Source organism: Oryza brachyantha, chromosome 10, assembly GCF_000231095.2.
Source record: "Oryza brachyantha chromosome 10, ObraRS2, whole genome shotgun sequence".
In the NCBI taxonomy this organism is placed as follows: Eukaryota; Viridiplantae; Streptophyta; class Magnoliopsida; order Poales; family Poaceae; genus Oryza; species Oryza brachyantha.
Window position 1 is genome coordinate 6705587 of NC_023172.2, and position 72089 is coordinate 6777675.

Here is a 72089-nt window from a genome sequence, read left to right on the forward strand (position 1 = left end):
AATGAACTTAGAGAAGAGTTCAACTCGAAGCTCCTACAAGTGGAGGCTCGGGTTGAGGCATGCTTAAGGGAAAGCGAGCCCGCTCCCGGCCCCTTACTAGGGATGAGCCCCACGTACGTAGAGACGTAGCAGCTGTGCTTCAACTGAGGCGGCGGCAGAACCAGCACCGCCCGCCACGGCGGTGGACAACATAACGTTACAACCAACATTCATTTCTTTTGGTGTCTTAGCAGTATAATGCACTATGTCATATTCTAATAGTGTGTATGAAATGTTTTGTAGGAACCCACCCCGTGCACCCTAGTCGTTAAGTTGGCAAAAGGAGTGACAATTCCTGCCGCGGAGGGTCGTGCGTTCAAACCTACGCCAGTGACCCAAGTGCATGGGGCCCAGCTGCTAGCTAGGCATGCCAAAGTTCAGGTGGACTTAGTGAAGCCCGATTGGGTTATCTTCACTCACCCGCACGCACCGAACGACGAGATTCTAACACTTGGATCTACACGTGGGACGTTCATTCAATGGCCAAAGGACAACATTCAGATCAATGTAACTCCTAGGCCAGCTCCAAGTACTCGTCCGCCGCCACCACCTCCCCGCCCAACTCTTTTATCTGCCCTTACTGCCATTGAAGATCTGCAGTTGCAGTACGATATTGATTTTGGTGGAGAGGGTCCGGAGGTAGACAGTCTTGCACAACTTCCCCCGCCTGCCAAGAAGCTCAGGAGGGCGAAATCTTCCTCACCGCTGGTTGATACCCGTAAAAAAGGGACATCAAGGGGGGAGGGAAGAGACAAGGTGGAAGGGATGCTCCTAGCTTCTAAGAAGCTAGATCTCGGCAAGGCGCCGGCTCGTCAGAACCCTCCAACCGAATTCACGTTAGGCCTGCCATTGGTCGGGGACGACGTGTTATCGAAGATGGGCGACGCATGCAAGGAGTTGCACGGGTACTACATGGAGAAACTAATGCAAGGAGGAATAATAGAGAGACCTCGATGACGGGGCAACACGATATACAGCCATTCCTCGGGCCTCCAGGCTTCATCGTTGTAGACTTCAGAGATCTATGGGACCTCTACAGGTTGCGGTCGATCGACACCAACCTCCTTAAGTGCTACTCCTTGTAAGTATTGTTACGTATGAAATATGGTAATAACAAACTATATATTACGCTTACTCGAATCCTTTTCTTGCATACAGGTTGATTTGGAAGCATGTCCACCGTCATGCACCCCATGTTGCCTTGCTCGATCCGTCTGTCGTCAACGAGACCACTATGAAGACCGATCGAGTTAGCATGGTAGAGTATTTGTATGATTGCTTATGGTCCCGTCAAGACAAGGACTTTCTTACGTGCGCCTACAATCAACAGTAAGCGTGCACCCTACTTACCATGAAAGGCGATGACATGCATATCTCTAAGTACTTAACTATCAATTTATTTACGTCGTAGGGGTCATTGGATTCTTCTGGTCATAGTGTCGAAGTGGATTTGGTTTACTACCGTAACTCCAACATAAAAAAATATATAATTGGACGACGATCGAAGCTGCCTTGAATGATGCCTGGGTCAACTACATGGCAAAACGCGGAAGGCATAAGGACGGGCATCCCACACTCGGTCACAAGAAAGACTTCCCAATACGTCAACAAGTCGGTGACCAGTTAGGGTTCCACGTCTGCCATAACATGAGAAGCTTCACAGACAAGGTGGCCTTGCTCGACCTTGAGGTGTGTGTGCTTCGGTTGTTTATTATGTACGTAGGATGACAACTCGCAACGTATGTAGACTAACTTCGCACCTCGCATGCAGGATAAACTTTCAAAGATGCTGGAAAACAACTTCGATATCATTCAAGAAGAGATAGCACGATTCATACTTGATGATATCTTGTCAAGCAAGGGAATGTTTAGAGTCAAGTGCTAGCTAGCTCGTCCATCAATACTTCCACATTTCCAATGCTTGCGACAAACATCTATTTGTGTAATTATATAATCATTGAATTGTGTTGAACAAGAGTTGTAAGTAAGTCCATACTTGCGACATAAATTTACAATGCTTTGACAATTACTACACTTAAGTTGATCTAATATGTATTATTTGTTTTTCTAGATTGTATAATGTCTCGGTTACTAATTGATTACATTTTAACTTGTTTTAGTTCATAACTCTGCTTTGGTGGGCCATAAAGGATGTGAATGTATTGGTATAATATTTTGTGAATTGCTTTTGCCGTGATGGATTATGTGAGTGGACTGAAATGTGTATATATATATGTGATGGGAATAGATTGAAATCTGGGTTGCTGGGATCGATAAATCTGTATATAATCTGTATTTTCGCAGTGGGCATTGCTAGCAAAGGCCTGAGGCTAGCCAAAAATACAAATTTTATTTTTTTACTAACCAACTGATCACCGACGGGCATACAACCTAAGCCCGTTAGAGATAAAGTCATCTGTGATGGGCTCTAGAATAGGCCGGTAGAGATATAGTCATCTGTGACGGGCTTAAGGCTTGAGCCCGATAGAGATAAGGTCATACGAGCCAGGTCAGTTTTGATTCCTCACGTGGGTCAAATCTATCTGTGACGGACTCCTTTCTCGGCCCGATAGAGATAGGTACTTATCAGTAACGGGCTTGTGTGTTAGCCCGATTGAGATAGGATATCCGTGACGGGCTAGGTCTGACTCGCACAGTTTGGTCAAGTTTATCTCTAACGGTCATATAACTTGGCCCGATTGAGATAATATCCATCCGTGACGGGATTGTGCCCGATTGAGATGTTAGCACACATCAGTGACCTTTACTGACTGACGGGGGCGCTACCCGATACAGATGATGCTTTTAGCCTATTAGAGATAAGGGATCCCGTGCTAGTGATGGTACATGCTCTTGCTCTAATTGACAGGGAGCTAAGCAGTAGGCTCACTAGCATGTAATTGACTAATTGCTCTGTACAACCAATTATAAATATTTGTCTTCTCCTATGTAAAATTATATATTGCAAATATGCATATAGGAAATATCTAGTGCATGATTAAAGTATTTGGCCAAATGATAGTATAATTTATGGAAAAATTTCTGAAGAGGAAATCTCCATCACATGGAGAAGATGGTCCCCCGTCACATAGACATAATGTTGCAAGATTTTGATGATGGGGAACTAATGGATCTCAGACATCATTTGCCCGTTTATATTGTCGATGTGCGTGGAGATGAAAGATTCGCGAGCATAGAGACTATATGCCAACTTCCTCAAAAGATGGTGGAAACAAGGAAACATATTTGTTATCCTTTTGTTTACCAGCTTCAAAAGCTAGCTTTGGTCTTGCCTGTTGCCACTACTACAGTTGAAATATGTTATTCGGCAATGAAAATAGTGAAGACATTTTTGCGCAATCGCATTAGTGATGAACACTTAAGGGATTGTCTCATTTGCTATGTTGAGAAACAAGAATTGATCAAAATTACCAACATTGCAGTAATTCATCGATTCAAGACCATAAAGTCACGCAGACAACCGTCATGAAATGTAATTTTTTCATAATCTTATTCATAGTGCATATTTATGTGATTTTGTACTAAGTGCATGTTCAATGGTAAAGCCCATTATCAACTCTTACTCAAGCCATATCAGCAGAAAAAACTCCTCATACAAAGGATAGTCTTTCAAGCTGACTCTTCATAATTACAGACTAATTAATTCTCTGTTCACATTCCGTCTAATCAGCGCCTCTGATTAGAGCTAGCACACCTACAAAGCAGATTTTCTGGTTATCTCCTCGTTTTATGCGCCAAGAGTCGATGTTTTACTGACTTCATGTAAAACAACCACTTTTCTCTATCCTGCTCTCTCTTCCACGTCAGTGAGTATGCAGCGATGAAGACGACAATAAGAGCCATTTGTATATGCCCTACGTGATTCTTCTCTTTTCTAGGAAAAACAATGCCCAAGTAGTGAAGCGTATGCTTTTTTTGGGAGTCTTTGACTTTTTTGTTCATTTCAGTATGGTCTATCAATATTTTGGTAAGCTTCACTTTTATACTTTATAATTCTATCTGGTCATTAATTATATTACTATTTTGTGTCACGCTGTATCAAATATTGCTTGTTCTCTAGATTTGTGAAACGTAGAGGACCCCTGCCATTTTCGTTCTGGGTTCACCACTGCCTGACAGACTGAAGATAGAATTGAATAAATGCGGCAAGGTTGATTTACACCGAGTCAGAAACTTGTTTTTATGCAACTTTAGATCCAGTTAACATCATGATACAATGCAAAGCTACCATTTCTGATAAAATTTTCATCCATGCTCAAACAGAGCTCAGTTTATATCAGCATACTATTAGCAAAGAATAGAGCAAGCACAGATCAAGATCCACCAGTCAGGAAATCGAAATGTTATCAATTTTTTATGAATTCCATATAGTTACGTCGACAATAACACAACCGTTTGTAAAGGATAGAGGAATGCAGATGATTAATTGTGCTCATATGAACTGTCACCAACGCTTACCATTTGAAGTACACGACGGCTCATATGAACTCTAAACCTACAATTTTATTTTTCAGCTTTTTGCCATTTACCGAAAAGAACTGTGCTGCTGAATTGATGAGTTTTTATATACCACTGAAACTTTCCTACACAAAATTACAGCTTTGAATTGGCTGCCTGGTTCAAGGTCCTTCTCTGCTGCTACAATACGCATGCTAATACCAAAAATCAATTCCAGAGTTTTGTATCATGTTAATGTTCTACGAAATAGTGGGGAGCATCAGAGCTTCGAGATCCCTGATGTTCTTTACAGTGGTATGAGTGATTAATTAACTCATCATAAATTCAAGAGACATTTTAAGTACTGAAAAAACGCAATTGTCTGCACAAGGAAGGACGAAGCCTTCTCTAAAATTCATGGGAAATTCGTTTGTTAAGCCTGTATGTTGCGGAAGATATTAACTGTAAACCATCTTGCTGCTCCTATAAACCTATAAGTTCTTCAACGTATTACACTAACATAACCATCACAACGATGACACATGTGACTATTGTCCTTCTGTCCCTCTGATCAAGCGTGACTTGTTGCATAAATTCATTTGCCAATGTTAAAATTACTGCATCCAAATTCTGCAGCGCTGAAAAAGGCTAAAATTTTAAGATGGTTCAATTATGGCCAAGAAAGTTTCTTTTTTCACAGGTTAGCATGTTTCTGCACTGTAAATATCTGTAATTCTTGCCTGGTTTATCTGAATAACCCATTTGGAGTAGTGCCACATAAACCTTGTTCTGACTGCAACAAATAGAACAAAAGTATTGTATTGTCAGTCAGTTTGGTCACTCCTCTTTAATTTAGTCCTAAATCTAACATTGTTCTCATACTGGATGTTCACACGTCCATTGCTAAACAGCTAATCATGCACCTCCGTCTTTTCACCTCTGCTTATGGTTACAAGCTAAAATTTAAAATTTTAACCTTAAATTTAAAGTTAATTTTGAGGATTTTTTTTACTGAAGTTTACTTTTTAGTCGCTAAGAATACATATATAAAAGTTTTAATCATAAATTATTTTTTGTTTATAAATATGTCGCTTGTTTGTTTCTATGAAAATCCAAACAATCAACCTGGTTATACTGGGCTAACCCAAACACAACCCCTTCACCCAAGTTATGTTTGATCAGGCACCGAAATTAATGTATTTGCCTGTTAAGTTATCTTCTCGTTTTCTTCGACGCCGATCGACCTATATGAGCACCACGTTTAATGGGGTGGATCAGCGAACTATAGTTAGAAGCAGTAAACTATCGTGCTGGTTATTTTTTTCTTTTCATGTTCTATGCGTGAGCCCACAACGTGTATGGATGTCATCCTGTGAGTCTAACAGCACCCCAACAGCTCATATAAATTTGATCTTTTATATTATAGATTGGATGGTCATCTAAAACAGTTTTATCTTCTATATATATATATATATATGTCCTTCAGCAGATCATTCATATTAGAGCATCTATATTGTAGTCTATTATATTTTATTGATACATGTAACTACTATGCATTTGTTTTATGTTTTATAGTAGCCAAAGTTTTGGAACGTATGTAAATTAAACGACTGTACACGAATATTAATTATTTGGACCACTGCTTTGACCGTAATTTTGACGGAAATAGTACTTCCAAGACTAGTAATTTTCCATAAGATATTAATTGAATGTCGTACTAGCTTCCACCTGTGACTGACCATGGTAATTTCCAAGAATTGTTTGTAAATTCCAACAGCGATTAGCGGCATGAAGTTGACTGTTTTTTTCTTTGTAAGATTTCCAAGATATTTAATTTTCAACCGTGAATAACAATTATTTTTCAACGATTTGATTTCGAAGACTAGCTTGAACGCACTACATATACAAGTCCATGAGCTGTTGTCTTCTTCATCCATTGAAATAACTCAGCCTCAACTTGCTACACTAGCGACAATTGAATTTTAGATGATGGACAGGGAACATTTAAGAGTATCTCCAACAGCTCATCTAAATTTGATCATCCATATCTTCATTTGATGATCACCTAAAAACTTTCATCCTTCATATCCCTTTGTACTCTAGCAGATCATCTATATATGACATCCTCTATATTATTTGGAGGATTGCAGAGAGAACATCTAAATATAGAGATTCTCTCCTAATATGGATGACATCCAAAAATATATGATGAGATAGATGTTCAGCTGGAGCTCAACTTTTACTATTTATCCTCTATTTCTAGGATGGGAGATGGGATGAATTAGCTATTGGGGATGCTCTAATTATATATGTTCTCTCTCGGACATCTAAAAATATAGGATGAAATAAATGTTTTGTTGGAACACTATTTTTATTCTCCATCCTCTCTTTGTTTAGATAGATGATGGATTAGAAGAGCTGTTGGGATACTCTAATTACGGGCATTCGAGACTAGCTAGCTCTCGGCCGGGTCTTGCGCCATAAACGCAACGGTCGACGTGTGCTGTGGGGATGGAGGACGCAGCGTAGGCATGCCGTGAGAAACGGTCGTGGTCGTTGCTGTTTTCGTTGCAATCTCTCTAGCTTATAAATAGTAACGGAGAGAATCAGATCACGCATCAAGTCATTGCGCTGCACCAGAAATTAATTCCTCTTGTGCTCCATTTTTCGCCGCATCGTGGCTATAGTAAGCTTGTGTGGTGTTCGTGCAAGTTCCTGAGTGCAATAGTTGGGAACTTGTTGACAATTGGTATCAAAGCGAGGTTCAAGGCTTGCACAACACTGGATGATTCGCCGAACCACCACACTCCTTCACCACGCGGTGGATCACCAGCCCAAGGCTGAGGCGTGGCCGTCAGAGCTATCAGGAGTACGCTCAATTCAAACCATAAACCTGGCTCTGATACCAAATGTTGAGAAGTTCCCCGTGATCTGACCGAACCGAGATCCACGTCCACGTGTTCATAGCGAGTACAAAGAGGTGTCCCTGCAGCCTCACAACCACTCCAGTGCTTCAACAAAAACTTGCTACTTAAAGGTAAATAAAATCTGCTAACTTTCTAAATTCACCTTGTTATACATAATTTCGATAGATTGGATCAAACCGAGATACAACATTAATAAGGATAAACCAATTAGTAGTATATTAATGTAAATATATCAATATTTAGAAATAATAACAGGATAATTCTTTTGATAAGACTCTAATGAAACACGGAATCAAACTTAATATAATTATTACTTAATCAAACACAATAGAATAGAATAGATATAACTGAGGCAATATGAGATTGATGATAACAAATATAATTTATTTAGTTGATAAGTCTTGTGTAAAGTGATAAATATATGACTTCATGTTGTCAGAGCGTCGTTCTGTTCTCTTGTCACAGAAAAACAGTTGTCAGCGACAACCAGCAAATCTGAAGTTGTAGCTTATTCAAATTTTTTATGCAAATATGTAGAATTATAAACCATTTTTAAGTTTTTTAGTAATAAATCAAATTATAACAAAATAGTTAATAATTATATATATTTAGCAAGACAAATAGTCAAATGTAAACTGAATAGGCAACGGTGCCCAATAAAAAAACGAGAGAGTATAATTTATATCCAACAACTCTATAAACTATTCCATACATATACATACTGTTGTTATATTATACCAAATTGCTATATATTATTGTATAGCCTAATTTATTACTTAATAGAGCCGTTCTATATGACCAATGACATATTAAATGTTGATATTAACATATGAATTTTCCTTAAGTGCACAGACATTTTTTCTGTTGACTTAGCAATCAATTAACGGTTCTTTTACTGTAGTGGTATTATATGGTGGACACATTTAAAACAATTGATATGAACGGAAAAGCCAATTTCGAGTGACACGTAAGAAATTTGTTCAATTTATAATAAAATACTCCCTTCGTCTCAAAATGTTTGACGTTGTTGACTTTTTGATTTTTATACACGTTTGACTCTTAGTCTTATTCAATTTTTTTTGTCAAATATATAATGCTATATATATGCATAAAAGTATATTTAACAATAAATAAAATGATACAAAATAATTAATAATTTTGTAAATTTTTTGAATAAAACTAATAGTCAAACATGTATAAAAAAGTTAACAGTGTCAAATATTTCGGAACGGAGGCAGTAGAAAGACTCTCAAATTTACTACTTTTATGGGCTTGATGGCCCTGTTAATCTTGTTGGGCCGTATGGTTCACCGTATTACAGTATCGGTGTAGTTTTTCTTGGGACGATCTGGTCCGCACGATTTGATCGGACGGTACTTTGTATAGCGGGCGATACCTCTCACTGACAAACCGAGCCAACGGCGGTGGCGTCGATGCGGATCAGCGCCGCCACGCCGTCTCGGCTCTCCCAGCGCCGGCCGACGGTGAGTCGTCTCCCAGCTAGGCTAACGTCCGACGTTCCGCCTCCGACGATGATGCGCCATGGGTGAGCTGCGTATTTATTAGCTGCTTCTCCATAACTATGTCTTTGTAGTCTTTGCGCGATCGCTGCACTGATCTGTTGTGCTTCTTTGCAGTCTGGGCTTACGGCTGCACCAATCCAGTTGGTTTAGCACAGAAGAGTGACAACGGCGCAGCTGAAATTTCTCTGCATTGCAACTGAGAGAGGAAGATACATTTTCAGTTGCAAGGTCGTCCTCTGAAAGAATAAAAATCCAGCTTGTGCTGGAAATTAGAAATTGGCAATTTGGATAGATGATATTTCGTAGTAGATTACGACGGTTTACTATCTAATGAAGGAGAAAATAGTATATCTATCACTCTTATCAGGTGGTTTCGCAAAAATAGCACCGCTAACATGGGCTTCGCAAAAATACCATCCCTAACGTGTGCATTGCAGCAGATATACCATTTTGGAGCTTTTTTGCATCTTGCTCCTCCTTTTTGGTCCCTGTCAGATTTTCTCGGACGAAACTGCCCCTCTTCATTTTTTCTCTCCAGCGTGCGTGCGTTTCCTCTCGGTTCTGTCTCTTCTTGCGTTCTGTCTGTTTCCTCTCTTCTCTCACGTTCTCACCTTCTCTCTGTTGCTTTTTCTTCTCTCTATTTCCTCTCTGTATATTCTCACATTACCACCCAAAATTTTTGAACAGATAATTTTTGGTATGTGCCAAATTCTTTAGACCAACAGCATTATAAAGCAAAAATTTAGACCACAATTTAAAATGGAATGATATGGCAATAATGCAAAATTTAGACCACAATTTAAAGATAGAACAAAATCTAGACCATAATTCATTGATAGAACACAAAATTTAAAGCAATAATGGAATAAAATGGCACATATAATTCATGCACACCACATATGAACCCAAAATACACAAAGACATGCATGGATAGAACATAGAACGTCAGTTTGCACGCCGAACTGACAATAGAGCAACAAATAGTACTAGTACAACCTCTTCCAGAGTTCCAACAAAATACATAGTTCCTTGCATTGCAGAGTTCCAACATGATCTTAAACCGAACACAGAGTTCGAACAAAATACATATAGCGAAGTTTAATTTAGGAAACATCAGCCTCGTTTTTTCGGAGTCAACTTCCTTGCACATTTCTTCTTGGGTGCCGGTGGAGAGCTTGATCCTTGTTTTGTTGGTGTCACCTGCCTCTCTGTGGTTTCTTTGAGCAGAGGCTGAGAAATTGATTCTCCTTGCTCCATAAGCATAGATAGCCTCCTACAAAATAAATAAGAGCTTTATGAGGGAGTGGGGCAGTCAATTAGCAAGTCAATTTGAGCAGTACATTACTAGAGGTATGTTTGGACAGTGTGTCAAGTTTTTTTTGTGCAATTAAGTGGAGTAAACATGACTGCCTCCACAAGCATTCTATTAAGTAAAAAAATGAAAGTTCTTTGCATACAAACAGTATTTTGTTTTGGCATTTCAAGAGAAAAACTATTCTTTCATCTAGAACTATATGTCCTAAAGGTGAGTATCTTACCTTGTTCGAAATATATAAAATTGCAGTGGCAATCAATATGACACTTACCTTCGTGTTACAGGAATAGGGCTTTGTTCAATTATTGTTTCCATAGTACATGGCCTAGTAGGGGTACTTGGCTCCGGTTGGGGATTAGGAGGCGGCCCATACTTGGTTGTGTTCCATCTTGCCTTTCTTTTCCTACAAGGATAACACACAGAATGCAATGTAATTATGTGTGAAACAAAAGAAAAATATTCTGAAAGGAAAAGGAAAAGGATCATCATCAACTACTTCTAGCCTTCATTCCTCATCATGTCTTTCATCGATCTGTAAGACTGTCACACCTGGAGTTTTATCCTAAGCCTTAATTCGTAAAAGGAATTCGTAAATAATAATTGGCTTAATTAACTCAGAAAAAATCTCCCTAAAAAAATTAATTTAATTAAATCGAAGTTCCAAATCGATTAACAGGATTTAAACTCGAATTGTAGAAGTATAAAATTTTGCCCAAAAATTAATTTAAAATTCGGCAAAAGTGGGGATTTCCTTTTTTCCTCCTTTTTCTTTTCTTTTTCCCTTCCTTCCCAAATTGGGCCGAAGTCCAATTTTCCTCCTCTCTTTTTTTCTTCTTCTTTTTCCTTTTTTCCCCTCCTCCCTCTCCCGGCCCGCTCCCTCCTCTCCTCCCGTGCGCCACGCCCCGCCTCCGTTCAGCCCAGCTCCCTCCGCACGCGCCAAAGTCCGCTTCGCCTCCCTCCCGGTCGAACCGAGCCCGCGCCGCCGCCGTGGACTGAAGGAATAAGTCTTGAGCTGTTTGGTCTTGGTCTTATGGTGTCCTACCCTTGTTTTTCAGCTTTCAGTTACTAGGACAACATCGAGGACAGGTTGTTAAAGTGCTCTAGGACAGGTGGTTAAGATGCTCTAAGACAGGTTGTTGAGATGCTCTAGGACAGCATCTTTTACTCTAGTAGGCAGCTATAAATATGTATCCAACCCTCCCCTGGAAAGGGCATGACATTTGGTGATAAGTAAACAGAAAATTGCCCTAAGTTTGAGTATCATCCTCTCACCAATGAGAGTAACAATTGAGATACTAACATCTGGTATCAGAGCCACACTTTCCTGTAGGTTGAACATCTCTTGCTCCTCCCCTTCCCAAGCTCGAGTGAGCACTCAGCCACCACCACCAGCAGCAGCAACACCGGCTGCTCCTCCTTCCCCTTTTCCTTTGCCTTCTCCACGCAACAGCTCCCCGGAGGCGCGCCATGTCCGACGGACAGTGTCGGCGTTCAGGCGCCTCGAGCACACGGCGTCAGCAGCACGCCGAGCTCGCTGCAGCGCAAGAGCGCAGGCGAGCAGCGGCACAGGCCGCAGCAGCAGCAAGGGCAGCAAGGGTGGCGACAGCGGAGTTGGCGACGATCAGGGCGGAGGCGGAAGCAGAGGAGGCAGAAGATGCAGCACGTGCGGCGGAGGCTGAGGTTGAGACCTTGCGCAGCAGCATCAACGGCTCCATCGCCGACGACGTCACCGCTGACAGGGACCTTGAGGAGCTGGCAATTGGGAGGGCGCGGGAGCGGACAGCACGGTGGGTAGCAGCCCAACGCCACGGCATGGGCGGTCCAGGGGGCCGCGCGCCCACCGACGGCACTCCAGGCGGGGGCGCACGTGGCAAAGGTAGCCTATACGGGCGCAGGCGTCCCGGCAACAGCCTAGAGCACGCGCGCGGCGACGACGCTCCCGGTGATGGCGGCCGGGTCTACGGAGAGCGCAGCCCTCACAGGCAGCGCGACTCTCCGTCCCCTGACCGGCGCCATGGCTACCACGGCATCCAAGCAGTGGTCAGGGACTTTGGTCCCGGTGGTGGGTGGCCTATCCTCACCAAAATCAACTACATCGAGTGGGCCGCGGTGATGAGGGTGAGGCTCCAGGTGCGACACATGTGGGAGACAGTTCGGTATGGCGATGTCGACTACGATGAAGACCGACAGGCACTAGACGCCCTCATCGTTGCAGTTTCGTCCGAGATGCAGTTCACGCTTTCACAAAAGCGGACTGCCAAGGAGGCCTGGGACGCCATCGCTACGGCACACATCGGCAGCGACCGCGCCCGCCAGAGCACGCTACAAGCACTCCGCCAGGATTAGGAGAACCTGGCCTTCAAGCCAGTGAGGACATCGATGATTTTGCCATCCGTCTCAACACTCTGTTGTAGAAGATGGTGCAGTACGGCGATGACACCTACAACGAGGAGAGAGCTGTCGAGGAGCTCTTCCGCTGCATCCCAAAGAAGTACAAGCAGATCGCCCGCTCCATCGAGTCTCTGCTGGACCTCTCCATGATGACGATCGAGGAGGCGATTGGTCGCCTCAAGGTCGTCCACGGCGATGAGCCACAGCCCCTCTCTAGGCCCATCACCATTGGCGGGAAGCTCCATCTCACTGGGGAGCAATGGGAGGCCTGCTAGGGTGATGGGAAAAAGAGGGACTCCTCCTCCGTAGGCAGCCGCAAGCGCGACAATCTGCGCAAGGGGCGCGGAGGCGTCCAGGTCAGGTTACGAGGACGCATTCGGGGTGGTGCCCGCGGAGGCGTCTAGGGCGACACCACCGGCAACCGTATGTGGACGCGAGACGACGCCTGCCTCAACTGTGGCAAGTTTGGCCACTGGGCCAAGGACTGCCGACAACCACGATAAGGCCAGGCCAACGCCGCACAAGTGGAGGAGGAAGAATCGGCCCTGCTACTGGCACACGCAAGCATCGAGCTATCTCCAGCGGCACCGGCCGCATCGGCTTTCCTCTACCTAGAAGAGCCGAAGGCACGCGCCCTTCTTGGCGACGGCTCAAACAACGACAAGACTGATGGGTGGGTCCTTGACACCAGGGCCACCCATCACATGACCGGCCAACGGGAGTTCTTCACCGAGCTTGATCCTAGCGTCCGAGGCTTCGTCAAGTTTGGGGATGCCTCTGGCGTGGATATCAAGGGCACCGGCTCCGTCATCTTCACCACCAAGTCCGACGAGCACAGGCTGCTCATCGGAGTCTACTACATCCCTGCACTGAGGAACTCCATCATTAGCATTGGACAGCTGGAAGAAGAGGAAGGCTCATGCGTGGTGATCAAGAACGGAGTCATGAGGATTTGGGACCGGCGCAAGATCGGGGAGCGCCGTGGTCGCTTCCTTGTCAAGGTAACCAGAGGCAACAACCGACTCTACATCCTCCACGTGAAGGTAGCACAACCCGTGTGCCTCGTCGCCCGCCGGGACGACGAGGTGTGGCAGTGGCACGAGCGCTTCGACCATCTCCACTTTGAGGCCCTGAAGCAGCTCACTACCAAGGAGATGGTATGAGGCATGCCATGCCTTGACCACGTGGAGCAGTTCTGCGACGTCTGCGTGCTGATGAAGCAGAGGTGACTCCCCTTTCCCCATCAGACGAGCTTCCGAGCCAAGGAGTGGCTCGAGCTCGTGCACGGGGATTTGTGTGGCCCGGTGACTCCGGCCACACCAGGAGGACGACGCTTCTTCTTGCTGCTCGTCGATGACCTATCCCGCTACATGTGGGTGACGGTCCTCGGTAGCAACGGAGAGGCTGCAGACGCCATCAGGCGCAGGCAGGCTACTGCGGAGGCGGAGTGCAGCCGCAAGTTGCGCGTCCTGCGCACCAACAACGGCGGCGAATTCATGGCAGCTGAATTCGCGTCGTACTATGTCGATGAAGGTATTCACCGCCACTACTCCGCGCCATACAGCCCGCAGTAGAACGACGTCGATGAGCGGCGCAACCAGACGGTTGTGGGGATGGCTCGAGCCCTCCTCAAGCAGAGAGGGATGCCGGCTCTCTTCTAGGGGGAGGCGGTGGTGACGGCCGTCTACACCCGGAGGAGCCGTTGCGCCGGCCGAGGGGGAGCCGGGGTGCCGCCTGGAGGGTTTCCACAGCATCGACCGGCGAGGAGGCACGGGGAGTCGTCGACTGGTAGGGACGCGCCGACCCGCGGGTCGGCGCGAGGAGGGGTGGGGCCGGCGTGCAGGCCACCGGCGGGGAGAGGCGTTGCCGGCCGGGGGGTAGCGGGGAGGGGCGTCGTCGGGGTAGGGGCTGGCGTCGCCGGCGCGGGGCCTGGTGTCGCTAGAGATGGAGACCGCGAGGAGGGGCGGGGCCGGCGTGCAGCCGACCGGCGGGGAGAGACGTCGCCGGCCGAGGGTAGCGGGGAGGGGCGTCGCCGGAGATGGAGACCCTGAGCTGGGCGGCGGTGGCTAGAGGAGAAGAGGCAAACCCTAGCTTCAATACGCTGGAGAGAAAGAGAAAGAGCTGACGCCCAGGAGTTCTCGTTCACTCTGGAGACAAAGAGAAAGATGGCAAAAAATGAAGAGGGGCACTTTCGTCCGAGAATATCTGACAGGGACCAAAAAGGAGCAAGATGCAAAAAAGCTCCAAAATGGTATATCTGCTGTAATGCACACGTTAGGGATGGTATTTTTGTGAAGCCCATGTTAGCGGTGTTATTTTTGCGAAATCACCGAATAAGAGTGATAGATATGCCATTTTCTCCTAACGAAGGAATGGCTGTTTTTCTGACTATTTGGAAGACAGGTCTTATCTCTACCAAACACCTGTGCGCTTGATTGTTGGTTTCAGAATCTCTACTTCAGTGTTAATTGCTAATGCAATTAGTTAACAACGTTCCTCCTGCTGATTTCTGGCTTATATGGAAATTTCAGAAATTATACAGGCTCATTACTCTTTTTCCAAAAAAAATACAAACCCATTGCCATTACTAATATATATGCAGGCTTTTTGCTGTTTTTGAGAATCAAGACTATGAGAGACAGTGTTTACTGCTGATTTGTAGCTTCTCTGGAAATTGATCTACAATGTACTACATGGATGCTTATGTTGAGCTCCTGACGCAAAAGATGAAGAGCCTATGAAGATTGCTTGGCCCTGACAGACTGAGGGCAACAACGCACCCGACTCCGTCTATTTAGGGGGTGTTTGTTTCTAATGACTTAATTTTAGTCTCTACTCACATCGGATGTTTGGACGCTAATTTGAAGTATTAAACATGCTAATAAAAAACTAACTTCATAAATAAGAGTTAATCTGCGAGACGAATTTTTTAAACCTAATTAATCTATAATTAGCAAATGTTTACTGTAGCATCACATAGGCTAATCATGGATTAATTAGGCTCATTAGATTCGTCTCACGAATTAATCCAAGATTATAGATGGATTTTATTAATAGTCTACGTTTAATACTTCAGATTAGTGTTAAAATATCCAATGTGACATCGGCTAAAATTTTAGCCCCATCTAAACATCCTCTTAGCTATGCATGCAGAGATTTTGTCCTACCTGGTGGCAATTAAATGAAGAAAGAGAGAGGAGCTGGCGCCTGCTTCGTCGACGGCCAGTGCACGTGCTCCCAGGCTTGGAGACCATTCAGCTGGGCGTTGTATGAATTCGACGACGGCGTTGGCAGATCGATTGCGTCCACGCACCAGCGTGACTTGTTCTTCCTGTCGTGCTTCCACGCCAAATCAACTGAGGATGACAGCGGCGCACGGCATGGGGAAGCCGGTGGCGCCGTGGGAGATGGCGGCGCACGGCGTGGTACGGTGATTTCCTCCTACGCGCAGCGATTCGTCCCTCTACCTGGTGAGATTCCCCTCCGACATGTGAATCCCCCTCCGCCATGTGAATCCCCCTCCGCTCTGTGATTTGCCCCCTCGATCTGTTCAGCGGAGATGGCCTCATTGGAGTCGCCGGGTCGGGATGCGTCGTGGTCGACAACTTGGGCCACCGGCCGTCGGGGATGCGCACAACACATACAGCAAAGACAAAGGCAGAGGGGCTGCGGCGCGGGGGTGCAGGCGCTAGAGGCAGGCAGGAAAGGGCTTATGGCGTGGGGCGCGTAGGCGGCGCAGGGCATGACCGCCGCCGTCGGCAAGCGCACGCAGCAGGCCGCGCAGCTGTGCAGCTCGGTAGGATGCAGGCACCAGGTAGCAAAGCAAGTTAGCGGGCCCATGCTTTGCTAACTTGGTCTGATGATTAGAAAAAAATTTGATTTCATTTACTGATTCATAACTCGTAAGTTTGTGATGTTATTTACTAATTTAGAAATTTATGATTTAGTAATTGTTAGTTTGTGATGGCAACATGGCAGGAGGCTGCTGTTAGCGGTGGCAACATGGCAGGAGGCATGGGCATGGAGGTGTTGGCTGGAGGAGGAAGGAGCTCGGGGGCTCGACAAGTGCCGGGGGCACAACCAGTTTGATGATTAGAAATAATGATCACTTTGCCGAACTTGTTTCATGTTCAGAATCTGAAAAAAATGTTCTGAAGCTAGCATTGTCTACAAACTTATTGTTCCCTAATTCAATTAACTTTATGCTTTTCATAGGGACCATAGCCCACACCCAAATGGTGATTTTATTAACATGTTCAATCACCAGCTGAACATGTCGCTGCTTTCCAGATGTTTCAGGAATAGGCTATTTCCAGATAGCAACTAGAAGGTACACCGGCTAAAATTTACTGTCCATGTTCTCAGATATGTACAAGTTAGCATAAGTGTTCTTGATAGCCCTTGCTGTTAGGATTGGTGTTAACCCATGCTGCCTGCAAGCATCAACCGGATCCAAATTTTTTCGCATTGTGGAATCTCAGACTTTATGTAATATTTGAACTAAATGATCTGCAGCTATGTGTTATGATGAACTGACTCTAGTCAGTATGATAAGTGCAATATTTCAGTTTTTATGAATGTGAGATTGAATATATGTACATTTTATATATTTTATATATTGAATTTGTGCAGTTCTTGATTAGAATGTGAGCAATTCTTGATGTGAATGTGAGCATTTTTTTATGGTTACAGAAAGCAACAAAATGACATACAAAGATCAATGCGTGCTTGATCAGGATACATGTATGCATCAAAACATCCTAAAGACAACCAAACAGACAATAATTGTCTAAACTGTTGTATAACCTGTCTATTTCACTGCCTGTATGTGTCAAATAGACAGCTGTTGTCTGGACCATTGTACTTGCCCTGAAGATAGAATGCAATAAATGCGGCAAGGTTGATTTACACTGAGTCAGAAACATGTTTTTATGCAACTTTAGATCCAGTTAACATCATGATACAACGCAAACCTACCATTTCTGATAAAATTTTCATCCGTGTTCAAACAGAGCTCGGTTTATATCGGAGCACTAGGAGCAAAGAACAGAGCAAGCACAGATCAATATCCACCGGACGGGAAATCGAAATGTTATCAGATTTTTATGAATTTCATATAGTTACATCCACAATAACACAAACAATTTCTGAAGAATAGAGGAATGCACATGATTAATTGTGCCTGGATTCTAATATCTGCTAACGAGCTCTGTACTTGAGTGTTCATTTCAGTATCAGTATTCAGTATTGATTGCTGATGCAATGGTTAACATAATTCCTACTGTTGGTTCCTGGTTTATCTAGAAATTGAGAAATGACATATATGCAAAAATATTACGTGCAGGCATTTTAGCCGTTTTTGAGGATATATATATATATCATCAGTATTGAGTATAGACTGCTAATGCAAATGATTGACATTGTTCATGCAGTTGCTTTGTGGCTTCTCTGAAAATCGAGGAATGACAAACATGCAAGCGTTTTGGAGGTGAATAGTTTACAATCAAGACTGGACGAAATGTATGCATCTGGAGATTGCTTGTCATTGCAAACTGAAGATAGAAAAACTGACAATCTGAGGATAGAGATAAGCTTCCAGTTTTCCAGGATTTATCAACTGATATAATGCAGAAAGGATGCATTTTACACTCAGCCAGAAACAACCTCAATGCCAATTTAGATCCAACTACTGAGATTGCAATACATCCAAACCCATCAAAGTACTCCTACAACATTAAACTTCAGCTTTGTATTGACTGACAATGCCAAACACTAATTAGTTACATCTGGGATAATACAAGATTATAGGCACATTACTGACAATGCCAAACACTAATTACATTCACGATAATACACTATTTGCTAAATAATCCAAGCTGTCCTATTACAAGCTGCCTAGTGGTATCCGTGCAGGAAGGCATGGGAGTTTTTTGGAGAAATATTATTATTTCAATGGAAAATCGCAAGATTAGAGGTCGCTCACGGGAAATCGTGGGAATAGGCGCATGTCGAATGGTGGAATGCCAACAGGGCACATGTCGACGGACGGGAGGTCGATAGGTCCGAGCACCGCCACTGTCGAACAAGTCGCTGCCTGTCGAACGGGGGGAGGACGACATGTCGCCGCCTGTCGAATGGGGGAATGTCGGTAGGTCCCCCCAGGCCAACAGCATCTGCTTTTGCTTTCACCTTTTGCTTTCGCTTTTGCTTTCGCTTTTCCTTTTGTTTTCGTTTTTCCTTTCGCTTTTGACAGCCTATAAACCGAACCACGGCTTCGTTTTTGGACCACATCCCCGAGAAGGCGTACACCATGTCGCTGTCCGTCGTAGAGTCGCCGGAGGGTGACTGAAGCAGCTAGCACGCCGGAGAGGAGGTTGAGGAGCTGCTGGCTAGCAGTAAAGAGGTGGCCACGGCCTACACCAGTGAAGGTATGCATCACTAATCCCAGAGTAAAGTTTATTAAAAAATGGTTTGTGATTTTTTAATTGTTTCGCATATATCATTGTTAGTAGGTACGTTTTGTTAGCACTTGTTTGGTTAGCAGTGTTAGTACACATTTTTCGGTGAATTGAAATAATTGCAATTTTAAAATAGCCCTTTGGTCAGTAGAGATTAGTTATGCGAAAAATAAGGTAGAAGGTTGTATATTTTATTTGGATTATGAAACCACTAGTTGGTTAATAATAGTTGTAAGTTAGTACATGACAATATAGTATAAGTTGTAGCAGGGTAATTATTGAATAATCAAATGGCAAATTGTTAGATAATTTGTTAATTATGTAGCAGTTGTGTCACTGGTAAATGGTGCTAGATGTATTTAAGTAGTGAGAAGGTTAAATTAGTTGTTAGTAAGTATGTGTTATTATTTTATTTGTATTATGAATCCAATAGCTAGTTAAAAAATAGTTGTAAGTTAGTACATGGCAAATGTTGACTATTAGTTGAGCGTTAAATATTACTACATTTCCCCTCGTATATCTGCTACGGACGAAATAAATTTTGATATGACAATATTAACTTATAGAAATATACAAGCGATATAATCGTTTAATAAGCAACTTTAAAAATAGAAGTTGTTATTTTGGTATTTTAAAAAATATGATTAAACCCATACATAACTTTCAATAGAAAAATTATGAATTAAAACTACATGTTATCAAATACATCAAATTTGATATGATTTTTTTAAAAAAATTAAATATGTTTTATATTTTGTGAAAAAAATAATAAGTGAAAACAAATATTTTTTTTCAAGACACATTTGTTGAAAAGTGATTTTCAAAATTGATGCAAAGCATTTTACAATAAATATTGCTAAATATAATGAAATAATATTTCGTATAAAAAATATTTTTTAACATTCATAACAAATATTCACTAATTTTTTTTGTTTGTTTCCACAACTCAAATTGTTCAGTGGCGTAGACAGGATTAGGTCAAATTATAGGGGCATGTAGTGGATTGGCCTGCTAATGACAAGGTTAAATTAGTTGTTAGTTAGTACATGTTATTAATCGCAAGGTACTGTATTTTATTTAGATTATGAAACCAATCGTTGGTTACTCATAGTTAAACGCTAGACTATTTGTAATGTTTTATCAGGATGTCAGGTGATATGCCCATTCGTCTGTATTATGGCGATGCTCCTTTTCAACTATGTGATAGCGGGGTGGATTTGACTGTATATGGCTTCCAGATACGTGTCTAAACGCACCGGAGCACATGGGATTCAACGACCTGTTAGGGTAGTTGTATAATATGTTTGGGGTAGATTCAGTGCTCGATAAATTTATGATAAATGCCATGTGGCCAGTGAGGGGCCAACACGGATGGCAGTGGAGAGTAGTTGAGATTGCCTCAACTGGAGGTTCGAGAAAGTTTCTTAGTAAAGTAAGGGAGAAAGGGTATAGCCTGACGATACTAGTGTAGAAAACAACATGTGTTGATCAATCGGGGGAGGCAAGTCATGTCGTGGTGGAAGAAACTCCATTCGGAGATCAACAAGTGGAAAATGTTTGGCAGACCGAGGAAGCTCCAGAGGGAGAAGCAGTACAAGGTACTACACAAGCAGAGGTCATTGTTCATGACAATAGTCAGGAGGCCAACGACTCGGATGACGCAGAACCAGATTCGCCCATGCGTGCTGACGTGGCAGAGGAGAATGAGGCGGTTGTGGATCAGATGGAAGTGGAAAACGAGGAATACCTTGCGCTTGTAGTGCATGAAGAAGATACAACACAGTGGGACAACGAAACCGACATACCCGACGATTGGATGATCATATCCATGAGTCGCATGATGGTTAACGATGGTCTAGATGCCCACTGGCGTTATGACAACAAGCAGGTGCAAGTAGGACAGACGTTTCATCACAAAGGTCACCTACAAGCTGCGGTGAAGAGGTGGGCATTTGACCAGAAGCGTGAGTTTAGGGTGAAGGTTTCGACTAAGACAACGTATGACGTGAAGTGCACATAGGCTGGATGTCCTTGGAGAGTGCATGGGTACAAGCCACAACATGACACTTTATGGGTAGCTTCGAGGGTTGAGCAACTACATGTTTGTTGCACAATACCGTACTGCAACACAGGAACATGACCTCTGATTTGTAGCACAAATGGTATATTCAAAGGTGGTGAGAAAAACATCACTGTCCCCTTTCACCATAATGCATGACATAGAGAAAGAGTACGGATATGAGATATCGTATGACAAGGCTTGGAGGGCAAAACAGAAGGCACTGGAGATGAGGTTTAGAACTTACGAAGATTATTATCACAATCTCCCCGCACTATTGGAGGTGATGCAAGCAAGAAACCCTGGCACACACATAGCTATTCTGGACGAGGTCAATGCAAATGGGGAGAATGTTCTTTGTCGGGCTTTCTGGTCATTTGGGTGCATGATAGAGGCATTTAGAAATTGCATTCCCCTCCTTTGCGTGGATGGTACTTTCATGATTGGCAAGTACAGAGGAACAATTCTAACTGCAATCGGAGTCGACGCGGACAACCACGTCATTCCTGTTGCTTTCGCCTTCGTTGAAAACAAAAACACATCAAGCTGGCTTTGGTTTTTGCGACAAATCAAATTGGGTGTTGTTCAAAACAGACCAATTGTCTGTCTGTTGCATGATCGACACCCCTGTTTGCTATTGGCGATACAAAAGCTTCAAGAAGATATCAACAAGGAAGTGCCTTGGCTTGACTTGCGTAGCAGATGGTGCATGCGACATCTGGGGGCTAATTTTTTAGACAATTTTGGAGTAAGAGATTGATGGACCTGTTCAAGAAGCTATGAAAGCAGAATCAACAAAGAAAGTTTGATGCTATATGGGAACAACTGGATCGTTTGACAACACACACATGGAAAAGATTAGGAAAAGACCCGTAGTAGCCAGATGGGAGGAGCCAGAGGGACATGAAGCCATCCCTAATGAAGCACCAAGTATTACTCATCACAGGAGGTGTGGAAGGGCCACTAAGTGCTTCACGGAGTGGATAGAATTTGAGCCAAAGGAGAAATGGTCGTTGTTGCACGATACAGATGGTTCGAGGTATGGTCTGATGACAACAAATCTTGCTGAAGTGTACAACTGGGTTATGAAAAATACACGACCTCTTCCACTGGTTGCTATTCTTGAGGGAATCACGAGGGATACACAAAAGTACCTCCGCAAACGATATGCCATGGCCTATCTGTACCTCAACAAGCCCGGTGTTAAGTACAGCCCAGGTATTACGCAACATATGGATGAGAAAAGTAAGAAGGGTGGAATCCACAGGGTGTGGCCTGCTGGGAATAGAGAGTTGCTATTTGAGATACGACTTCGTGACAAGAGTGGTGTCGGCATTGGATCAACGGACATCACATTGGAATGCGCGTTGTGGCCAGAGAATCGTGCTTGCAAATGCAACTACAACAAGCCTTCTCTTTTTTTACCGGCCATGTTCTCAGGTGTTTGCCGCGACGGCAAAAGCCGGCGTTGATGCTAACCTTTTTGTTTCCCCGTACTTCAAAAAGGCAGCGTGGGAGGCAACTTGGCATGGTGAATTGCGTGGTTGGCATGCCATGTGCGATTTCAATCGTCCTCCTCCAGGGCAAGCCATTTGGGTTCCTGACTCAGGTCAATTAGTTGATACGAAGGCTCTTCGCAAGTCACGCAGGATCAAGAACCTTATGGACGAAGCTGAAGCGAACGATGGACCTCGTCATAAGAAAGTTTGCATTCTTTGCGGGGGGAAGCATGCCCGGACAGATTGCCCCCTGTACACTGTAGGGAAACACGCCGCAGGTGCTGATGTTTGTCGCGTTCCAAAGAGGAAGTCCAAGAAGAAAAATAATTCTTAGTTCTGTATTAGATATTGGTGGTATTGTTGAGTACGGCTGTAATTTTATTTGAACCCTCTTGTACTTTGAATATCCAAATTTACGTGGCATGTCCTTGTAATTTTAATTTCGAACACCATTTCACTATAATAATGGAATTTCTATGTCGGGGGCCTGTACTTATAATTTTGATATGCGGTACACTTTCAATATCCATATGTATGTGTCGTGGATTTGTAACTTTAATTTCGCCGTGCAATACAGTATTATCGGTACGATGTACATTTTGTTAGCTTTTGATATTTAAATTGGTAAGTACTCTAATTGCATTATGTATTTTACTACAACCAGATGTGCGTTCTTCTAATATGTGATGGTATGTGCAGGTATGGCTGATCAGACTGCAGTGCAGCAATTGATTGACCCAGACACTGATCAGAACCACCGATCGCGTCATCTTAGTACAGGGACTTTCTGCAATGCCCTAAAGATGCGAGGACCGGATCAATATTGGCGTACTAATCCTCGTTGGATTCCAAGGTGCATAAATTTACAGATAGTTTTCTTAGTAATATCGTATTTTCAAATCTTGATGTATTATTAACATGCCGTACTTCAAGTTGTAGGTTGAGAGCAGTTGGGCTGTTGACCTTTGCACGGCTGGTCGAGCCTTCACGTGGAAGGTCCGAAAGAATCCTAATTGACGGGCGCTTCTTAGTGCTCTTGTGGATATATGGAGGCCAGAGACTCACACTTTCCACCTAACAGTTGGAGAGATGGTGCCCAATTTGCAGGATGTGTCTTATTTGTTGGGGCTGCCGCTAGCTGGGCCAGCAGTTGGCCCAATTGTGGTACATGCTAGATGGGTCGATGACCTTCTTGCCAGTTTTGCAGGTGTGCTACCCGATGGACTTAATGATCTCACAGATGGCCATGGACCAACGAAGACCTGGCTCAATCAGTTTCGGTAGGATGTCTTCCCTGATGACCAGGACGAGTGGATACAGCAACGGCACTTAGTCGCTTACCTCCTGTGGTTGTTCGGATGGGTGATGTTCACGGGAACACATGCCGACTTCGTGGACAAGCACTTCATCCACTACACGGAGGAGATTGCAACATTGCCTATGGACGATATTCCATAGTACAGTTGGGGGTCGGCGGTACTTGCGGCAATGAACGCTGGACTGTGCGATGCTTGCGTGAGGAACAACAAGCAAAGTTCACTAATAGGATGTCCGTTGCTGCTTATGTTATGGGCACATGAGCGGTTCGACATTGGGAGACCTTAGCTCGACTCGTACGCAAGCTATAGGGTGTCCGAGATGTATACATCCAGTGTCGATGACATCGACGATCGTCCCACTATGGGATAGTTGTGGACGCACCGTGAGGTTATCTTAGTTCAATTCTTTTGTATTGTCATTATGAACGGTTTAGTACTAGTGATATACTATCCTGATACAACAAATTTCTTCTGGTTGCAGCCGAGGTGGGTTAGCGGGACGACACGACGTGTGTACACGCAGTTTGTAGCTGACTTTGATCAGCTTACGCCTAACCGTGTTCGGTAGACTCCGTACACCCCACACGATGTACACAACAGGGCCCCGCATGGTCTCGTGGACCTTTGCACGCAAGATACACAACTCTGAAGGACTACTTGTAACCTTGTTCTGGACGTGCATGTGGAACCACACAACATCCACAGGGTGATGAAACAAATGGGCATGTACCAACCCTTCCCTCTACGAGCCGGTCGTGCTTTGGCTCAAAATCTGCATAGGTTAGTACTCATCAAAGTAGTTGAATGCAGAACTATTTGAAAAACATAACTTCATAACATTCCTACGTACGTCTGTATGTACTAGGTGTGCAGGTACTCTAGAAAGGGGCTCGGGCTGTCATACGAGATGAATGTTGTCACCGCTGTAGAAGAGTGGGAGCACGCAGCCAAAAACTTGACACCTAAGACAGCTCTCGACGATAGGAGTTTCTATGGGCCGTACCTTCGTTGGTACCACACTGCCACACGATGGAGGTGTTTTCCACCACAAGGAGATAGCAGCGTGCCCCACTCGACGGCCATTACCGACACGTTTGCCCCTCAGCCACGCTCGGCCTACAACTCAATGGTACGTGTTTAATAAATTTGCAACTAGGTCACTTCCTCTAATTAAGATGCAATTACTACAATAATATGAATTATCTGTATTACTTGTGGAACCAGGCGGAATTTATTGAGCAAGTTCATCAGGAGTCCGACATCATCCTGAGAAGGCTAGAGCCATGGCCTACGGTGGTCATGCCTGACGACGTGGCGAGCGTCCTTCGCCGGTTCCGCGCTCGTGCTGCCGCAGTGCTACGTCACGTGTCATGTCGGAGCGCGGCAGATGTGGTGCCCCTGTTGGCCCGTAGGGGGGCACCACCTCTACCCCGATGTTCCAGCGTCGATAACAGTGGTCCATCCACGTCACGTCGCAGGTATGAAGAGCGCCGCACATCTCACAGTCGGCCTTCCTTTCAGCGCACATCTCAATCGGATTACACAAGTGGGTTAGCTGGATCAGAGGTGCTGACATCGAGCACGAGGCATCCATGCCCACAGGGAGAACAAACTCCACCATTTGTTCAGTCCACACAGGGAGCATCTGGATCGTCACACATCCCTCCCATGCCAACAAGGGATAACATGTTGAACGCACAGGCAAGGGGACTTCAAATCACTCCGCGTGCACTGGAGCAAGGGCAGGCACAACACACATGTAAGTCCTTTTAAACTGTTCTACACTTTAGGCCATAATTATATGTATCATGACTAAGTGTGTATTTTTTTGGTTTCTCCCTCGTATGCAAACAGTCGATGACTACGGTTCAGCCTCGACAATGTACGGGATGCCTACTTATGGGATGCCTACTTACGAGATGCCCACTTACGAGATGCTAGCTCAGTCCCCTCGCACTCCTCGCACTACAGTTGCTGCCGACTTCTTTGCCATTCTAGACCCAGGGTTCAATTACTAGAACGCACCACCACCTCTAGTCACACCGCCGACGCAGGAGATAGAGGTCGTTCCGTCACCGAGGCGACACCCTAGTAGGCACCAAGAAATAGGCACCCCCCGATGCTTTGACATATCCCACTGAGCAAATTAGGCATAGGAAGAAGGTGGGACCTAGCAAGCGTGCGAAGGGCACAAACCGTCCATGAGTTTTCTATTCCTATTCAATTTTGAGACATGTATGAAACACTTCATTAATGTTTTTTTATTCTACTATGCTCATTTTTGTATCTGTTTAAACACTTCCGCACGTGGCATGCGTAACCTTTAATGACATCCATTATCTACAACAATGGTTGCCCTAAACCATAACCACAAATCCAATTTAATAAAATGTTAGCTTAATTTAGTACAAAATTTTACACTACATAATCTACATTAATGGTTCCGAGATTTTTGATGATTCATTTTCCCCTGCATCGTTGACGATGATCTCATTGTAAGTAGCATTTCTTCTGACTAGGTGTCAACTTACCATATATTACCGTTAAATTGAAACTACAAACTGATTTTAATATATACTACAATTTTTACCTTGCTACTAAGTTGTAATAACATGTGGAATAACGATTCATCCTTACTCCTTTCCATAAGCAGACAAGGCTAAACAGGTAAATTAGATCATTAATGCCTTTTCAGTTTCTTCCAGTACTTGAGTAAGGTATATTTGTGTATTCTTCACACACAAATATAAATTTGTATAGTAATATTTTCCCACTATTCAAGTGTATCAACCGATAAATTATATGACAATAATATTGAAACACTTGAATATTTGTAAAATATTAAAATAGATAATTAATTGTATTTATTTAATATTTACATATTTATATTTGCGTTTCACGAATACACAGAAGTAGCATATTTAACGACTAGAAGAAACTGAAAGGGCGGTTTGTGATGCTAACTTACTTGTTCGGCACAGTCTGCTTGGTAACCTTGGTTGCTTCACGTAGCCTCTCCCACGGTGAACAAGGAAATGAGTTCTAAGTTTCTGTGTTTCACTGGTGTGTGTTCGGTGCTCTTATATTGCGAGGGGCGCCGAAATTTCACGGTCACGGTAGGTGAAGTGGACACGCCGAAAATTTCGCAGTCGGTAGGCTGAGTGGAGAAATTTGCGCAAAGGCGCAGTCGACAGCGAAAGCAAAAGGAAAAGGAAAAGCAAAAGCGAAAGCGAAAGGTGAAAGCAAAAGCAGATGTTGTCGGCCTGGTGGGGAGGGACATGTCGACATTACCCCGTTCGACAGGCGGTGACATGTCGTCCTCCCCCCGTTCGATAGGCAGCGACTTGTTTGACAGCAGTGGTGCTTGGACCTATCGACCTCCCGTCCATCGACATGTGCCCTGTCGGCATTCCGCCGTTCGATAGGCACCTATTCCCGCAATTTCCCATGAGCGACCTCTAATCTTGCGATTTTCCATTAAAATAATAATATTTCTCCAAAAAATTCAAGGCATGGCGATGCCGGCCTCCGGTGACCTAGGCCGCCGCTTTCAAGCAGCAGGCGCTGCCGGAGCCGCTCTTCATGTACGGGTGGTGGCGGCGCCCCAGCCAGGACGTGCCAGACTCTGCACTGGACGGCACAGGCAACGGGGTCGCCATGCTGGGGTTGTAGTGCGGAGACGCCGCACGAGGTGGAGGACTTGCCGGAGTGTAGTCGGGTGATGTGGCGAGGCCCGGAGGCATCGATGGAGTGTAGTCCGTCGAGACGGCTCCGCGAGCAGGGGACAACGGCATGTAGTTCAGCGATGCGGTGCGCAGTGCGATGCGGTGCGCCGTGCGGTGGCGTCTCCTGGGTGTAGTACAATAGCACTGCCTGGTGGGGAGGAGTCGACGGTGTGTGGTTAGGCGACAGGGCCCGGCGCAGAGGCGTTGCTGGGGTGTGGTCTGGTGATGCCGCCCGCCATGGAGGAGTCAACCTCGTGTAGTCCGGTGAAGCGGCCCGCTGCGGATGAGTCGACGGGGCGTAGTCTGGTGAAGCAGCACGCCAGGGAGGCGTCGATGGGGTGTAATCTGCCGATGCGGTGCCCCGTAGAGGACTCGATGGAGTGTAGTCCGGCGAAGCAGCCTGAAGGGGAGGACTGGATGGGTTGTAGTCCGATGCAGCCCGGGGCGGAAGGTCGACGGGGTATAGTCCGGCGAAGCCGCACGTGGCGGAGGCAGCGCCATCATCATCCTCACTAGTGGAATGACAAACGGTGTTAAATGACGTGTTAAAGTACTATTTTACCCTTTCACGAGAATATCATTTTTACCCTTATTTGTTTAGTCATTTGTATTGTTACCCTCCGTTATACATCATAGAAATATACAAAAACAATATATTATTAATTCAAATCACATGTTCAAAAACTTATAGTTTTTTTTAAAAAAATTGACGGAGTTTTATCAGAAATTGGATACAATTTTAACAACAGTTAGATATAGCATATCATATCAAACTTTATCGTGTATTTCCACATATTACATGTCCAAAATGTCACAGAATTGGTCCACATGTAACCATGTCCAAAATATCATAAAATAGACAATCATATCATCTCAAATTAGTCCAAATATTACCATGTCCAAAATATCCCAAAAGCAGACAACAATACCATCTCTAAGTGTCCCACATATTATAAGTCCAAATTATCACAACACTAACAACCATACCAAGTCAAAGGGTTCCACATATTAAAGTCCAAATTATCAAAAAAGTAGATAACCACATCAAGCACCAAACCATGCAGCTAGACTCCCTCCATCTTCACCTCCATCTCCTCTTCCCCTTCCCCTGGCGGTAAGTCTTTGCCCCCACCATCCAACATGCTGAAGAATAACCGAACTCTAACAACTAGTCTCAACTCATTAACAACTGGCCTACAAATCACAGGAAAAATAATACACATTTATCTAATCGCCCACATCGTCGTATGAACTAAATTGAGAGACAACCACACAAGAATAACACAAACATTATACCCGCTAGCCCCTCTACCATAAAAATTTCTTCCATCGCCTTAATTTCCTCCATGACTAGTCTTTAGTACATTTGTATTCCAAGAATATTTAGCAATTTTCAGCACAATGCTCTCCCAGGAGATTAACAAATTCCATAAACCTATGAATGTACTGGACTAAGCAAAGGAAGGGGAAGGAAATGGCCTACCTTGCACTTGTCATCATCGCTTGAATGTACTGGCTGCCGCCGCCAAGATCCGTGCCTAGCCGCCTGAGCCGAGGTAGCCCTCCCAGTCGCGCCTGAGTAGCCGCTCCAGCTGGCATGCCCCCTCCCCACGCCGAGCCGAGGCAGCCGCCGCCCACGCCGCGCCCCTCCCCGCCGTGGTCGCGTGAGCAAGAGGCCCGGCCTGCCCAATCCAGCTCTCTCTCTCCTTCGGTATTTGCCACTCCTAGTCCCCTTTAGTCTCAACAGGGGTAATGTGGTCATTAATTATTTTGGGAATTAAATCTTTTGTTTTTTAATCTAAATATGTTGGTCAACTAACAGTCAACCTAATAGCCATCCAAAACAGGGGCAACTCTTTCATTCGGTTCAAAAAACAGGGGCAAAATTGAAAACCCTAGAAAAGAAGGGTGAAATCAATATTACACTTAGAAATAAGGGCACTAACGAAATTATCTCTTGTTTTCAATACTCAACGCCCTCCTTAAGGCTTTTTTTTAATGCCCTCCTAGAAGACGTTAAATATGGCGTGTCTGCCATAAATTCAACGTTTGTACAAGAATATTTGCATTTGGACCTATTAACACCCTTCTCGGTGGTGGGAAGGGCCTAGACACAAAATTACATGTACACTTTGATATATATTGTTTTTATAATTTTTAAACATGTCATGTGATGTCGAATTAAATGGAATTGTATATCAAAATTATAGAGCTCGACGAGATCTATAACTTTGTAATTGTCAAGGTTTAAATTTAAAATAAATTAGAGTTCAAAAAATTTATTAAAATATCTCAAATACATTTCTGGAAAATTTTATATCTACGTAACAAACAACCTCCATTGGAGATAAACTCTATACTAAAACTGTAGATTTTGATAAGATCTATAACGCCTTAGTTCATAATTTTGTCATTTAAATTTATTTTGTTATGAAATAGTATTACTGGTATTATAATAGTGAGAACGTAATTACCCTTAATATTTACTAAAAAACCTAAGTAGAAATGCAATTAAAAAAATAGATGTTTTGCTGAATAGGATGTGAAATTCACGTCCAATTTTGATTTCGGTCTCAATCCATCTTAACCACCACCATCGGTTCCTATTAGCCATAACTGGGCACTACAAAAAATTAAATATTTACATCAAATAAAAAAGAAAAACGTACGAATTACATCTTGAACTATCGCGGTCGGCCGAATTACCCTCCTAAACCCGAAAAACAGACATTCTCTACCCCGAACTTTCAATACTGGGCAAATTACCCCCCTATACCCAATTTAAAGCGGTTTTGTCCTACGTGGCGTACACGTGGCAGCCTAGTCAGCATGTCATAACCCTCTCCCTCCTCTCCCTCCCTCTCACTCTCCCTCTCCCTCCCCCTCTCTCTCAGGCGAATAGGGACAAGGCGGTGAGCGCTCGAGGATGGCCAGACGGCAGGCCGGCGCGGGCGCGGGCGTGGGCGTGCGAGCGACGGGCGGACGGCCGCACCGCGACGACGAGGTGGAGCAACTGGATGGCGGTGGCGGCGAATCGAAGGAAGCCAGGCGAACGACCGGCGGGCGCACGGGCGGTCGACGGGCAGACGGCCGCGCCGCAACGACGAGGTGGCGAAGCGGAGGTGTCGCCGTCCGCCGTCCTCTCTCCTACGCGCCATCTTCCGCCGTCCTCGCCCCTGCCCGCCCTCGCCCTCGTCCCCGGGCGCCAAGATCGACGGCGTCGCCCGCTGCTACCGTCCTCCACTTTGCCGCCGCCACCGGTGAGTCCTCCGCTTCGTCGCCACCGGCATCCTTCGCTCGCCGTTTGCACGTCCGCACGCCCCCACCATCCGGCCGTCCCCGCTTGCTGTGACTGCGTTCCCCCGCTTCATCGCCGCCGCCATCATGCTGCTCGTCGCGGCGCAGGCGTCAGACCGGCGTCCGACCGTCCCCACGCGGCGCCGAGCGCCCTCCCGCTGTCCGGCCGCCCCCGCGCGACGCCTACCGCCCGCCGCCCTTGTGGCCTTGCTCTGTTCGCCCGAGAGAGAGGGAGAGGGAGAGGGAGAGAGGGGGGTTATGACATGTTGGCCCAACCATAAAGAAAAAGAGAACATGCTGACTGAGCTGCCACGTAGGACAAAACCGCTTTGAATTGGGTTGAGGGGGGTAATTTGTTCACTATTAAAAGTTCAGGTTAAAGGATGTCTGGTTTTCGGGTTTATGGGGCTAATTTGGCAGACCGCGATAGTTCGGGGGTAATTCGTACTTTTTCCAATAAAAAAATCAAAGGTAGCAATACTCAAAGAATTTGTTTAAAAATGTCATAACAAGGTTGAGTATGTCAATATCTTCATGATCAAAATATCACATATCTCATTTAATTTATTTATGACGTTGAATTCAATTTATTATTCTATATTATAAGCTTCCTGATGTAACATATGCTTCCCTAATCAATTGTATGAATACTTTACTATTACCGACTCAACGCATAGTTTGTTTTTAAGACATATTTTAGAACTTAATTACCCAATTAAACTTGATTTAATCTGGTACAACACATGAACATTTATCCATGTTTGTTGTATATATCAGATCCCGGTGATCGTGATGGGGTTATGGAAAATGGATCTCTGCAGTAATCACTGCCATGTGGGCCTGGGAGGGCACTGGACCCAAATGTCAGTAATGATATCCTTTGCAGTCGACTGCAGAGGATCTGCGATCAGGGGATATGGAAGTAGTCAAGGTCAGCGCTAGCATGGTGACGGGGCTCCTCAAGCATCGGCTGCAGCACAGTCCAGCCCCTCTCCACCACCATCCCCTCCTTGTCACTCGAACTCGATGGGAGCGAGTGTCAAGTCTAAAGTTACGAAATACAAAAGAATATATACATACATATATATACATATATATACACTTATTTTTATTAAAGTACTTATAAAGACTCATCCAAAAAAAATATTTAAAAAATATTAATAATTAAAATTTGATCGCACTCTGGTCCAACCCAATGTGAATTATGCAATTGGAGGAAGTAGAATGTTTGAAAAGCAGAAAGTTGCAAATCTTCTAAAAGCTTCAATTGGAAAAAAATCTATAAATTAAATATATATAGATGTTTGGAGTCAGTGTGCATCATCTTATAATACGAATTCAATGCAAAAAATCGAAAGAAGAATCATGCCACGTGGCAACACCACGAAACGATCTCGCGTCTGTGCGTGCAGCATCGATAAAACGATCTTGCGTGCGTGCGTGCACCAGTCCTCCAGAAATTTCTTGGCAATCAGGCCCAAATGGGCCGTGGCTCGGTAGCCCATACGAATTATGCCGTGTGATGGCATAAGGACAATAAGCTGGGTGATGATTCTAGAGAGAACCGGCGCTATTACGTGGATAAGACGAGATACTATGCATACATGTAGTGCAAACACCCGCGCCGTACGGCGGGCAAAGCCTAGGCAAACAGGCAGCTATTGCTTCTTTTCACCACCAGATCTTGAGGATCAAAGAAGTAATAATACCTACTTAAGTTAGGGATTAAAATAGGATTAGCCGGATGTAATTAATTCATCCACTAAAAATTCCTACTTTCCAAACATCAATCTTTTTAAACTTTCTATGTTTTTTTTATTTCTATGCTTTACACCGTATTTATGTGCCTATTCCATATGTTCTCTTTGATATATTTTGTTTTCCTGGATTCCAAATATGCCTTAGGCTATGTTTGAGATGAGAGGAAAAAAATAAGATACGTAGAAATAAGTGAGTCATTATCGCTTGATTAATTGAGTATTAATTGAAAATACAGAAATATGATTATTTTAAAAAGTAACTTTTCTACATAAAAACATAGGAGTGAAAAGTGGTGGGTGTTTCCTTTATGTCTTTGTCAAATGCAGCCTTATAACAAGTATAATATAAAATAATAAGTTAGCTATAGAACAACGAAGAAGAGTGAAGAAAATCCATTCTATAGCAAAAATAATAGTGGGCTATAAACTTACGTATATATGATAGAGATTAAAAATATATATAGTATTGGCTTTCGAGTAAAATCTTAGCTCTACACCTGCTTCAAGGTAAATACATTAAATTCTTATAAGTAAGATAAAGAAAGAGGAAAAAGAAATATAGAGACAATCTTATAGCTAGCCAACTTATAAGCTCTAATATAAACTTAGTTATGTCTGCTATTAATTAATCTGGCTCTTTTATATATGTGTATTAATTTGTTACCTGTTCACTAGGCCCAATGGGCCAGGCTCACTGTACCATGCGTGGTAAAGCCGCGCGCTTTTTCTTCTAGTGGCACTTAAAGCGCACCAAGGCGACTGAGGCGTGAGCGTCGTTGTGAAGCAAGCTGTCACCAACGCTTAGCATTTGAAGTACACGACGGCTCAAATATGAACTCTAATTTCGTTTTTCAGCTTGTATCCATTTTCTACCGAAAAGAACTATGGTGCTGAATTGATGAGTTTTCATATATCACTGAAACTTTTCTACACAAAATTACAGCTTTCAACAAGCTGCCTGGTTCAAGGTCCTTCCCTACAATATGCATGCTAATACCAAAATCAATTCTAGAGTTTTCTGTCATGTTAATATTGTTCTATGAAATAGTGAGGAGCATCAGAGATTGAGATCCGTGATGTTTTTTACAGTAGTATGAGTGATTAAGGCCACGTTGGGATCTGGTGACTAATCCATTAGTCTCTCTACTTTAGTCCCCTTTAGTCCCTAAAACCTAAACTTAAGGGACTAAAAGGGACTAAAATTATATTAGTATATTAGTCCCTTCCAGATGTAGTTATTAGACTAAACTTTCCTTTCACACCTGCCCCTCACACAGCAAAATCCTCTCCTCATACTTTTGATCTTTTTTAATCCCTCTCAGTAGAGACTAAATAGTCCGGTGACTAATTTTTAGTCCTAGGACTAAATAACCAAACACCACCTAATTAACTCATCATAAATTCAAGATACATTTTAAGTACCGAGAAACCGCATTTGTCTGCACAAGGAAGGCTGAAGCTTTCTCTAAAATTCATGCTGGGAAATTCGTTTGTTTGATTTATCAATAAGCATGTGTGTTGTGAAATATATTAACTGTAGACCATGTGTTGTGAATGTGTTGTGAAGTTATGATCTTGCTACCCCGATAGACCTATAATTAGGTTCTTCGACGTATTACACTAGAGCTTTGTTAACATGCTTAAAAAATATCTTGAGATACTATATATATTTTTAGTGTAAAATTTTAGTACCTTGAGGTACCATAATTTTATATTAAAATATTTGATACCTCAAAATATTTTTTTAAAGATGATAAAAAAAAGGCATTACACTAACATGACTACCAGACCGACGATGACACATGTGACTATGGTCCTTCTGTCCCCCTCATCAAGCCAGCCTTCTTGCATAAATGTCATGCCCTGAGTTTTACCCTATCCAAGAAATAATTAAATAATCCATTAAAAATAATTTGTTAATTAAAGTTCAGGAGAAACCCAGTGTAATAAATTAATTTAATTAATTGGAAGCTTTTCGGATATTCTAAAAATGTCCCGAAAGCATTTTAAATGATTAACAGGATTTATATTTGAACTGCAGTCAATAAAATTTGGTCTAATAAACTTAATAAAAATCGGCAAAATTGGAGGCAATTCCTTTTTTTTCCCTCCTTCCTTTTTCTTTTCTTTTTCCCTTCTCCCTTTTTCCCCTTTTCCTTTTTTCTTTTCTCTTTTCTTTTTTTTTTCTCTCCTGGTCGCACCTCCTCTTCCTCTCCTCCCTATACGATCCTCTCTTCCTCCTCTCCAAGCCATGCAGCCTCATCTCTATCTCCACCAAAAAATCAATTCCAATTAATTAGGACTCTAAATCTTATCCCCTTGAAACATTATCTATTCCTTGTTAATAGGAGATGGATAACAAGATCTATCTCTAGCTTCCCCCTATAAATACCCCCTACACCCTTGCCTCTTTTCCCCGTCTCCCTCTCCCGTGCATCTCTAGTCGCCTCTTCCGCCTCTGCTACAGCTGTGCTGCCCCTATCCCACCAGCTGCGCAGCAAGCCGCTAGCAGCCCTGCTGCATCCTTGTTCGCAGCATGTCGCCGGCTGGTCTCTCTCCACCAAATTTCAGGTTCGCATATATTTTATTCTTGCGAATCAATCTAAATTAATCTACCGTTTAATTGTTCAGGTTTTCTAGCCTAACAGCGAGGAACAATCGCAATCCGTCGCTGATCTCTCCACCAAACCTCAGGTTTGCATACGTTTTATTCATGCAAATCAATCTATCGTTAATCTACCGTTTAATTTCTTAGGTTTTCCAATCTATTAGCTAGCGTGAGATTGATCTACAGTATGAAATTCTATTTCGTACACGTAGATTGGTTTAACGTTAAAGTCGTCTAATTCTAGTTTAGCGAGTCGTTAAATCTCAATTTAACGGGTCGTTAACTCCTGCCGTTGTGCCGCTAACAGTTCACGGTTTCACGTATCGGATCTAATTTGTCGTACGGATCTCTAATTCGTGCATGATTTGGTTCTGTCGTGTGAATGCTTGTACTGTCTGCAATTTCCCGAGTCGTGTCCCAACCGGCGCTCAAAGTCTGCATCACCTCCCTCGGCCCACTCCTCATTTTCCCTCTTCTCTCGGCCCAACAGCGCCGGCCCACTTCTCCCTTCCGGCCTGCTCTCCCTCCTCTCCTCCCTTCCCTCCCGCTGGGCCAGCCTAGTCCTTCTCCCGGCCCAAGCCGCTTGCGCCCAAGTCCTCCACGCCTCCTCCCTTCCCGAGACACCGACAGGTGAGGCCCACCTGTCGGGCACGTCGTCCACCTCTCTGCCCACGTACCCGCCGTGCCACGCGGTGCGTGCGCCTCGCGCCCGTGCTTGGCCGCTGCTCCGCGTCGCCGTCATCGTCGCTCGGTCGCCGTGACCGCTAGCGCGCCGTCGCCGCTTGGCCGCTGCCGCGTCTCCCCGGCCACCGCCGGTCCCTCTTCGCCTTTGCTCGCCTCTGCACGCGCAGGTCGCCACCGCTGTCGGAGTGCGCCGCCTCTTCCCGTTCCCCTCCCCTTCCTCTCCTTGCCGCCGACGCCCCGCTCTCGGGCCGGCGTCACCTCGCTGCGCCGTCCGCGTTGCGCCACTCCCCTGTCGCACGCCACCGCTCTCCGCCGTCTCGCCGTGGCTCTCGTCGCGTCCCAGCTCGCCGTGTCGTCGCGTCGCCGCTTCCCCTCCTTCCTCAACCCGGTGAGCCCATTCTCTCCTTCCTCCTCCCTCAACTCTCCCCGGCCATCGCCGGCCGTTGCTCGCGCAGCCGGCCTAGCGACGCCTCCCTCGCGTCGTTGCGCCGCCGTCGTGCGCGCGCACGCCATCGGTTCTCGCCTCCGCGTCGGTCGTCGTTCGCCACCCTTTGCCGAATGTTGCCGCCGTCGGTCGGCATCACCACCTCCCTGCGCCGAGCTTGTCTTGGCTGCTGCCTCGCCCGCGCTGGCTACGCTCACGCCCGAGCTGTGCAGCCGCGCCGCCCGCAATCCGCGCACCTCGCCGTCGCGCTGAGCTGCATTGCCCCTCGCCTCGCCGATTGTGCCTCGCCCGTGCCGCCGCGTCGTCGGTCGAGCCGCCGCTCCGCCCGCGCAGGCCCAACGGCTGCGCCGCAACTGCCGGGCGCCACCACCAGCCGCAATCCGCGCCGCCGCTAACCACCTCCCGCTTTCGCCACGCCGCGTCCACCCTGGCCGCGCCAACGACCTCCCCGCCCTACGCGAGGTTGCCGCCACCTATAAATCCCCCTCTCCTCGAGCCGCCGCCGCCTTTATTCGCACGTCCCCGAGCCGTCGCTACGCCCATTGCCTCGCCGCCGCCAGTCGAGCTCGCGCCTCACCTCCGGTCGCCGTCGCGGAGCTGCATCATCACCCATTCCCGCTCGACGCCGACTCGCTGCCGCCCTTCGCGCCGCCGGTGAGCATCCTCTTCCCCTCTCCCTCCTTTTTCTTCCCCTTCGGTAGCCGCCGCCGGCGCATGTGCCGCTGCCATGCGCGTGCGCTGCTGTTCGCCGCTGATGCGCCACCTTGGCGTCATCTCCCTTGCCGTCACCACAGCGGGCCCCCTCGGTCGTTGCCACCGCGCCGCGTGACACCAAGCCATCGTCGCGCCGACACCGCCGCAGTCCCCGGCCGCCATCGCCACGGTTTCCCCTCCCTCCATCGTCCTCTGCCTCCCCGCGCACACGCCACGACTCCAAGCCGTCGTCGCGCACCGCTCCTCCCTCCTCTCCCCGTCGGATTCCTTTTCTCTTCTCGGCCGTTGCCGTCGCTGGCCGTTGTCCATCGTGCCACCGCGCTAGCGCCGCCGAGCGATCTCCATCGTCGCCGCCGATCTACCTCGTGCCGGCCGTCACCACCGGTCCTCGGCCCTCGCCGACTTGCCGTCGCCGTCCTCGTCGCCGGTAAGCCATTGCTGTCCTCTCTATCCCTCTCTTTTCCTCTCCGCCCGTGGCCGCCAGAGCCGACGCCGCCGCCGCATTCTTCCGCGCTTCGGCCGTCTCCGTCGCCCGTCCGCCAGCCGCCACCCTCGCCTTGCTGTCGCCGACGCGACCCCGCCACCGTCGAAGCACCGCCGCGCTCGTCGCGTCACGGCCGTCGCTCTCCCCGAGCCGCCGCCGTTCTCCCTTCGGCGCCGCCGCTCTTAGCGCCGTCGCCAGCTCTCGCGTGGCCACCCACTAGGTCGCCGCCGCCCGGCGCATACCCGCCGGTCCGCGCCGCCGTCCGCCGGTCGCCGTCCTCAGCGTCGCCGCCCGCTGGTCATCATCGCCGCCTCCCTGCCGCCCGAGCCCGCGCGCCGCTCGGCTCGGCCAAGCAGTCCCCTCCCTCTCCTCTGCTTTGACTCACTGATCGGTGGGGTCCGCTTGTCAGCAAGCCACCACCGACAGCTCGGCCCACGTGTCATCCCCTCAATCTCTCCTCTCTCCCACTGACAAATGGGCCCCAGACGTCAGCCTCCTCTCACTCCTGTGCTGAGGTCATCCCTCCAATTAATTGCGCAATAATTGATTTAGGACTTTTCTGTTTAGTTAAAAAACCTAGAAAACTTCTAAAATTCATAAGTAATTCATCTAGTCTCCGTTTAGGTCCATTCAAGTTTCATTAAATTCATAAAATTGTCAAGAATCCATTAAAAATAGTTTCTTTCTCTGTTTCAGTAGTTTTATAGCCTGTTTTGTTTGTTTTGCCTTGTTTGTCGTAGGTTTTGACCCCGTCGCAGCGCCGTTCGTTCTCGAAGTCGTCGCCGAAGTTCCTCGTGGTTCTAAGCAAGGCAAGTGGCACCCTTCTTTGATCATATTGAACCTATGTTTATAAAATTCCTCGCTTTACATTCAAACATGCATTGTTTTATGCAAATCTATTTATTTTATTTATCTATTGGGCATTTACCCTTATACCCGTTGATCCCTATTTATTATTATTGTCATCCCAGGGTTAATTTGACTAGACATAGGGTTAGGCAATGCTTAGCCATGCTTAGTTCAACTAGCTCACCAATTATCGTTTAATTACTGTTACAGTTTGATAGACCTTTAATGGTTGTAATCATTAATAATCTCCCGATGTGGATTAATGACAACTAAAATATTGCTTATGGTGGGCTGTGGGTGCATGGTTTTGAGAGTCGTGCCCATGGCAGTTAAGGACCGGTTCTCAGGAAACCCTGAAGGTCTTACACGTACTAACCACAAGCCAGAATGGACAACGGTGAGACTCGTAATCTAGCTTGTCCCTATTCGACGTACCCAGGCAAGGGTAAGCGTGATGGAGTATGGACGGGCAATCGTGGTGTAACGAAAGCCTCTGCTGCTTCCGGATCTACCAAGGCACAAGAGGGGACTGCCCGACTTGGTGTAAAGGAGGGGGTGAAACCTGAAGTGTGGTACGATTGTCTAGGGAGGGTTAGGTGAAAGGTCTTATCATGGTTTCGGTACTGAGGTATCGTGGTGATACGTTGGGGCATGGTAACATGCTTGGCAGCCATGTCTTGTGGGTAAAGTTGTACACCTCTGCAGAGTAAAACTATTCGAAAAGCCGTGCTCGCGGTTATTGCGCGAACCGACAGACTCACTGGGATTAGTTGAACCCCTTTAATAATTTTATTAATCTTGGAACTGGTTTGACCCTGCGCAACGTGGTATAACGTTGGCAGTGGTTTGGGTCTGTCATAACGTGGTTTAACGTTGGACAGAGGGTTGACCCTGTTGCAGTGTGGTGTAACGCTGGACAGTGGTTTGGGCCTGTTGCAACGTGGGGTAACGTTGGACAGTGGATGATTATTTTAAATGTTTACTTTACTTTTATTTCAGTCTATTTTATTTACTGTTTTGCTAAATTACTGCAGCTTTTGTGCACGTTAACCTTAGCCTATCCTTGATACCCTGTTGCATTCATTATTCTCCCTCTCTTGGGTGTTACTTGTTGAGTACGGAGGTTTGTACTCAGCCTTGCTTAATTTTTCCCCCACCAGAGCAAGTGCCAGAGCCTGTGTCAGAAGAAGGTTGTTCCGAAGGTTGAAGTAAGGTTCAGTCCGCCGTCGAGAGTGCCTTTGGTGTGGAGCCGTCTTCGCCAGCTGAAGCTGAAGATTAGATGGTTTAGTTTGTTTTCCTTTTCCGCTGCATTTCGATAGATAATTGTTTTTGTTTGTTTTTAAGTCGTGGAACTGTGTATTAATTTGTCGTAGTGTGTACTCGGGCTGATTCCTGGACCGAGATTTAATACATGCTATTGTTCAGAAATTTGGTGTAAATTTCTGGACGTGACAATAAATTTATTTGCCAAGGCATTGCGCTGCGCCAGGAATTATTTCCTCATGTGTTCCATTTCAGCTTATAAATAATAACGGAGAGAATCAGAACACGTATCAAGTCATTGCGCTGCGCCAGGAATTATTTCCTCTTGTGTTCCATTTCTGCCGCATCAGCTACAGTACGCGTGTGTTGTGTTCTTCCGAGTTCCTGAGTTTTATCGTTGGGATCTTACCGACGATTAGTATCAGAGCGAGGTTCAAGGCTTGGAGAACAATGGGTGATTCACCGAACCACCGCACTCCTTTACCACGCGGTGGATCACTAGCCCGAGGTCGAGGCATGGCGGTCAGAGCCATCACGAGTGCGCTTAATTTAAGCCATAAACCTCGCTCTGGTACCAATTGTCAGGAAGTTTCCAATGATCCGACCGAACCAAGATCCACGTCCACGTGTTCATAGGGAGTACAAAATGGTGTCTCTGCAGCCACTCGAGTGCTTGAACAAAAACTTGCTACTTAAAGGTATATATAATCTGCTAACTTTCTAAATTCACCTTGCTAAACATAATCTTGATAGATTGGACCGAACCATGATAGAACATTAATAAGGATAAACCGATTAGTAGTAGATTAATGTAGATATATAAATATTTAGAAATAATAACATGATAATTATTTGGATAAAACTCTCATGAAACACGGAACCAAACTTAATATAATTTACTTAATCAAACACAATATAATATAATAGATATAACCGAGATAGTATGAGATTGACGATAACAAATATAATTTATTTTGTTGATAAGTCTAGTTAAAGTGATAATTATATGACTTCATGTTGTCAGAGCGTCGTTCATTTTTTCATGTCACAGAAAAACAGTGGTCAGCAACAACCAGCAAATCTGAAGTTGTTGCTTATTTAAATTTTTTTGCAAATATGTAAAACTAGAAGTCATTTTTTCAAGTTTCTTAGTAGTAAATTAAATTATAACAAAATAATTAATAATTATATATATTTAACAAGATAAATAGTAAAAACGTAGACTGAATAGGCAATGGTGTCCAATAAAGAAACGAGAGAGTATAATTTATATCCAACAACTCTTGTAGTAATAAATTATTCCATACATATACATACTGTTGTTATATTATAACAAATTGCTATATATTATTGTATAGCATAATTTATTATCTAATAGAGCCGTTGGATATGACTAATGAGATATTAAATTTTGATATTAACATATGAATTTTCCTTAAGTGCACAGACATTTTATCTGTTGACTTAGCAATCAATTAACGGTTCTTTTTACTATAGTGGTATTATATGGTGGACAAATTTAAAACAAATAATATGTATGAAAAAGCCAATTTCGAGTGATATGTAAGAAATCTGTTCAATTTATAATGACATACAAAGAACTCTCAAATTTACTTCTTTTATGGGCTTGATGGGCCTGTTAATGCTGTTCGCCCGTATGGTTCACCGTATTACAGTACGGAATCGGTGTAGTTTTTCTTGGGACGATATGGTCCGCACGATTTGATCGGACGATAGTTGGCCAGATGGGCCAGGCCCGGTGGGCTAGCACTGGCACGGCCCGAAATGGCACGGGACGAGCATGGCCCGGCCCGCAAACAAACAGGCCCGTGCCAGACACGAACCGCTACACGTGTTGTGCTTGGGCCGTGAAGTCGGCCCACAATGCTGGCCCAGGCACGGCACGGATAATTGGGTCGGTCCGGTAGAGGCACGGCTCCAGGCGTTTCTAGCCATTGGATGGAGGCAGTGGATGCGTTTGTGACCGTTGGATCTAGCCGTTGGGGGAGGGGTATAAAAGGTGGCGGCGTCGCTCTCTCGTCTCTCTGTGTAAACCCTAACCCTATTTGCATCAATCCGCCACGCCGTCGCTCTCCTCGTCTCTCGCTCTCGCTCTCGCTCTCTCTCCCTGTCTCTTGTTCTGTCCTCTCTTCTTCTCCAGCTCAGGAGGATGATGACAACCTGCGTGTGGATGCTGCGGCCCTCTTCGGGATTAACCCCGAGGAACCCATCCTCGTCGACGATGAACAACCTGCCGCCGCTATGCCGGTGATGGTCCTGGCGAAGCGAATAGCACTCAACGCGTTCATGCTAGTACCTCTGTTGTGTGGGATGATTTTGAGAAGTTGTACCGAAAAGAAGGTGACAGGTAGGTAAGGTATGTAGCTAAGTGCATCAATTGCGGTAAGCAATACTCTGGTCTCTCCTCTAGTGGCACTAGTCACCTCTCTCGCATATCCCTAAATGTTTAAAGAGGCGTGAGAAGGTTCGTCAATCTCTGTCTCAAATCTCTTTTAATCCAGATGGTAGTTTGCATAGTTGGGAGTACTGTCCTCAGGTTGCCCGTACTCAACTTGTTCGATTGATTGCTAGACTTGATCTGCCTATTAGTATTTGTGAGTCTGATGCTTTTGCAGAGTACATTAGAATTGCTCATAACCCTAGATATCAACCTGTCTCTAGGCAAACCACAACTAGAGACATACAAAAATTTTTTGATGACCAAAAGTATAAACTTGCTGAGGCTGTTAGCTCGGGTGGTATTAATTGTGTCTGTCTAACTTCTGACATTTGGTCTGGTAATGCCAAAGAGGACTACCTTAGTGTTGTTGCTCATTACATAAATTCTGATTGGCAGATAGAGAAGAGAGTGCTTGGTCTTAGGTTGATTGATGTGTCCCACAGTGGCCAAAACATTGCTGATCGTATTGAATATGTGCTTGTTGATTATGGATTGACAGAAAAAGTGTTTGCTGTTACTTTAGATAATGCATCAGCTAATGTTAAAGCCATGAAAAAGCTTAGGCCTTTGCTGTCTCCAAACCTTGGTCTTGAGGTTCCTGATGAACTTGATGATCACAATGATGACACTGATGGTAATTCTGTTGAATCTATGTTTTTGCATCAACGTTGTGCATGTCATATTATTAATCTGATTGTGAAGTAGGCCCTAACTGTTCTTAAGCCTTTGATTGAAACATTTAGAATTGCAGTTTCGTTCTTAAATTCATCTAACCAAAGGATTGCTGCATAGAAGTTATTGCATTGCTACTGGTGTTAGGCCTAGAAAGTTTCAGTTGGATATGGATGTTAGATGGAATTCAACATATTTAATGCTCAAACACTTGTTTCCTCATAAGGCCCGTTTCACTACTTTCATTTGGCTATGGCACAAAAAGTACTTACATTTCTCAAATTGTCTTATGATTCCACTGTTGCATTATCTGGTGTGTATTATCCTACATCTAGTCTCATGATTCATTACCTAATCAAGATTGTAGACATTTGAAGAATTATGCTAATGATGTTCACATCAGATCTGTTGTTCAACCTATGATAGACAAGTATAACAAGTATTAGAGAGACATACCTTTGCTTTACTCTTTTGTATTCATATTATACCCTAGAGCTAAAATGAAAGGGTTTACTAAAGTGCTTAGGAGGTTAGGCACCCTCACTAGTACAGATTATAGTGCTTATTTGCTTGGCACTAGAGCTCGACTTACAGAGGTCTACAACAAGTATGAGGAGAAGTATGGATCTGTAAGGTTTAGGAGGACTGCCCCTCCTAACCTATCTGGTAAGAAAAGATCTGCTTGGGATGAAATTTATGGTGATGATGATGTTGCTGGTTCTTCAGTTGGTATCCAATCTCAATCTTCTACTCTTAACTTGTCCAGAGATACTTCTGCAACAGCCCTATTGCAGGCTACAAGTTCATTAGCTTCTACTGCTTCTGAACTTGTATCCTACTTAGATTGTGATACGGTGAGCCAGTTGGATGATGATTTCAACATCCTGAATTGGTGGCATCAGCACAAACTGACCTATCATGTACTATCTATCATGGCTAAAGATATTCTAACTGTTCCTGTGTCTACCATTTCATCAGAATCTATATTTAGTATGACAGGCAGGATCATCGAGGATCAACGGAGAAAGCTGACGACTAAAATGGTGGAGATGCTGGCCTGCATCAAAGATTGGGAGGCTGCAGAATCAAGGTTGCAGCAATGTGTGGAGGACAAAGAACTTATAGAGGCATTTGAAAACCTTTATCTTGATTGATGACCATTTATGTAATGGCTTGTGTTATTATAAACTATGGACTATGGACTGTAATGAGATATTGAGACACTGGAATTAAATTATGTATGGAGCTAGCTGTACACTTTTTTCCTGTCTAGGGTCTCTCACAAGGGTGAGTTTTACCTAGTCAGGTTTTTAATGAGGGAGCCATTGCACAATAGCTCCAAATAACTAAATATTTTGATATATTGTCTTGTGTTTGACTGTTTGATGATTTCTTGTGAATATTCAATGATATATTTGCTCTTTTAATCTTGTTAATATGGTCTGATATGTAATCTGTTTGATTCTATGAAAATTCAATGATATATTGCTCTATATGCTCTGTTCTGTATTTTCATTTGTCCATAATTCAGTTTTTGATTGAAATATGATATTTTTTGCATGTTAGTGCCAGTGCCGGCACGACCCTGTAGTGCCCCCCCCCCCCCCCCGTGCCCAGTAGCACGGCCCGACACGTTTGGTGCAGCCTAGTGCCGTGCCTGGGCCTCCATCCCAGCACGGTGGCACTAACAGGCACGACACGACTCTATTCCCGTGCTAAGTAGTGCCGTGCCTGGTCGTGCTAGTGCCGTGCCATGCCTGGCCGGCCCGTTTGGGCAACTATAGCGGGCGACACCTCTCACTGACGAACAGTATTTAGTGTTTACTGGTTAACATCGTTCCTGCTGCTGATTTCTGACTTATATGGAAATTTCAGAAATTATGCAGACCCATTACTAATATATATGCAGGCTTTCTGCTGTTTTGGGGGATAATTGTTCAGAATCATCAATCAAGACTGTGAGAGACAGTATTTAATGTTTACTTATGACGTAGATGACTAACATTGTTCATGCTGCTGGTTTGCGGCTTCTCTGAAAATTGATCAACAATGTACTAGATGGATGCTTATGTTGAGCTCCTGATGCAAAAGATGAAGAGCCTCTGAAGATTGCTTGGCCCTGACAGACTGAAGATAGAATGCAATAAATGCGGCAAGGTTGATCTACACAGAGTCAGAAACATGTTTTTAGGCAACTTGAGATCCAGTTAACATCATGATACAACGCAGAGCTACCATTTCTGATAAATTTTCATCCATGTTCAAACAGAGCTCGGTTTATATCGGAGCACTATGAGCAAAGAACAGAGCAAGCACAGATCAAGATCCACCTGACAGGGAATCGAAATATTATCAGATTTTTATGAATTTCATATAGTTACATCCACAATAACACTACAATTTCTGAAGAATAGAGGAATGCACATGATTAATTGTGCCTGGATTCTAATATCTGCTAACGAGCTCTGTACTTGAGTGTTCATTTCAGTATCAGTATTCAGTATTGATTGCTGATGCAATGGTTAACATAATTCCTACTGTTGGTTCCTGGTTTATCTAGAAATTGAGAAATGACATGTATGCAAAAATATTACGTGCAGGCATTTTAGCCGTTTTTGAGGATATATATATATATCATCAGTATTGAGTATAGACTGCTAATGCAAATGATTGACATTGTTCATGCAGTTGCTTTGTGGCTTCTCTGAAAATTGAGGAATGACAAACATGCAAGCGTTTTGGACGTGAGGTGAATAGTTTACAATCAAGACTGGACGAAATGGATGCATCTGGAGATTGCTTGTCATTGCAAACTGAAGATAGAAAAGCTGACAATCTGAAGATAGAAATAACCTTCCAGCTTTCCAGGATTTATCAATTGATATAATGCAGAAAGGTTGCATTTTACACTCAGCCAGAAACAACCTCAATGCCATTTTAGATCTCCAACTACTGAGATTGCAATACATCCAAACCCAACAAAGTACTCCGGTACACAACAATCAGAGATTTCGGCTATTGAATTTCATATAGTTATATCTGTGATAATACTCCTACAACATTAGACTTCAGCTTTGTATTGACGTTCATATAGTTACATCTGGGATAATACAAGATTATAGGCACATTACTGACATGCTAAACACTCATTACGTTCACGATAATACACTATTTGCTAAATAATCCAAGCTGTCCTATTACAAGCTGCCTAGTGGTATCCGTGCAGGAAGGCATGGCGATGCCGGCCTCCGGTGACCTGGGCCGCCGCTTTCAACCTGCAGGCGCAGCCGGAGCGGCGGAGCCGCTCCTCTTGTACGGGTGGTGGCGGCGCCGCAGCCGGGACGTGCCAGACTCTGCAGCACTGGACGGCGCAGGCGACGGGGGCGCCGTGCTGGGGCTGTAGTGCGGAAATGCCGCACGGGGTGGAGGACTCGCCGGAGTGTAGTTGGGTGACGCGGCGAGGCCCGGAGGCTTCGATGGAGTGTAGTCCGGCGAAGCGGTCCGCGAGGAGGGGACAACGGCGTGTAGTTCGGCGATGCGGTGCGGGGCGGAGGCGTCACCGGGGTGTAGCTGGGCGACGGGGCCCCGCGCGGTGGCGTCTCTGGGGTGTAGTACGATGGCACCGCCTGGCCGGGAGGAGTCGACGGGGTGTAGTCAGCCGACAGAGCCCGGCGCGGTGGCGTCGCTGGGGTGTAGTCCGGTGATGCCGCCCGACGGGGAGGACTCGACGGGTTGTGGTCCGGTGAAGCGGCTCGCCGCGGAGTCGACGGGGCGTAGTCTGGCGAAGCAGCACGCCGGTGAGGCGTCGACGGGGTGTAATCCGTCGACGCGGCGCCCCGCAGAGGACTCGACGGGGTGTAGTCCGGCGAAGCAGCCCGACGGGGAGGACTCGACGGGGTGTACTCCGGCGATGCCGCCCGAGTCGGAGGCGTCGACGGGGTGTAGTCCGGCGAAGCAGCCCGACGGGGAGGACTCGACGGGGTGTAGCCCGGCGATGCCGCCCGGGTCGGAGGCGTCGACGGGGTGTAGTCCGGCGAAGCAGCGGGCTGCGGAGGGGGTGCCCTCGTCATCCTTAGCAGCGGGCTCGACGGCGCGCACCCGCCTGGAGAAGAAGGGCAGAAGCAGCCCTCCCCGACCCCAAGCCCTAAGTCCCGCAAGAAGTAGGAGACGGTTTAGTTCTAATCGCCAAGGAAGCGAGCTATCTGGTGGGCCTGATGGGCCAAATGTTATTAGGCCGAATGGTTCCGTATGACTGGGCTGGCTGGCCTATAAATGAAAAGTACCTCCCATCTGCGAAGTCTTAAGCACATTTGTGAGGAATTTTTTTATTTATAATTTATTTTTAAAAAATAAGTATAAAAAACATATATTTTTTCAATACTCAACGCCCTATTTAAGGTTTTTTTTAAGTGTCCTCCTACATGAGGTTAAATATGACGTGTCTGCCATAAATTCAATGTTTGTACAAAGATTTTTGCATTTGGACACATTAACACCCTCCTCGACAGTGGAAAGGGCCTAAACACAAAATCACCTGTATATATTTCTTTAGTTCATAATTTCTTGATAAGATTTTTAACTCTTTTGTTCATAATTTGGTCATTTAAATTTATTTCGTTATCAAATAGTATTACTGGTATTATAGTAGTGAGAACATAAATTACTGGTATTACACGTATAAATACAATTACAAAAGTAGATGTTTTGCCCGAACAGAATATGAAATTCACATCCAATTTTGATTTTGGTGTCAATCCATCGTAACCACCACCACCGGTTCTTAATATGGACACTATTTAAAATTAAATATTTACATCAAATAAAAAATCAAACGTAGTAGCACTCATAGAATTTGGTTGAAAATGTCATAATAGAGTTTAGTGTGCCAATAGCTTCGTGGTTGAAATATCACATATCTTATTTAATTTATTTATGATGTTAAACACAATTTATTATTCTTAATTACAACCTTCCCGATACAGCATACGCTAACTAAATAAATCAATTGTATGCATACTTTACAATTACCGACTTAACACACAATTGCTGGCAGCTGCAACACAAATTGCCTGCCCCTGGCTCCCTTCCCGTTGTTTAACACGTCAGCTTTCCACCGTCTAGGACGGCAGCAGGAGGTTAGATTTGTAAATTTTGGAAACAAAAATATATTTTTGTAGATTATTTATTAAATAAAATTAATAATTAAAAAATTCAAGTATCTCCCATCTGCGAAGTCTTAAGCACATTTGTGAGGAATTTTTTATTTGTAATTTATTTTTTACAAAAGAATAATATCAAAACATATTTTGGTTTTCAATACTCAACACCCTCCTTAAGGTGTTTTTTTTTAAAATCTCCTCCTAGAGGAGGTTAAATATGGTGTGTACGCCATAAATTCAATGTTTGTACATGATTATTGTTTGGACCCATTAACACCCTCCTCGATGGTGGGAAGGGCCTAGACAAATTACCTGTACACTTTGGTATATATTTATTTTATTTCATAATTTTGTCATTTAAATTCATTTTGTTATGCAATAGTATTACTGGTATTATAATAGTGAGAGCGTAATTACCTTTAATATTTTTTAAAAAACATAAGTAGAAATACAATTACAAAAGTAGATGTTTTGCCTGAATAGGATATAAAATTCATGTCCAATTTTGATTTGGGTCTCAATCCATCATAACCACCACCACCGGTTCTTACTAGCCATAACTGGGCACTACAAAAAATTAAATATTTATCTTAAATAAAAAATCAAAGGTAGTAGTATTCAGAGAATTTGGTTAAAAATGTCACAATAAGGTTTATTATGTCAATATCTTCATGATCAAAATATCACATATCCCATTTAATTTAATTATGATGTTGAAAATAAATTATTATTCTATATTATAAGCTTCCAGATGCAACGTAGACTTCCAAATCAATTGTACGAATACTTTACTGTTACCAACTCAACGTGTAATTGATTTTTAAAACATATTTTTAGAATTTAATTACCAACTAAAATTGATTTAACCTGGTACAAACACACGGATATTTATGCGTGTTTGTATATATCAGATTCCGGCGATCGTGGTGGGGGTGTGGAAGTAGCCAAGGTCAGTGCCAGCACGGTAGCACAGGTCCGGCCCCTCTCCACCACCAAACCTTCATCGTCACTCGATGCGAGCGAGTAGAATGTGATAAAGACTTATCCAAATAAAATATTTCAAAATTTAGTAATAATTAAAATTTGATCGCACTATAGTCCAACGCAATGTGAATTATGCAATGGGAGGGAGTAGAATGTTTGAAAAGCAGAAAGTTGCAAATATTCTAAAAGCTTCAATTGGAAAAAAAATCTATAAATTAAATAGATGTGTTGAAGTCAGTGTGCATCATGGTTCTTTGAGCGTCGTCGTGAAGCAAACAATCACCAACGCGTGGCATTTGAACTGCACGACGGCTCATATGAACTCTAAGCCTACAATTTTATTTTTCAGCTTTTAGCCATTTTCTACCGAAAAGAACTGTGGTGCTGAATTGATGAGTTTTCATATACCACTGAAACTTTTCTACACAAAATTACAGCTTTCAATTGGCTGCCTGGTTCAAGGTCCTTCCCTACAATATGCATGATAATACCAAAAATTAATTCCAGAGTTTTCTATCATGTTAATATTGTTCTATGAAATAGTGAGGAGCATCAGAGCTTTCAGATCCCTGATGTTTTTTACAGTGGTATGAGTGATTAATTAACTTATCATAAATTCAAGAGACATTTAAAGTACTAAAAAAACACATTTTTCTGAGTAAGGAAGGCTGAAGCCTTCTCTAAAATTCATGGGAAATTCGTTTGTTTGATTTATCAATAAGCTTGTGCGTTATGGGAGACATTAACAGTAGACCATGTGTTGTGAAGTTGTGATCTTGCTGCCCTGATAAATAGGGGCGCACCCAGCGTAGGGGTCATGGGAGCTTCAACTCCCCTACACGCTGGATCTCCCTTAGAAAGTAAGAGAGAGGAAAGGGGAAGAAGAAAACGATAGGGGCTGCAGAAATAAGAAGATAACCAGCCCTCCATACTTTAGTTCCTAGATCTGTCCCTGCCGATAAACCCATGGGTTCTTCAATGTATTACACTAACATGAGCACCAGACCAACGATGACACATGTGACTTGTCCTTCTGTCGCTCTCATCAAGCTTGCCTTCTAGCATAAATTTATTTCCCAAGGTCAAAAGTACTGTCCATCTCATCAAGAAAGTTCTTTTTTTCACAGATTAGCATGTGTTCTGCACTGTAAATGTCTGTAATTCTTGCCTAGTTTATCTCAATAATTCATTTGAAGTAGTGCCACATAAACCTTGTTCTCACCGCAACAAATAGCAGTCCGTTTGTTCACTCCTCTTTAATTTAGTCCTAAATCTAGGATTTTTAAGGTACCTTTCATAACCATGAGCCGTCCATTACTTTGGATCTAACGGATCTAATTTTCTTAGACCTTGCTGGTAGGTAGTAGTGTAGTAGAATTTTATATGGGTAAAATTGAAACTAAAATATATAACATTGCAATAAATTTATGTATAACATTTCATATTGAAATAGATGAATTGCTAAATATATCTTATCAAAGTTTCAAATAAAATATATAATATACTTATAAAAATATATAGTTAGATTTAAATTTTACTACCTTTCTACTAGAGGTACCGTAACAATGCCCTAAATCTAACATTGTTTTCATACTGAATGTTCATACGTCCATCGCTAAACTGCTAATCATACACATCCATCTTTTTATTCCTGCTTATGCTTATAAGCCAAAATTTAAATTTTTACTCTTAAATTTGAAATTAATTTTGAGATTTTTTTCACCGAAATTTACTTTCTAGCCGCTAAGAATACGTATATAAAAGTTTTAGTCATTAATTATTTTCATTTATAAATATGCCGTTTGGTTGTTTCTATGAAAACCCAAACAACACTCCCTATTGTACTGGGTTAACCCAAAAACAACAGCTTCACCCAAATTATGTTTGATCAGGTACCGTAATTAACGTATTTGCCTGTGAAGTTGTCTTCTCATTTCCTTCGACGCCGATCGACCGATCTGAGCACCACATTTACTGGCGTAAATCAGTGAATTGAACGACGGTTAGAAATAAGAATAATTTTACGGTCCTTGAGAAGGTATTAGGAGATACTCTGTATCACTTTTTCTATGTAATTTTGGTATCTCTAGTACCTTAGATACTAGAAGATATTAAATTTTACACTAAAAGTTTTGTTATCTATAAAATTGCTGCAGAAGTAATCTTGTGTGTTGTTTTCTTTTTTTTCTTTCTTCTCCTTGTTTTGTGCGTGAGCCCATAAAGTGTGTGGAGATGCCATGGTGCGACTCTAATTAGGGCATCCGAGGCTACCTCTGGGCCCGGGTCTTGCGCCATGAACTCAAAGATCGACGCAGCGTAGGCATGCCGTGAGAAACAGTCGTGGTGGTTGTTATTTCTGTTGCAATCTCTTCAGCTCATAAATAATAACGGAGAGAATCAGAATACGCAGCAAGTCATTGCGCTACATCAGAAATTCCTCTTGTGCTATAGTACGCATGTGTTGTGTTTGTGTAAGTTCCTGAGTGCAATCGTTGGAAACTTACTGACAATTGGTATCAGAGCGAGGCTCAAAAAACTTGGATAACATTGGGTAATTCGCTGAACCACCGTACTCACCACCAGGTCGAGGCGTGGCCGTCGGAAGGAGTGCGCTCAGTCGGAGAGAACAAATGATGATGCGAGATCAGTACTCCTAACACCCTATCTCTTGTCCAAGCCATAAACCTCACTCTGATACTAATTGTTGGAAAGGTCCCAATGATCTGACCGAACCGAGATCCACGTGAATTCATAGGGAGTACAGAGCGGTGTTCCTGCAGCCTCGTGGCCACTCTGGTGCTTGAACATAAGCTTGCTACTTAAAGGTAAATAAAATCTGCTAACTTCCTGAATTCACCTTGCTAAACATAATCTTGATAGATTGGACTGAACCAAGATTTAACATTAATAAGGGTAAACCGATTAATGGTAAATTAATGTAGATATATCAATATTTAGAAATAATAGTACGATAATTCTTTGGATAAACTCTAATAAGACACGGAACCAAACTCCATATAATTTACTTAATCAAACACAATATAATAGAATAGATATGACTAAGAGATCGGTGATAACAAATATAATTTATTTAGTTGATAAGTCATGGGTAAAGTGATAGTGTCTACCAATAACGTTTCTCTATTTAGAAAAAAACAAAGCAAGAACTTTCTCGATGCTTTTATTACTTTGCATCTCATAATATTTTTGTTGCCACAAATTTTGTGGAGTCTATTTTGCTTTCTTAGTTCTTGATCTTCTTTCCAGGGGAGCCACTTCCTTAGTAGCTGCATCATCTGTTAATTTGGTCATCGGTATATATCTGGGTTTGTTGATCTACTGTTTTTGGGAATTGAGCCTTTCGGCCATTTGATTTTGTTTCATTTTCAGCCCAGGTTCGTCCGATCCATGGCCTCCTTTCAGCTCCACTACCGAAGATGATTGCACAGCGTATTCAAAAAATAATTTATAAATAAATTTTTTATACAGCGATGTGAAAGGCAAGGCTAGAAAATCAACGCAAAATTCAAAGGGAATAAATCCAGTGAAAAAACCCCAAATCAACTTAAAATTTAAAGTTAAAAGTTCAAGTTTGGCTTATAAACATAAGCATATGCGAAAAGAAAAGGTGCCAAAAGGTGAGGAAATTCTCTTGTTTGGATGACTGCCGAAGTCTGAGATCAAGTATGACCAGGATCCACACAGGAATTCCCTGAAGATCCTGATGGACCACCAACCGACTGGATCATGGTAATGTACATTATCTCTCCAAGTCTCCAACTACTGATTCTTCAATCCAGTGTGTTGCAAAACTTCCATTCCAACTTTTTTCTAAAAAGACATGCTTTCATAAAAAAAAAACTAAAAACAATGTTTGCATGTTGCCATGTTCCTTGCATCATCTTTGCTGAATTAGTGGGAAGCATGCATGCATCTCCTCTTTGAAAAGCCACGTCAAAGTCAAACCAGTAGTAGTCGGTCACCACTACTACTAGCTCGTGCTTCCTTTCTGCAGTCGTCGGATCAGCCTAATTTATGTGTCTAAATTAACCCATTTCTTGTGGTATTAATGCAGGACGTTCTTGTGCAAGAAACGTGGCGCCAATGATATCGATCACTCCGCATTTTTTGCCTTGATTAATTTGGAATGACAGCCAACCTGAGGTTGGAAGATGAGTTGCACATGATTTTGTCCGTTGCTCTGCAACTTAATCGAAGGAATATATGCAACAGATAATACATTGTTCATCTGTAGTGGTTACGATAACTGAACCTGATGATTTCCAGAATAACTCAAGATTGCGTTGGTGCACAAAACACTTGATTAAATACCGGACATTTGTTTTTTTTTTGCATGAATCAAATCCAAACTGCGCATAGAACCATGGATTATATATGGTTGTTAATTAAACCATAAACGCTGCTCCCTCTATTTTTATATTTAACGCAATTGATTTTTAATTTACGTTTGACATTTCGTCTTATTTAAATTATTTTGGCAACTATAAAATTATAAGTCATACTTAAAGTTTTTTAGTCATAAATCAAATCACAATAAAAATAATAATAATTATAAACATTTTTAAATAAGATGAATCGTTAAACGTAGAGTCAACAGTGAACTGCCTCGTGGAAAGAAAAAGGAGGAAGCAGAACATTACATCTTACCATTAAGCTTAAATTTATGAGTACCTTAATCATATGTTCACAACGATTTCAGAATCACATCATTATACATGGATGAATCATGAATCAATCACCAAATCAGATAAAAACGTAAGCAACAACGTATAGCGGGAGGAGAAGCTAGAAAACGATGGGCACGCACGACGAGATATCGCGGGATCGACCGACGTATCAGCTTGTCTCTAGCCGGCCGGAGCCGAGCGGCTCTAGCTGCGGCACTGCGTGATGGCGGAGCAGCCGCGGGTGTAGGGGTTGGCCTCCGCGCCGGGGTGGCAGTTGTAGTACGACGCGCCGCGCAGCGAGCACGGCACGCGGTCGGCGAACAGCGCGTCGTAGCTGATGTACCCGGTCGTCGCGTTCGCCGCCGCCGTCGCGTTGCCGGCGTCGGCGGTGGCGTTCAGGTCGGCCAGTGCCCGCCTCATCATCGTCGCCATCGTCGTGCCAACTTCGACGCCGCCATCAGCGACGGCGGCGGCGCGTGCGTAGGCCGACGCCGACGCCGCCGCGACGGCGATGGTGAGCAGGGCGACGACGAGGAGGGGCAGCATGACGCGACGTCGTGCCATGGTGGGTGGTGGTGGAGGGACTGGCTCCGCCGCTTTGAGATTCGTGCGGTGGCGGGAGCCGGGGAGGAGAGCAGGAAGTGAGCGCGAGAGCGCGGAGAGGTTTTTAAGCATGGTTGGTATAAATGGGCCTCCAGCTTGTCATTTGACTTCTCATATTTTCTATATCTGTTTCTTTTATTCTTCCTTTTATCTTTAGAGTTTAGATTATTTCAGCTCTGGTAGGATTGGGCTTCCACTACTTTGTTTGTATGTATTTGTACTACAATGAACCTTTTCTTGTACATATACGACTCCAATAATGACGAACTGTTTAGCAAAGATATAATGCAATATAGATTATGTATCAATAAATTTGAATATTGTAAATATGTTCCATTGGCATAGGGAAAAACATGATGCAAACTACTATTAACTGGGTCTATTTCTGACTCTTGATATAATATAGGACCGAATTATTCTTTCAATTCTGTGGGCTTTTCAATATTATAGGCATATATTTGACTTGTTCGTAAATCGGTTACTGCCTGTCGACTCGTAAATAGTTTAAAAAGTACTCCCTCAGTCCTTAAAAGTTTGACAACATTGACTTTTTTATACACGTTTAACTGCTTGTCTTATTCAAAAAATTTACATAATTATTAATTATTTTTATTAAATATACTTTTATGCATATATATAGTTTTACATATTTAAAAAAAATTGTATAAGACGAGTAGTCAAACATATATAAAAAAGCCAACGGCGTCAAAATAGTAATACTGTAGAATATAAATTGCAACGTTTGGCTAGCATGACCTACCTCGGGAAAGAAACAACCCCAGTTACACCTCGCAACCTCGTAGAAGAATAATGAACTAATGCAATGGTTAAGATATATAAAGCGCATCTCTCCGGCTACTGATTCTCCATCACGTCCAGTATGTTTCAAACTGCCATCTCAACTGAAAAGAATGTATGCATCTCCTCTGTGCCGGCCAAAGTCATAATAGTAGTGGATCACCGGTCTTTTTGCGCTGCTGTCTGCAGCTCGCCAGCTCCTAACATCTAAAAATATAACATATATACGTCTAAATTTGATATTGTTTTTGAACTGTCAGTGTAATAACAGTAGCGTTTTTTTGTTTAAATAGTTAATTCTGCTAATACTAAATACTATGGGAAACTACTACAACAGAAATGGTTAACAACAAGGCACAAGGCTGCAACGATGCGTCACACAGATGGCTGTATGATGACAGATTGTCGCCGATCAAACAGTTCTGTTACTTCAATATATCATATCTGACAGTTTCTTTTTATCACTGGTACTACCTCACAGTATATAGTAGTTTGATACTACAGGTCAACTTTGACAGCTTTTGGCTTAGAATTTCATTGTAGATTACAGATAAATAAAGGTTCAAATAATATATACACAGACATTCTAGTTCACAAAGTCACAATGTACAGTTGATACATAGACTTGCTGGAAGCTTATATTCCTCCAGGTCAAGAATAAACATAAAAGTTCATGATATAGGAATGCATGAAGTATTGGTTTCTAGACGGTAGCAGTGATAAGAAACTTAAGATATGCCTTTTAAAGTTGTTATTCAACCGTTTCACACTAGTACAAAACCTTCCATCCGTAACTGTCTCTAACATGACTAGAATTAGTGGGCCGTCATGAATGAGTCATCTGTGATGGTCCCAAAAATCATCCAATTGAGATATGGTCGCACGGACATGTTAGATGAGCATAAAACTTATGCCCGTCACGGATAACACCTATCGGTGACGAGCGTAATTTAGGCCCAATTGATATAACATTACGTATCTCAATCGGACACCAAGTTAGCGCCCGTGACAATTGACTCTTATCTCTAACGGAGATTATAGTCCATCACGGATGACTCTCATCTCTGGCGGGCCTAGATTATTGCCTGTCATGGATGACTATTTTTAGATATGACAACTTCAAACAACAGTTTTGAATACTAAATAATTTCAAATGAAAATATTATCAATAACAAAGTTGTATAAATTACGAAGATTTACAGCATTTATTTTGGTAATTTTTCTTTATAACTTTTTTTGAATAATTTGAATTTAAATTTAAAAATATGACAACTTTAAAACAATGTTTTCAAATAATTAATGATTTCAACTGAAAACTCATCAACAACAAAGTTTTATAACTCATCAAGATCTATAACTTTTATGTTTATCATTTCTTCATCCGATAAAGTGTTAGTAACATTGTTCACAAAATGGAGGTGATGTTTTAAGCCCCTTAGAGATAACCGATCCCGTTCTAGTGTCAGATTACTTCCGTCATTAGTGATTATTTTGATAATGAAATTTCCCCTCCTTAGTGACAATTGCTCATACAACAAAAATAAGAGTAGATCTAACTCCTAACTATAAGCCCATTTAAATGTAGGGTGTCACGCCCCGACCGTAGGAACCCAATAGACCGGGCCTGTGCTATAGGACATTAAGACTTCCCTCACACAACCAACACAAGTCTTTTCTACGCACTTTGTCCTCACTCATGCGCACCCAAAATAACTTCCCAGTCAGTCACCCATCTCAAGATTGCTCCAGGCCAAGCACGCTTAACCTTAGAACCTTGGAGTTTTCTTGAGATAAGCTTCTGGAAAAGAAGTTGTAACTTGTTTGTATGAGTATTCTATCAAATCCTATTTAGCCTTGGGCTGAGATATCACATAGGGGTAGAGTTGTAGGGTTATGGGTAGGTTATGTTCGGTCCAAAAAAGTGTTTCATTGCGTACAACAAGAAACTATGCAAGTTTGGAGTTCATACATCGTTACCACTTGACACGCAAAGCAGTGGAAGTAGAGTTAGAGTAGATCGATCTGATGAAACACGAACCAATATAGATGAAGTAGTTGAACTCGACAACTCAATCACCCCTTTCTTGTGGGCCTCCTTGTCGGGCGGACGTCTCCTCCTTGTATGAATACACCAATCAATGCCTCGACATATCAACACCTCAACCGGTATCCACATATATAGGGATAGAGCAATGAACACGTGTTTACTAGAACTCATGTGCCATTAGGGTTGGACTCATGGGGATAGGTGCAGCTAGAGATTATGTGTTTATCTCAATCCCGCATCTTGAATATATATAGTTTCTAACAAGACCTTTCGTACCTACTAAGAACTCTATTAACATCTTTAACCAATCTAAGCATGTATTTTGATATCTATCTAAACATGTCGTTCCAATCCGTTGAGTGCAAATTGGTAGATTAATGCACATTCGGTTGCAATCCAAAAACATATTTTTGGTCCATGTGTCAATAACGACCCCTTATAGAATATATTGAAACTGAGCATACACACAAATCATATCGGTTAATCCTATAGTGTACATAAAAATCTTTTTATCTTACAATATTAGTTAAGCTCAGCATGAGATGTGTAGTATCGTTCAATCATTATTTTGATCCTATATCAGATTGGTCAACATACAATTGACTCAATCATACAACATGGTCATGCACTTTATAATCTATTACAACGAGTGGCACTTTGATGTTACTCTTATTTAGAAGGGATAAATCTCATCTTGATTATTCACATCTCGCTATATGTTTCACGACAAACATGAAGACCACTTTATAACTATCCAATTATGAAGAAACCGTTAGCAGTTCCAAGTGACCCACTATGCATGTTTAATTAGAATCACTACTATGGAACGGGTAATGGTCTGGTCAGTGATGAAAGGTCACTGATGAGAAAGACCGATCATTCACGGGCCAAAGTCCGTCACCGACGGACGTCATCTTTAATGGGCCAAAAGTAAATCCAGTCACGAAAGACAAATCCGTGACGGACACACATTATAGCCTGTCAAAGATAACTACTGAACATCTAAAGGCACATCGTAGATGACAAATCTGTGACGGACACATATTATGACCCTTCACACTTGATTAAATACATTGAAAAAATATGAGTAAAGCACATGTTTAACGTGCTAAAATTACAGCATGTCACGGATGAGTCATCGGTGATGGGGGCTTAAATTAATAATATTATTTTATGCAGCACTGAAATTGGAGTAAGATATTCGGTGGCCTAAATAAATTAAATCTTGGAAAAAAAATGGAGCAACGGGATCAGGAAAGAGGGTGCATGTAGGTCACTCACCAGAGATATCCGTGTTGTGGTGTGTGTGTGGGAGGGGGAAAGCTCTAGCAGTTGTCATCGCTGGTAGCCACCACTTCTTCTTTCGCTTTCGCATGGCGATGTTGGTGCCGGTGCCCTCCTCTTCTTCTTCCGCTTGGTGATGTTAGTGTGGGTGGGGTGGCAGTGCATGAATGGGCAAAGACACGTGCGCAAGTGGGGGGGTGTACTGGTGGTGTGGTGGTTTGCGTGCGTGATATTTGAAGTCAGAACCGGTTTTAGATTAAGCAGGCCCTAAAGTTGGATGTCTCTCATGCCATTTTTGACGGGTATCACACCTCAAGTTTCTATCCCAAGCCAAATCAATTTAAGAAAATTGTTAATTACTAAATGGTCAAATTTAAGCTCAGGAAAATACCCTCTAAAGAATTAATCTAAATAAATCAAAGTCCACGAAATCATTAACTGAATTTAAAGCTGAAATTCAGGTTATAAAATTTGCCCATAAATTTAAATTTAAAATTTGGCAAGTCGAGGCTCTCTTTCTTTTATTCTTTTTCCATCTTTTCTTTTTTTTTTAGATTTGCGCCGTAGCCCAAATCTCTCTCTCTTCCTTCTTTCTCCTTCTTTCCCTCTCCCTGGGCCAGCCAAACCGCCGCTCCGCTTCCTCCTCCCCATCTCGCTGCTGGGCCGCCGACCCAGCCGTTCTCCCGTGCTGCGCCGAGTGCACCCGACCTCCCTCTCTACTCGGGCCCGCCTGTGAGCCATGAGCCCGCACCCGCCTCCCACTAATGGGTGGACCCCACTCGTCAGGCCGTGCTCCCCCTTGTCTGACGTGGCTCCCGCCGTCGTCTCCGCTAACGCCACCGGCCGCCGCAAATCATGACGCCGCCTTCCAAATTGGCGCCACCATCCATCCCGGTGCCTCTTTCAAAACCCCGGCCATCCCCTCCCCTATTTAAAGCCGCCACTCGCCCTCGGTCACCGCTTTTTCCCACTGCTCCTCGAACGCCACCGCCGAACCCCGCACCCGAGTTCACCGGACGCCGCCGGACCCCGTCACCCCGTGTGCCGCACCTTCGCCAACCCGTCGCCGCCCCTTACGTCGCCGGTAAGCCCCGCTTTCCCCCTCCATCCTCGTTGTCTCGTCGTCTCCGTCGTCGGGTTGTTCTGCGTCGTCGCCGGCCATGTGCACCGCTCGTTGTCGCCACCGCCCTCTGCCGTCGCCGTCGCCATCACAACGCCATCGACCAGCCGTCCTCATCGGCGCCCGAGCATGCCCGTGCTCGTCGCGCACCGTCGCCGATGCGTCAGTCCGCCGCCCTCCCTCTCGGTCGTGCGGTAGCCAGCCGCCCTCCCCGCGCCACCCGTCGTGGCTGACCCCCGCGCCGCTCTCGCCGTCAAAACGCCGTCGTCGCCATCGCCGTCGGTAGCCGCCGCTGCCACGCCGCCGGCCGCACCCCGTTCCCCTCCCCCTGTTTCCCTCGGGCCCATGGGTCAGCTGATTTCCTCTTTCTCTCCTCAGCTGGGCCCGCCTATCGGTCTCTTGCCTCCTTCCCCTCTCACTGACACCTCGAGCCCACGTGTCGGCGCCAGCCTCCTCCCTGGCTGACATCAGCGAGCCTTAATTATTGCGCAATAATTCAATTAAGGATTTTTCCTGTTTAGTTTAAAAACCCAGAAATTTTCGAAAATTCATAACTAATTCATCTAGTCCCCGTTTAGGCCCATTCAAATTTCATTGAATTTAGAAAAATTCCAAGAATCCATTAAAAATAGTTTTTTTTACTGTTTTAGTAGAGTTTATGCCTGTTTATTTATATTTTTGTGCTTTGTCGCTTAGATTCGGACCCCGCCGAAGCTCCCGTTTACTTCGTGATCATCGCGGAGATCCCTCCTGAAGATGAGCAAGGCAAGTGGCACTCCTTTCGACCATATTGATTCTATTTATTTTCAAATTCTCGCTTATTTAATTCAAACATGCATTATCTACTTACGGTATTATTTGTACTTTACTTTATGTTAATTTCCAAGTTCGACCTATTGTATTATGCCGTTGTTTATCCATTGATTACCTGGGGTAACTGAAGTAGTCTTAGGCCTAGGCTGTGCTTAGCCCTGCTTAGAACAAGTAGCACATGGGAAAGTACAATCACTTGTAGACTGGTCTAGGTTAATGATTCATTACCCGTCATGGTTAATTCCCACTAAAATACTGCTAATGGACTAATGGTGGGTTGTGGGGCATGGTTTTGAGAGTCGCACCCATGACAATTAAGGACCAGTTCACGGGAAACCCTGGAAGTAATTTAGTGCTAACCACATGCCGAATTCGGTATGGTGGGATTTGAAGCCTTGCTTCGAACTATTTGACGTACCAAGGCAAGGGTGGACATGATGGAGTGTGGATGGGAAATCGTGGTGTAGCGATGGCCTCTGCTGCTTCTGATTCACCAAGGCACAAGGGGGGACTATCCGACTTGGTGTAAAGGAGGGGGTGAAACCTGAAGTGCGGTGCGATTAAATAGTGAGGGTTATGTGACGGGTCCTATCATAGTCTCCTTTCCGGTGTGCCATGGTGGCATGTCGGCGCACGTTGTTAACGCCAGATTTTGGCAAATTGGCGTTATGGATTGAAACACGACTAAAGACCGAATCGGACAGGAAGGGGCAAATCGGCTGAAGGCAGCAAACTGGAAGCAGCATAAATGCAGCCGATTGAGTCCGAATCGGAGAAGAATTGGGATCTGACTGGGTCTAAAGCTTGGAGATAGCTTCGGTGTTAGTCGTGAGACGTGTCGAATAATTAGGATGTAGCTTAGAGTTTATTTAGGATTTTTGTATTTTGATTTAAAGTCCGAACATTGCAAGTTGGTTAGTAACGGATTCTTATCCGGGTAGGTTAGTTAACACCCGGGGTATAAATATGTGTCCCCAGGGTCCTTGTAAATCATCTTCAGATCAATCTAATTCGGCTCATCGCGTCAAAAACTTTGACTTGCTTGGGCTTTCGGCGCGCGCTTTGTGAGCTTCGCAATATAAGTTCTTGTTTGTCAAATCCCGTCGATCAACTAGAACAGAACTATCTCGGTTAAGTTTGATCTCTTGCCTGGTTGACCGGCGTGCTGAGTTCTAGTGTTGCTTTAATCTGTTCTGGTTTAAAGTAGTATTAGATCTCGATCAAGTCCACATGAGTTCTTCTATTTGGTCTGCTAGCATGATCCTGGTTAATTTGATTCTGTCTCCGTTCGATCCGATCAATCTGGTTCGTCGGGATTGTGTTGTCAGGTTAAATTCGGGGGCTCGTGATGGCTTATTGCTGGAGTTATAGCCAGCATTATCTTGAGTAATCTGTCGATTGATTCATTAAGCCTGTTGATCTTCATATTTTTATGAGTATATCGTACTAGACTGCATATTGTCTCGGTTAGGTCTGATTTATGTATGTTTGGTGCGATTTGTTTATAAAGATCTGTCCGATCGGCTGGATTTAATGAATTAGTTGATAGATTACGCTGGTTTACTGTCCTGTTACTCGCTTGCTGCAATGACTAGTTGATTTTACATATGATTATATTTACATCTGTGCTGTCTCGATTGGGTTCGATCTTCTAGATCTGGTATCGACATATGTGTACTTGATTATTATTGTTTTATACTAGCAATTGGTGTAGTTTTCCAGTTTATGTTAAATTTCACACTTAGTCTCCTATCGGCTGTCGATTTTACGTGCGATAAGTGCTAAATTAGTCCAATCAACTGACTAATCTTAAGACTGTCTCAGTTTGGTCCGATCTTTTAAGATTAATTGGTTGACCGGTGTGTTTAACGTTTATCATGCTTCTGATTTGGCCGATTGAGCACATTTAGACTCACTGTCGTGAAATTCCTGTAAAGCCGATCGCTTAGTTCATCGGCTAGGGTCCTGGGACGGTATCGGCTGTCCAGTCGACAGTGGTCTCAGGGTTAACCATTTTCCATATTGTATCTTATCAGCTACAGGATCAAACTGACTGCCACGACCAACATTTCTAAGAATTAGGTCCTACACTGGAGTGGTCTAAGATTGACTCCCAGGCCTACGTGTGTGACCGTTGATTGTTATTTTCAGCGTCAACACATTTTGGCATGCTTGGTGGGACAGTGCTAAGAAGAACCCGATTTAACCACGTGCCAGTCAAGCGTTCGTCAAGTCAAGATAGGAGCGATGACAGCAAAGGAAGTTAGCGCGGAGATCATCCTCCCCGTCACCTAGGAGAATCTCACCGAAGAGCAGCGGGCCCTAGTGCAGCGGCACATGGATAAATTTCAGAAGTTGTGCCTCGAGTCGTTCAGCGTGACTCGGGGTGGCCCGGTGCAGAAGTCTCGGCTCCCGACACCTAACTTGGAGCTGGGAAAAGGCAGCGACACCCCTCCGGAGAACCAGCCGAATCTATAGGACATGGTAGATTCGGCAGTCCATCACACACTTATCAACCAGTCGGGGGTACTGGTAAACACCCTGTCGGGGCTAATTCGGTAGGTAGCCGATGGTGTTCCCGATGGAGAGTCACGCCAAAGGGGGCCGATATACTTCCCAGATGGGGAGAGACCCAAATATTGACTGCGCAAAGACAGGATATATCCCCCAAGAGATGAGGAGCCAATACAACCGCATCCTCGCATTCAACCCAAGGGGTCTCCAGAGAGGCATAGGCAACCCTACCAAGAAAGGACTCCACCCAGGTATGCTCGGTACGCCGACCCATACCACACGGAGAACCAGCAGCATGAGCTGCCTCCAGCATAGCCACATCAGCAGGAGCCGATGTATGAAAACCAGCTTCGTGTAAGGAATTTCTGGGCGTCACAACAGACCATAGTTATCACCCGTCACGGCTGACTCATGTCATCTTTGATGTGTTGTATTCTATGGCCCGTCACAGATGAGTGTCATCCATGACGGGCAATCATTTTGGCCTTTCACGGATAAGTCGTGTCGGGCGTAAATTTGAGTCTGACATAAATGATATGTCATCGGTGATGGGGCAAACTGAATAGAGTCATTTACAACAGATCTTATTTTGGCCCGTCATTATAAGTCGACCTTAAATTTTGTTTAGTAATAAATCAAATCATAACAAAATAATTAATAATTCAATACAACACGTATAACCTTTTGTGAAAAATTGTTCATCACATCAAAATTGTTCGTCATTATATCATTTTGTTTTATGACGTTCTTCAACAGGTGTGGTGCAGTCTAGTGACAAAAATTAGTTGTTCGTCGCTAAGAATAACTATAAATCGTCATAAACTAGTCTAAATACTGTGACAAACATTATTTTTTCATGTAAGACAAATCAACAAATGTCATAAATTAGTGACAATATTAGTTCACCATACATTTTTTTCTATTTTTCTTTTTATGCCAACGTCCATGTTCTGGAGTGAGTTCATGATGTTAAATTTAGAATTTTTTGGATTTTTAATTTTATTTACTAAATGATTCATAAATTTGAATTTTCATTGTGAAAAATCACAGATCTAACCTCCTGCCGCCCTCTAGGAGGGAGAAAAGCCTACGTGGCACACGATGCGGCGGATGGCAGTGAACGCGATTATGGTGCTCGGTGATTTTTTGTGTATTGCCAATTCCTTTCCGCCCTTACAGACGGTGGAAAGGTGTTTTATGTAAAATTGCTGCTCGTGTTCGGGAACTTTTCGATTGAACCGCGGATTTATACATATATTTATAACGTACGTATTTGTTTAATCTTGAGTACTATGATAGCTCAGTGGTCATCAGCACTCTTTTCTATCTTGGAGGCCAAAGGTTGAATCCTCACATGAGCATATCTTCTTGATTTTTTTGCTTGGTTGTCAAAAATAGCAGTAAATATGCTTCTACGAGGACTCGACCTTTAATCTCTTCATCAGAGTAGAAGAGGGGAACACTAACCACTAAGCTAAGATAGTAGTTATGATTAAACAATTACATACATTATATATATGTATCGTACTATGGTTTAACCAAAAAGTTCTCGAGCACGAGCTAGTTGAGTGCCGTCATCATGTTCACTACTGTCAGCCACGCCCTGTGCCACATAGGCTTGCTAATGGAATGTCACTTCTAAATTCCTATCTTGCTATTGGTTAGCTGATATGGAAGCCATCATTGCTGATCATGTGGAAGGACAAGCAGCAAAAACTAACATTGAAGTTGTTTCTAAAGTTCTGCCAAAGCCAAAGTTTGTGCAAAATGTTGGCCATGAGTCATCTGCCCTCTAGGGAAGCAGCAAAGTTCTTGTTGCCGCTTGTGTTGAAGAGCTTGAAGCTAAAATTGAGGTAGAGAAGCAAGCTACCGTTAATCTTAGAGAGACAGTTGGTTATCAGCAAGTTGAGTTGGATTCCTTAAAGAAGAAGGTAGAAGAATCATAGAAGGAAGGACGCAACAGCTGGAAGAGACTGAAAGTTTAAAGAAGTCCAGATGAGACAAATAGCACAATTGCTCAGCCTCAGTAAGGTTACTATCTCTATGTTGTCTTTCTCATTCAAGATATGAGATGACTGCATTCTATTGGTTTGTGTGATTTTGGACATGGTGTGATTTAGGCATGTCATTGGTGGTCGACTAGACCTGTGTTGACGTTGTTGATGTGTGATGACTGCAAGCTTGTGCTATTGTGATTTTGGATATATCGATGTAGTTGATTTAGACATGTCATTCTTTGTGAATTGGACCTGTGAGCTGGCTGCAAGCTTCTGCTGTTTTGATTTTGGCTTGCAGTTGTGATTCTCGATATATGATGTAGCTGAATATGTAAACCTGTGGATACATATTAATGTGGTTGAATTTCAATGTGATATGAACTTACACATGCCTGAATTTGGGTGTTAATTGGGCTATCTCTTACTAGATTTTTTTTAGGCTATATATATATGGCACTATGCGCCCTACGTAATACATGGCACGTGACACATCACCCCACCTCCCCCACCAACCCAACCACTCGTGGAGTTAGACAATAACTCCACATAGAGGTGGGTGGTGGGTTATGATGATAACGTTGTGGAGTTAAAATTTAACCATTGTTTAGATTATATGAGTGATTGTTGTGGAGTTAAACTTTAATCAATAGTTACGTTGGTGGTGGGTTTTGACGATAACATCATAGAGTTAAAATTTAACCAATGCTCATAATGCCTATGTAAATATAGTTGTTTGTTGTTAGTTGTGATAGCACATCAAAGTTAAATTTTAACTTATTTTCATCAGTAAAAGAGTTATTGTATAACTTTGATATGGTGGGGTGAAGGGCATGGGATAGACATGTATCCCAAATCCCCGGCGTAGATCATGCCGTCTTCTTCCATCGATGGTGACGGCAGGAAAGGGTTTTGGGATGACAGTGGAGGAGGCCCCGATACACGGAATCCTTCTGGTAGATCACATATCTCAGTCGTCGTGATATGGCATGGTATGAGTGGTTGGGGTGGGAGTGGGAGACTCAGCATGACTACTGTCAGTGGTTGTCGATGGTGGTTCATCATCCATGGTTGTGTTGGGTGTGGACTACTAGAGACTCGACACAAAATTATATGACTTGATTTGTCCAAATCTGCGTGAAGAAACTGTTAAGACCAAAATTTAGTAAAATTCTTTATTGGATTTGGATAAGGAAAGGTGCAATCGCAAATGAAAATTTTATCTAGAGGAGTTCCAATCTAATAGCAAAACGTGAAGACCAAGGCATGGCGGCATAAATTTATCTTTTAATTAGAGTTAGTTAGGATTTTTATTTTATCTCTAAGAGAGTTAGAGTCCGATCGGGACTTGTTTGTTTCCTTTTATCTATTAGAAACCGTGTAGTATCCAATAGGGATTAGAGTTAGAGTCCAAATAGGACATTTTTGTCATTTTTTATCTATTAGGAGTCGTGTGTTGTGTCCGATATTGACTACTGTCCACCCGAGGGTATAAATATGTGTATCCGGGGTCAATGTAAATGATCTACATCAATATAGATCAACTACTTTCGGCGTGTCGCCACCATCTTCAAACACTGGCAGAACTTGGCAACTGACGCGAGGCTGCATCGTCTCAATCTCCGGTGAAGGGGTAAGTCCTATGTTCCGCCAGCCAAGGTAATCGTATCGGCTAGATTAGAACTGTCTCGGTTCGGTCCGATCTTCTAATTTGGTTGTGCGATTGCTAGTTATCGTATCAGTATCAACTTAGATCACTTTTGTGTCTTGAGTTGATCTGGTCGACCACTTTGGACTATCTATGTTGGTTTGATATTTGCTATTTAACATATTCAATCTAATACTGTCTTGGTTAGGTCCGATCTAGGAGATTGCGTTTATCAGATGGTTTATATCAGATCAAATGTATTTTGCTCATTGTATTATCGGAGTACCAGCCGATAAGTTATGAGTCATCGGCGCATCGGCTTGATAGCAATCTAGATCTATTTAGTATCTATCCTGACATTGCTAGGCATAATCTCAAATTGTCTCGAGTGGGTCCGATCTTCTATGATTATTCTTAGCAATCTGGGCTAGATATTTTATAGATCTTGGTCATTTGTCAGTCGTTTATAGCCGATGATCTTTGCCGATCCACATACTTCTCTTATTTACATCAATAGAGTAGTCGATTGCCTTACTACATTATTTTTATATTGGTAGTCATTTATATTGCATCGGCTTATGAGTATTACATGCAAATTGGTTTTAGCCGATTGTAGCACATGACTCATTAATTGTTCAAGTCTATTTCTATTTAAGTTTTTAGCTGATCCAAGCTTTTACAGCCGATTGCTCAGTCTATCGGCTAACTGTCACATCATCAACATCCGATCGACTGGATTATTAGTTACCTATTGACTCGATAGCTGATCGGCTTGTTTTATTCTTCATCTTGTCAGTTGCAGGATCAAAATGACTGGCACACCCAGATATTCTAAGAATTTAGGTCCTGCACTGGAGCATTCTGAAAAACGACTCGCAGGCCTTCGTGTGTGACACATCGGATCATATTTTTAACGTCAACAGAAACATAGCGATTCTGTTTGCGATTTTTGTAACATGCATGTGCGTAATCATGAGAGATATGTGGTTATGTCTAATATCACACATCACAACCACCATCGTACCACCTCCAAGTTATACAATAACACTATTACTGATAAAAATAAGTTAAAATATAACTTTGTTGTGCTATCACAACTAACAACAAACAACTGTATTTACATATACATTCTGAGCATTAGTTAAATTTTAACTCTAAGATGTTATCATTGAAACCCACCACCAACATAAGTATAGGTTAAAATTTAACTCAACAACAATCCCTCATATAATCGGAACAATGGTTAAATTTTAACTGCACAACGTTATCATCGCAACCCACTACCCATTTGTATGTGGAATTATTTTATAACTCACAGAGTGGTTGGGTTGGTGGGGGAGGTTGGGGTGGTTGCTCGTTGTGTGTCGTGTGACGTTGTTTCATAGCGCACATCGTCTTTGTGGCGCTTCACGCAACATCACCGATATAAATATACATATATGTTAATAACAAAATTTGGTAAATTTCTGTCATGCCCAGAAATTCCTCACACGAATTTCTGTCCAGGACCAGCTAGGGTACACAAAAAGACAATGTTGGTTACATAACCATCGTTCTTAGAAACGACTAAAAACAACATTTATTCTAATGAGAAATGCAGCGCAAGACAACGCAGACTAGCTCCAGCGGGTATGGCTCCAGTCCACAGAAAACGCTTCGACGGCGAAACAGCTCACTCCTGAGAGTCACCTCCATCAGATTCCACATCTAACTCTGATGGGAAAAATTGAGCAAGGCTGAGTATAAACCGCCGTACTCAAGAATCAGCACGGAAAAGAGGAGAATGAATGATGCATACGGATCAACAAGGACAGACTAGGGTTTGTTGCAATAAAGCAGCATTTAAATAAATAACAGAGACTAAATTGAATAAAGGTAATTAAGTAAATAAAAGAGTAAAATAACAACAGTTGTAAAATACCACAACACTGTCCAAGGTTACACCACGCTGCGACAGGCCCAACCACTACACAACGCTACACCATGTTGCAATAGTCCCAAGTGAAAGCCAGTTTACCCAAGTCATCAAAGTTTCAACTAATCACAGTGAAGCTGGGAGTCCGCCCGTAACCGTGGGCACGGCTCTTCGAATAGATTATACTTTGATCAGAGGTGTACTACTGTACCCACACGACACGACTCCACTGCACTTGAACGTGCGCCGTCATACGACCATGGTATACCCGAACGTCCCCTCTTGTGCCTTGGTAGATCTGAAAACAGCAAAGGCTTTCATTACACCACGATTGCCCGTCCATACTCCATCACGCCTACCCTTGGCTTGGTATGTCAAATAGTTCGACGCCATGCTCCAAATCCTACCTACACATTTCGGCAGGTGGTTAGCACTAAATTACTTCCACGGTTTCCCGTGAACCGGTCCTTAATTGCCATGGGTGGGACTCTCAAAACCATGCACCCACAGCCCACCATTATCAATATTTAGTTGCCATTAACCTGAAGCGGGTAATGATTCATAATTAACAGCTATTCAGAACTAATCATGATTAAAGTGTCAACCAATCAGCTCGTTGTTCTAAGCATTAGCCTAGGCCTATATCTATTCCAATTACCCCTGGTCTAACATCAGTAAAGTTGGATAAACAATGGCATAATAGGGGTTACCCGAAAAATAAATACAGTAAATACTTTAATTAAAACAATGCATGTTTGAATAAATAAAGCGGGGAATTTTGCCATAATAGGTTCAATATGATCAAAGATGAGTGTCACTTGCCATTCTCTGGTCCCTGGGATACTTCGGCGACGATCTCGAAATAAACCGGCGCTTCGGCGAGATCCGAATATAAGCGACAAAGCACAAAAATAAATAAAACAGGCACAAACTCTACTGAAATAGTAAAAGAAAGTATTTTTAATGGATTCTTGACAATTTTATGAGTTTAATGAAGTTTGAATGGACTTAACGGAAACCGAATGAATTAGTTATGAATTTTAGAAGTTTAATTGAGTTTTTAACTAAACAGTAAAGTCCTAAATCAATTATTACGCAATTAATGGGGCTGCTGACGTCAGCGGAGGAGAGAGGAGGGCCGTGACGGGTGGGGACCACCTGTCGGCGGGTGAGGTAGGGAGGAAGAGGCTTACACGTGGGCCTAAGTGGGAGGAGAGAGGAGCCGGCCGGGTTGACAGCTGGGACCCGCACGGCAGCGAGAGAGAGGGGGGTGGTCAGCTGACAGGTAGGGTCCACCTGTCGGCGACCCTCGAACAAAGAGGAGGGGGAGATGAGTTTGGCCGGGGAGAAGGGAGGCGGCGGCCGGTCCGGCGAGCGGCGAAGGACGGCGACCGACCGACGGTGGCGCACAGCAGCGACGGCGCGAGCGACAAGGAGGGGCGGCGGCGGACAGCCGGCGCTAAGGCGCTGTGACGGCCCGGCGTGAAGATGCCGCGACGGCGACGCGGCGACGGCGAGGCGAAGAGGCCAGCACTGGCGAGGGCATGTCGCTGACGAGCGACGACACGAGGGGGTGGCGGCGGCGGACGGAGTCGGCGACAGCGGACGAGAGAGAAAATAGGTGAGGAGAAGGGAGGGGTGGTCCTCACCGGGGAACCGGGAACGGCAGTGAGCCAGCGTGGACCGGGGGCAAGTGATGATGGCCAGGGGCGCGGTTGATCGGCGGTGGCGGTGAGGATGCCGGGCGCGGCGGTGGTTCGGGCTTACGGAGAAAGGCGGCGGCGGCACGCGGGGTGCGGGATTTTATAGGGGAAGGTGGCCGGCTTGGGCAGCCAGAAGTTAGGGGGAAGTTCAAGTCGGTCACGGGCGAAGGAGGCGGTGGTGAACACGGCTGCGGTCCCGGTAGCGGCGCAGAATCCGGCTCGGCCGGGGCGGGGAGGGTGAGAGGACTTCGAGCGCGTGAGGAGAGGGGATGGCGAGCTGGGTCGGGCGGCTGGCGGCCCAGGTTGAGGGGGAGGCGCACGGCGGGAGAGGGAGGAGGGGAGACCGGGGAGCTGGGCCGAGGCGGAGGGAGGTGGGCCGGTCGACTGGGCCAGCCCGGGAGGAGGAGGAGGAGGAGGAGGGAACGAAGGACAAAAAGAATAGGGGAGGAAAATTTGACTTCGGCCCAATTCGAGAGGAAAGGGAAAAAGAAAGAAAAAGGAGGGAAAAAGAAAAAGCCCCACTTTTGCCAAATTTTAAATTAGTTTGTGGAGCAAAATTTTATCCTCTACAATTTGAGTTTAAATCCAGTTAATCAATTTGCGAACCTCGATTTAATTAAATTAATTCCTTTACAGGGATTTTTTGTGAGTTATTAAAGCCAATTATCATTTACGAATTTCTTTTACAAATTATGCTTAGTATTAAACTCCGGGTGTGACAATTTCCATGTTGGTTCGGATTAGGAAAGGTGCAATCATCGATAGAAATTTTCTTTGGAAGACTTCAAATTTAAATTTAATAGGGAATCGTGAAGGCCAAGACTTGGCGGCGTAAATTTATCTATTAATTAGAGTTAATTAGAATTTTTTTATCTCTAAAAGAGTTAGAGTCCGATCGGGACTTGTTTATTTTCTTTTTATCTATTAGGAAACGTGTGTCATATTAGAGATAGAGCTTGTTATTTGTTTTTATGTATTAGGAGTCATGCGCTGTGTCTGATATGGACTCGTGTCCATCCGAGGCATAAATATGTATGCCCAAGGTCATTGTAAATCATCTACACATCAATTAGATCAGTTACCTTCGGCGCATCGCCACCCTCCTAACCAAGGTTTCAACTCCGGCGAAACTTGGCACCTGACGCGGGGTTGCATCGCTTCGATCTCCGGCAGAGGGGTAAGTCCTACGTTCCGTCGGGCCACGTTAATCGCATCGACTAGATTTGAACTGTCTCAGTTCGGTCCGATCTTCTAATCTCGTTGTGCAATTGCTAGTTATTGTATCAGTTTCAGCTTGAGTTACTTCTGTATCTTGAGTTGAACTGGTCGACCACGTCGATTTGATATTTACTGTTTGACATATTCAATCTAGTACTATCTCGGTTTGGTCTCATCTAGTAGATTGCGTTTATCAGATAGTTTATATCAGATTGATGTGTCTTATTCATTGTTTTATCAGAGTACCAGCCGATAAGTTATCAGTCATCGGCTCATCAGCTTGATAGAAATTTAGATCTGTTTAGTATCTAGCCTGACATTACTAGGCGTGATCTTCAACTATCTCAGTCGGGTCTGATCTTCTATGATTATTCATAGTAATCTGGGCTAGATATTTTATAGATCTTTGTTGTTTGTCCACCGTCTATAGTCGATGATCTTCACCGATCTACGTGCTTATCATATTTACATCAATAGAGTAGCCGATTGCACGCATATTAGTTTTTACAGCTGATCGTTCATCCTATCGGCTAAACGTTGCTGCACGAAAATCCAATTGGCTGGATATTTTGTTACCTATCGTCTCGACAGCTGATCGGCTTGTTTTACTGCTTATCTTGTCAGTTGCAGGATCAAACTGACTGGTATGCC

General features: G+C 43.8%; 1 protein-coding gene and 4 long non-coding RNA genes across 5 annotated transcripts; 4 read left to right on the forward strand and 1 right to left on the reverse strand.

Moving 5' to 3' along the window:
- The first annotated feature begins 7132 nt into the window (after positions 1-7132).
- On the forward strand, positions 7133-9512 carry LOC107305144. The gene is made up of 3 exons (XR_001551252.2): positions 7133-7534; positions 8811-8970; positions 9062-9512. It is a non-coding gene; the product is annotated as an uncharacterized LOC107305144 (long non-coding RNA).
- A 6301-nt stretch (positions 9513-15813) lies between these two features.
- On the forward strand, positions 15814-17231 carry LOC107305103. Its single transcript, XR_001551190.1, has 2 exons — positions 15814-16123; positions 16632-17231. It is a non-coding gene; the product is annotated as an uncharacterized LOC107305103 (long non-coding RNA).
- A 1390-nt stretch (positions 17232-18621) lies between these two features.
- On the forward strand, positions 18622-24435 carry LOC121055594. Its single transcript, XR_005812641.1, has 3 exons — positions 18622-19081; positions 23369-23522; positions 23609-24435. It is a non-coding gene; the product is annotated as an uncharacterized LOC121055594 (long non-coding RNA).
- A 27077-nt stretch (positions 24436-51512) lies between these two features.
- LOC107305153 lies at positions 51513-52605 on the forward strand. Its single transcript, XR_001551258.1, has 3 exons — positions 51513-51564; positions 51677-51918; positions 52484-52605. It is a non-coding gene; the product is annotated as an uncharacterized LOC107305153 (long non-coding RNA).
- Positions 52606-53985: 1380 nt separating this feature from the next.
- LOC107305052 (rapid alkalinization factor-like) lies at positions 53986-54345 on the reverse strand. The gene has a single exon (XM_040528269.1). The coding sequence runs from the start codon at positions 54343-54345 to the stop codon at positions 53986-53988; it is 360 nt and encodes a 119-aa protein (XP_040384203.1).
- Between the last annotated feature and the right edge of the window lie 17744 nt (positions 54346-72089).

Excerpts from the sequence above, each read along its gene's own strand:
- LOC107305052 (XM_040528269.1), bottom strand. The coding sequence starts at position 54,345 with ATGGCACGACGTCGCGTCATGCTGCCCCTCCTCGTCGTCGCCCTGCTC.